At 34.9% G+C, this 72,089-nt stretch overlaps 4 protein-coding genes and 2 pseudogenes across 5 annotated transcripts; all 6 read left to right on the top strand.

Annotated features, from left to right (window-relative positions):
• Positions 1-1,614: 1,614 nt before the first annotated feature.
• On the top strand, positions 1,615-9,095 carry LOC145807983 (uncharacterized). Its single transcript, XM_082907153.1, has 10 exons — positions 1,615-1,899; positions 2,053-2,322; positions 3,616-3,820; positions 5,436-5,526; positions 5,616-5,764; positions 6,977-7,220; positions 7,407-7,511; positions 7,617-7,799; positions 7,893-8,097; positions 8,454-9,095. Exons 2-10 carry the CDS (start codon positions 2,091-2,093, stop codon positions 8,936-8,938), a joined length of 1,899 nt encoding a protein of 632 aa, XP_082763279.1. The 5' UTR covers positions 1,615-1,899; positions 2,053-2,090; the 3' UTR covers positions 8,939-9,095.
• Positions 9,096-13,249: 4,154 nt separating this feature from the next.
• Positions 13,250-17,132, top strand: LOC114271195 (uncharacterized). Its single transcript, XM_028212805.2, has 8 exons — positions 13,250-13,605; positions 13,807-13,897; positions 14,179-14,324; positions 14,518-14,761; positions 14,866-14,970; positions 15,342-15,524; positions 15,882-16,086; positions 16,633-17,132. Exons 1-8 carry the CDS (start codon positions 13,250-13,252, stop codon positions 17,121-17,123), a joined length of 1,821 nt encoding a protein of 606 aa, XP_028068606.2. The 3' UTR covers positions 17,124-17,132.
• A 17,122-nt stretch (positions 17,133-34,254) lies between these two features.
• LOC114271163 (homeobox-leucine zipper protein ATHB-13-like) lies at positions 34,255-39,846 on the top strand (annotated as a pseudogene). The gene is made up of 11 exons (XR_014351434.1): positions 34,255-34,536; positions 34,620-34,820; positions 35,930-35,985; positions 36,073-36,156; positions 36,319-36,406; positions 36,495-36,572; positions 36,717-36,773; positions 37,025-37,083; positions 37,291-37,673; positions 38,768-39,452; positions 39,734-39,846. The product of XR_014351434.1 is annotated as a homeobox-leucine zipper protein ATHB-13-like (transcript).
• On the top strand, positions 39,340-40,496 carry LOC114301820 (thymidine kinase a). The gene is made up of 3 exons (XM_082904627.1): positions 39,340-39,452; positions 39,734-39,878; positions 40,320-40,496. The coding sequence occupies exons 1-3, from the start codon at positions 39,340-39,342 to the stop codon at positions 40,494-40,496; spliced, it is 435 nt and encodes a 144-aa protein (XP_082760753.1).
• A 1,603-nt stretch (positions 40,497-42,099) lies between these two features.
• LOC145806808 (uncharacterized) lies at positions 42,100-48,381 on the top strand. The gene is made up of 2 exons (XM_082904628.1): positions 42,100-42,241; positions 47,714-48,381. Exons 1-2 carry the CDS (start codon positions 42,100-42,102, stop codon positions 48,379-48,381), a joined length of 810 nt encoding a protein of 269 aa, XP_082760754.1.
• Positions 48,382-55,456: 7,075 nt separating this feature from the next.
• On the top strand, positions 55,457-56,144 carry LOC145806809 (secreted RxLR effector protein 161 pseudogene; annotated as a pseudogene).
• Positions 56,145-72,089: the final 15,945 nt, after the last annotated feature.

Raw genomic sequence — 72,089 nt, forward strand, 5'->3', positions numbered from 1 at the left:
ATATGTTATAATTATTGAATAAATTTATTTTATTTTTCATAAAAAATAGTTTAAATCATGGAAAAATTACTTTACAGTAAATCAGAAAAGAAAAATCTAAGCCAAACCAAACCAAACCAAACCAAGCCTTAAGTCCCATCAAATGGGGTCGGTTACATGAATCATTCTTCTCCACGCGGTCCTATCAAAGGTCATTTCATTAGTCAAATTAAGTAGATTCATATCTCTATTTAAAACGCTAGTCAACGTTAATTTAGGCTTACCCCGTCCCCTAACACTTCCATCTACCGTTACAGCATCGCATCTCTTCATTACTGCCTCTGTTGATCTCCGTTGAATATGACCAAACTATCTCAAACGATTCTGTCTCAACTTATCTTCTATCGGTGCTACTCCTACCCATTCCCGAATACACTCATTCCTAATCCTGTCTTGTCTAGTCTTACCACACATCTACCTTAGCATCCTCATATCAGCCACACTCATGTTATCTACATGTTGTTTCTTGGTTGCCCAACACTTCGTCCCATACAACATAGCTGGTATAATAGCCGTTCTATAAAACTTACCTTTTTAGTCTAGTGGGTATTCGTTTATCGCACAATACCCCAGACGCACTTCTCCACTTACACCATCCCGCCTTAATCCTATGGGCTACATCTGCATCAATCTCTCCTGCTGTTGTGATAATCGACCTTAGATAACGAAAGTGTTCACTCTTAGACAATTTTTTAGTTCTCAATCTTCACTTCTCCCCTACTTTCATTATTACTGTTACTAAATTTACACTCTATATATTTTGTCTTAATTCTTCTTACAAGTGCGATTTGCACCTCATAAATTTTCATCTCCATCACAAATTAATTTACGCTCTTTATGGTTTTAGTAATTTTTTCCTCTTCTCCTCTCAAAGCAGTTCTCCCTTAAATTATCCAAGTCGGCCAAATCGCACAATACCCAACAACAACAGCACCTCTTTTATATTTTGAAAATAATAGTTTATTTGGTTTGAATTTTTTAAATTCATTTTTTAAAAAATTAAAATTTTTTATTTTTATATATATATTTTTGTTTTTACTTTTTTTTAATATATTAAATAATTTTTAAAATTTTTAAATACACCTAACACAAATACACTTAAAATATAATATTTATGAATTTTTTTTTTAAAATTCACTAAATACCAAAACTATAAAAAGAATATAAAAATTCAATACATTTTTTATATTATTATAGTTTTATTAATTTTTTAAAATATTTTATTTTTTTAGATAAATCTAATTAAGGTATTTCTAAAAAAATAAAAAAATACTTAAAATTTTAAAAATATTCACTAAAAATAAAAAAAATACGTAAAATAAAAATTTTAATTTAAAAAAAATTAAATCTAAAAAATTAAAACCAAAACCTTTTGGAAAGTTAGCTAAAAACTAATTTCTAGCTTTTAATTCATTTTAAATCACATCATCTCTTACATTTTTCACACATAAAAAAAAAATTTTTTTTTTTAATCAACTTTTCAAATTACTCCCACAATATTTGATATTCTAAATATTTAATTATAATTCAATTAACAATGATGTATAAAGATGAAGGGTCACCTATTATGAGCTCAATTCCCTTGTAACGTCATTATATTTGAATTTGTGGGTAAAATATAGGGATGTCCGTAGTATTATTCTTGGATTTAAAAATAAAAAAGCTGAAACTGCAAGACAGAAAGACAGAGCAGAGCTATCTATTTATATCATCCAACCCCAGGCTCTCTCTGTACATCTCTCTCTCTCTCTCTATCTCCCCGTAAAAATCTCTCTCTCTCTATCTATCTATCTATCTATCTATATATATATATATATCTCCAGAGTCCATTTGAGACCAAGCTTTAAGAAGCTCCATCAAGTAAGTTCAAAGCATTTCTGCACTTTCTCCTCCTGCCTCATTTCTTTGTTTTCCAGTGAACCTTGTTGTGCTCTGAGATCAATGTGTATATATATTGATAAGACTGACTAGATTTGAACTTACAGACTCTATGGTTGTGCTATGATTTTTCAGATTTGAAGGCAGAGAGATAGTTGATTTGAGACACCAAAATGGGGAGATTTTCAATACCCATCATGATTGGGTTTGTGGTGGTGTTATTAAGCTTGTGGGTAGGCATTACAGAAGAAGCAGAGTATATGAAATACAACGACCCAAAACAGCCATTGAATGTTAGAATCAATGACCTAATGAAACGAATGACGGTGGAGGAGAAGATTGGGCAGATGGTGCAGATTGAGCGCAATGTTGCATCATCTGATGTCATGAAACAGTATTTCATTGGTATATGCAATCTTCCTTTCCTTCATTTCTCTATAGAAATTATTCAATTTCCTTCATATATATATATATATATCGTCAGATGGTTATTTACCGAACCCACGTTTTTTTTTATTTATTAATTTCTGAAATTCAAATAGTTCTCAACTTATTTTTCAAATCCATATCTTGTTTGGTTTTTAAACTCAAAAATTGTTTTTGAGTCTTGCGTTTTTTGTTTTTTTGGTGTTAAATACTTTTGTTTATTTTTTTGGATGGTTTGGAGTTTGATTATTTTTTTAATTTATTGATTTTTTTACAAAAAGGTTGTGAAAAAAAATAAAAATAAAGAGGTGATGTGATAATTTGTAGCAAATAAGCTACTTATTAGTAGGTCCCTCAAAACAAAAGAAAAAAATCAATCACCTTGCTTGTTTTCACTTTTTAAAAAATACTTTTCAGAAAATTCTACTTTCTTATTTTCTGTGTTTTTTTTTTATTTTTACTGAATTTTTTAAATATTTTCAGCAATTTTTTTTACTTTTTAGACACACCTAAAAAGTAAAAAAATTGTAAAAAAAAATCTTTTAAAAATTTATTAAATACCAAAAATACAAAAAAAATAAATACAAGAATTCAATACATTTTTTGTATTTTTATATATTTATTAATTTTTTCAAATAGTTTTTCACAATTTTTTTACTTTTTAGATACATCTAAGTAAGGTGCATTAAAAAAGTAAAAAAAAATGTTTAAAATTAAAAAAATATTCACTAAAAAAAAAAAAAACACAAAAATAACAAAAATTAGTTTTTAAAAAACTTAATCCAGAAAACTCAAACCAAACATATTGAATAAATTTCGGTCTGTTTTGTCGTGATATTTTGAGATTTCTTGATAAATATTTCACTTGTTTAAGTTTAGATCCACTTAAATTTTTTTTAAACAAATATTAAAATATGAAAGAAAAAAAATCACTAATAACAATGAAACAAAAAATTAGAAAAGTGGTACATACCCATTAAAAAATTTTAAAAACTAAATCAAACAAGGTATTGAAATTGTTTTTGAAAACACTTGGAAGTAGTCCTGTTTGAAAACACAATTTCATGATAGAAATGACATCATGAGTTTGAAATAAGTTAAAAACTGCTTGAGTTTGGTTAATAGAGATTTTAAAAACTCTTTTATCTTCTACAATTTGGTGTTCTGTAGTTTCTTACATTGTCTAAACTACTTTCAGTGTTGTTTAGAGCCATTAATTGTTTATGTGAGCGTGTTGATTTTGTACTGAAGAAGAGGAATTGAATTGAGCAGGAAGTATACTAAGTGGTGGAGGCAGTGTACCGGCTCCTAAGGCTTCTGCCGAAACTTGGGTTAATATGGTGAATGATTTTCAAAAGGGTGCTCTCTCTACCCGTCTTGGAATTCCTATGATTTATGGGATCGATGCTGTCCACGGCCACAACAATGTCTATGGTGCCACCATTTTTCCTCATAACGTTGGGCTCGGAGTTACCAGGCAAGTAGAGCTGATTCTAGGACTAAAAATTGTTGATATAACCCTTTTTAGATTCCATAATATTTCTCTTTGGGTTCGTAGCATTGATTTATGGAATGATTCTGGGACTAAAAATGTTTTTTAGCCTGACAGGGTTTATTAGCCTAGATATGCTTATCTTTTGGTTCTCGTGTGAAATGCGAAAGGAATTTGAATCCTGGTAGTCTCAGATGTGTGGTCTGTGTGTGGTGATCACAGTAAAGAATTATTAGTGACTAATATATTATATTATAACTTGATAATTTAAAGGGAATTTTGTATAAAGTAATACTAAATTGACAACTTAGAACTTGTGTGTTTGAATAGGATAGGTTTTTGACTTATTTCGTAAGTATTGATTTATTTTCAATTTTATGTATGTTGAAAATTTAGTAATTTGACAGCTGGGAAACTTGAAAAATGGGTCATTTGATTTGTTTGTTTAAGCTTGTGTTTTAACTTCAAAAATTTCAAGAGTAGGTAATTTAAAACTTTCAGCGTTTTGGACTTCACCAAAAAATTGACAGCAGGAACTTTGAAGAATTGGCTCATAATATGTTTATTTGGGCAAAGTTTCAATGGCAAAAAATCTCATAAGCAGTGATCATGATCTCCTTCCAATGCTGAAACATGATTGGTTTGACTCTAGAAACATGATTCCACCTTTATGTTTCAATTCTTTATTTGGTTTAAGTTTTAAAAAATTGATTCCAAGACTACATTTTAACACTCACTTTAGAACATGATTTTAACACTCACTTTAGAACATGTTTGGCAAAGAAGAGAATTTTTGAATTTTGAAAAGAAGGGATTGGGTCTACCCCGGTTGTTCGCTCGAACATCCAAAAACATCTTCTCGGATGTCTGGTCGGTTGACCAAAATAGTATTTTTGTTTTTGTTTTTTTGTGTTGCAGTCGGCACCTATTATTTGAAAAAAATAATAATTTATATTTGTTTTTGATATTTTTTTACATATAGAAATTATTTTTTAGACCAAATTATTTGGCCATTCATTTAAAATTAACAAAAAAAATTTAAATAAAAATTAATTTGTCACAATAATTTTTAAAGAATAAAAAAAAATTTAAACTAAACAATTAAAATAAATTTTCAAACAAATATACAATCAAAAGTAATTTTAAAAAAAAACTAACTAAATAATTTTTTTTAACAAAAAATAATATACTGTATATATATATATATTTTTAATATTTTAAATAAAAAATATTTGGATTTTTTAAAATTTTTTAAATAAAAAAATTATTTTTTTAATAATTATTTTTTTATATTGAATTTTAAAAAAATTTAGTTATGAAGTTTAAATAGAATTTTTAATAAAATTTTGATTATGAGTTATAAGTTTAGTTATTAATTTTTAAAATTCATAATCAAATAAATTTTTTTTTAAATCATAATTCAAAAATTCACAGGGTCAAAATACAATTTCATTTTCAAATAAAAACAAAACGCAACAGATTTTCGGAATGTTGTTATGATCTTCGTCTGGGGTAAAGTATTGCACATTTCCTACCAACTTTCGAGCTGTGGTGCCAATTTTTTGTTGGCTGATCTGTGTTGAAATTTATGTCTTTTTAGGGATCCTATACTTCTCAAGAAGATTGGGGAAGCAACTGCACTTGAAGTTAGGGCTACAGGAATCCCTTATGTTTTCGCTCCATGTATTGCGGTAAATATACATTATTAGAGAACACAACAAACTAACAACCTTGTTTGAATTATAGTTTGGTTTGGTGTCTGATAATTCTGTTTCTACAGGTCTGCAGGGATCCAAGATGGGGCCGGTGTTATGAAAGCTATAGTGAAGATCATAAGATTGTTCAACAAATGACTGAAATCATACCCGGCTTACAAGGCGATCTCCCTACTGCAAATTCTCAAAAGGGTGTTCCTTTTGTTTCCGGAAAGTATGAACCTACATCTCCTTTTACCTCTCTCCGCTTTTTCCACCAGGACAGGACAATTGTTATTAACTAGTGATGTTTTATTAAATGCAAAGACACGTGACACGATATTGTCAAGAAGTGTGTCAATGTTTTATTATCTCAGGACTATTTTAAGAAGATGAGAGAGAATGTGAGTTATAATTTAGATAGTGAATTATAATCCACTTTTCACAAAAAAGCCTTAGGAGTGTTCGTACTGCTTAAATTAAATGGTCCCGGACAAACTCTTTGATTAGCATATACTTTATCATCACATGGAGTGCAAATCTTTTGACCTTGAAGTTTCTCATTCGATTTTCAAAAGTTAAAATACTTTCCATGTAAGATTAATTGCTTGTAGACATATATTTGCCAATCACATGATGGTGGGCCTAACATTTGCTAAAATGTTGCACAATGGACATTGAGAAAGGACAAAAATATTAAAGTTTGTCCCCTATATTTTAGCTTCATGTTTTTGTAACTTGATAGGATGTGTTCCTCGTGTCACTCTAATCAGTTTCTAGTTGAATGTGACGGTTCGGTTCGGTAGCTAGCTGTGATGGCGCAGCCCTTGACTGGTTGGAAGTCCATTATTGGACCTAGGGTGAAGTCCGTGAGCCTGAAGACCTTCTAGTCTCATAAATGTCATTGATAAATTAATATTTTTGATATTTAGTTAGATTAGTTATATTATTATTTGTAAGATATTTCTGATTGTGTTTCCAAATAATAATAGGGATAATTATCTATTCGACTATTATATATGCTAAGCTTTACAGTGTAATGATCAACTTTTGATTTATAAGATATTGAGTTTAAGAAAGACTGACCGTTTGAGTTCTTCTCTCTCCCTCTTCTCTACTGTTTTCACATCACTTTCTTACTTCCATATTTTTTTTCCTTTCTATTTTCTTATATACCATGTACAATATTATCTAAATGTTTATCTGTTATGCTTGCAAAGGTTTCGTCTGTACCCCCCAAAAAAAAAAAAAAAAAAAAAAAAAATGTAAAAAGTTAGTTGGACTGAGAAATCAAATGTGTCATTGCTTATTTCAATTTTGTAGAAATATGATTTACATGTTTCGTAGCCAGGAAAATCACATGGGCGAATTGTTTCTAAGATTAATTTGAAAACCATTAAAAGCAAACCCCTGACTGATATTTTCTTTCTTTTTTTTTTTAATGAAGGACAAGAGTTGCAGCCTGTGCTAAGCACTTTGTGGGAGATGGTGGCACAACCAAGGGCATAAATGAGAACAACACCGTGATTGACTTCCGCGGATTGCTCAGCATTCACATGCCCGCATACATTGACTCTATCAGGAAAGGTGTTGCGACAGTGATGGTATCTTACTCAAGCTGGAATGGAGTAAAGATGCACGCTAACCGTGACCTTGTCACTGGATTTCTCAAAAACAAGCTCAAATTCAGGGTAAACGAAAAAAATCTATTCTATTGTTGATTATATAAAGCACACAACTGACTAGGATTGAAGCTTTGTCACACAATTTTGATTCCAAAAATAACTTTAGCAGCGCCATATTTTTAGTGATTTTTCAGTTGAAAATCAGTGTAGCGAAATTCTAGCTGTAATTCTTTTTTATTGTTGTGTTTTCAGGGTTTCGTCATTTCAGATTGGCAGGGTATTGACAGAATTACCTCCCCGCCCCATGCTAACTACTCGTATTCTGTTCAAGCTGGAGTCCTTGCTGGAATCGACATGGTCAGTCAAATTGCATTTGTGATGTAGAATTTAGTAAATATTATTCTATGATCATTGAAAAAATTGATACAAGTTGACATTTTATCTTTTATTTTTGAATTGTAGGTCATGGTCCCGAACGACTTTACAGAGTTCATCAATGATTTGACCCTCCAGGTGAAGAACAATATCATCCCAATGAGCAGGATTGACGATGCTGTGAAGAGGATCTTGAGGGTCAAATTCGTCATGGGACTCTTTGAAAATCCAATGGCTGACAATAGCTTAGTCAACCAACTGGGAAGCAAGGTTCATATCATTGTGAACTCGAATATCTGTTCTTTATTTTTAATTTTTGTATATATATATTTAATTGTTATATTTTCTATTCACTTGGAATAGGAACATAGAGAATTGGCTAGGGAAGCTGTGAGGAAATCACTCGTGCTTCTAAAGAATGGTAAAGCTGGTTATAAGCCAATGCTTCCGCTTCCCAAAAAGGCGCAAAAGATACTTGTTGCTGGAAGTCATGCCGACAACTTGGGTTATCAGTGTGGAGGATGGACAGTTGAATGGCGGGGTGTTAGTGGCAATGATCTCATAGTTGGTATGTTTTCCAAGTTTATTTTTCATTAAAATGTTTATGATTTACAAAACTTTTCTTCAAGAACAAATTAATTCTTAACCAGTGCAATGGGAATTATATTGGATTAGAGTCTTGTACACTGAATTGCTCTTTTATACTGTATAGGATAGTCACTTACATACATTCTCTGTTTGGCAACAGATGAGAAGTCACATATTTTTTTTTCTTCAATGAATTTTGTTAAAATGGTTTTTTTTTTTTTTTTTTTTAGTTTCATCTAGTGTAGAAGGATATAAAAAGCAAAAAACAAAATAACTACTGCAACACTACTATTATAACCATTTCATCTGTCTCATGAAACAACATTTCATTAACAGGTACATCAATCTTAACTGCTGTGAAAAACACTGTTGATCCAACTACCCAAGTCATCTACAACGAAAACCCAGACGCAGACTTTGTCAAGTCCAACCAATTCGCCTACGCCATTGTGGTCGTGGGTGAAGCAACCTACGTTGAGACATTTGGCGATAGCATGAGCTTGACGATGATAGATCCCGGGCCAAACACCATAAAAAACGTATGTGGTGCTGTTAAATGCGTTGTCATCGTCATCTCTGGCCGCCCTGTTGTGATTGAGCCCTATGTCGCGACAATGGATGCTCTTGTCGCTGCCTGGCTTCCAGGAACTGAAGGCCAAGGCATTGCTGATGTTTTGTTTGGTGATTATGGATTTACTGGCAAACTTGCGCGGACTTGGTTCAAGACGGTTGATCAGTTGCCGATGAATGTGGGTGATTCGCATTATGATCCTCTGTTCCCATTCGGGTTTGGTCTGACAACTCAACCTGTCAAGAATTGATATCGATGATTCACAATCGCATCTATTATCCTCTGCTCTGTTCTTGGAAAACTAATTGTTTTGAGTTGATTTGTAGAGAAAATTCCTAATTCGGGTTTGTTTGGTGATTATGATATATGATTTTGGTGTTAACGAAGCCTAATTCCTGTTTGTTCAATTCATATATATGCGGATATAGTTATGGTAGTTATTTTGAGTGTATGATTACATACAATGATAATTAATATATTTAAGTGATTTGGTGAGGAAAAATTCATTTTTGAGTAATGTACTGTGATAAATAAAAATTATATACAATTCCCCCCCCCCCCCTCTAAAATCATATATCATCCTATAAAAAAGTAGTGCTTTTCTCAAGGCTTACTGAAAAACAAATCATATCAGTATATATTTTTCGTTTACATATAGAGTTATACACAAACTCAAATTCAATTTAAATTATACTAATCTTACCTATTTTTTATGGACTCCTATTTGAGAAATACTTCTTTTACAAACATAATTTGAGTTATGCATGAAATCTAACTACAAATTTTATATGGATTATACTTTGTACAAAATTTTTCCTACATCATTTTATATATAATCACAACTCCCAATAAGAAAAACATGCACAAATATTCTCGAAGAACCTTTGAAGTTTGAATTTATTGCTTGGGTTATTTTTTCAATTGTTAAACAGTAGTGTAAAAATTCATTTTTGAGTAATGTACTGTGATAAATAAAGAATATATGCAATTTTTTTTCCTTCTAAAAGCATATATCATCCTATAAAAAAGTAGTGCTTTTCTCAAGGCTTACTATAAAAATAAGAAAAATAAAAAAAATCATATCAGTGTATATTTTTGTTTACAAATAGAGTTATACACAAACTTAAATTCAATTTAAATTATATTAATTTTATCTATTTTATATGAACTCCTATTTGAGAAATACTTCTTTTACAAACCTAATTTGAGTTATACATGAAATCTAACTACAAATTCCATATGGATTATACTTTGTACAAAATCTTTCCTACATTATTTTATATATAATCACAACTTACAATAAGAAAAACATACACAAATATTCTCAAAGAACCTCTGAAGAATCTCTTAAGTTACTTTTTCAATTGCTAAACAGTAAGTTTTTCTATGTTTTGATATTATATTACATATGATTAATCACTTTCAAGCATTGAGATGTATCTATCGTTTGTATGTTTTCATTTATTTTTTCTTTTTTAGTTTAGATGTTATGAGATTTTTTCTCTGTTAGTTCAATTTATTTCATGTAGTTGATATTTTAATTTAATATATATCATATAAAATCATATAAATATCTTATAATTTAATATATATTGGTCACGTTTGATAGAGTTGTGGGAAAGTGAACATAAGTTGATTTTTGACTTATAAATTAAGTTTCTTCCCCTCCACTCAAAAAATAAGTTGATTTTTTCCTTATAAAAAGTTATAAGCTGTATTGTTAAGCTAAACCAAACACATCAAAATAGCTTAAATTATGCTAAAAGCTGAAATAAGCTGGAAATAAACTCTACCAAACAAAGCCATTATATAAAATCATTATGTGATAATCTAACTACAACATATTTATATTTAATTTTTTCGATAAATTTTATATAGATTCTATTTCTACATATTTTTATTTTCTAAATGAATATAAAAAAAAATTAAATATTAGAATTACTTTTAATTTTACATCATTAATTCTCCCTCTAATTTAACTATTATTTTTAATATCAAAATGAATATTTATTTTATTATCTTATAATTTAATATATATTATATAATATTCTCATACGATAATTATACTTTTATAACATGACAGGCCTAAAATAATCAAAATATACAAATAATTTAATTAAAATTATTAAACATAAGTATTCAAGTAACATTTTTATAAAACGTTAGAACTAAGATTATCGAAATAAATAAATAAATTAACACTTTAATTTTAAATTAAAATTAAAATTATTATTTTGTAACACATATATTTTAACATAAAATATTATTTTATGAAAATTAATTCGTGCAACGCACAGGCCAACTGTTAATTCAAAATAATATAACAGTTTTTCAACTTAAAAATTCTATAATAATAAAAAAAAAATGTATACATGTCCTCTATTTATTTTTTTTTTCTTCTCAAATTTGTTTTGTCATATAATTAAATCAAAACAAATATAGTGAGATTTTAGTCACGTGTTAGAGATAATTTAGGAGATAGAGAGAAACATATAATTTTTTTTTTTAAGTTTAGGGATGAGGACGTGTCCTTATCCAAAATCAACATTTAAACCCTATTCACATACATATACCTGTATCCATTTTGGTATATCTACTCATCTAAATCCAATGGTCCAATAAAAAGTCAAAACAATGGTCAACCCAGTGGACGGTTGAGATCACTCCTATAATGCATATGCAACACCTAGTCCCTGTACTCGAGGGTATAGAGTAATAATTGCCAAAACACCTTCTATCATGATGTGATGGGCCTACAAGTATCAGTTTGGAAAATGAGTTGGAGCAGTAATTAGTACTACCACTAATGATGTGATAGTAGGTCTCATCATGAATGATTTGATATTTTGATCCTAATGTTGTATTTTTTTTTTTATTGAATATCATGTCATTAGTGATCTTTTTAAAATTTCAAAATTAATAATCTCTATCATTATTGTATCAGTTTTGCTTCTTCTGGGTTGAGAGTGACATGCTTCTCTCTTTTTTCTTTCCTCAGATTAGGTTCTTCTGTTTTTATCTTCTTTTTTAGTATTTCTTTATCCTTTATTATGACAATGTCAAAAGATTTACAAAAAAATTTCAATTCATATTCTTTTATTCTTCTTTAAATTGTGTGGTTTAAAATTTGTTGATTAAATGTCATTGTGACATCATTATTGGGGTCATGGAATTAAATTTTGTATTGTCCTCACTTTCATTGGTTGGTTTGCTCTAGTATTTATAACTTTATTTGTATGTGGATGGTGACATTTGTCCTGGAGTAAATTGCATATGGAATTATTAAAATAAAAAAAAATTCTTCACTTGTATGTAAATAATTATATACATATATACATATACATAATACTTCTCTCACTGATCTCTCCACTACTAGATGTAATCTTCAATTGTCAAATTTTGTTTATTTATTTATTTATTTTTGATGTTTGTTCTATATCAATTATTTGTTTAATTTATGTTGCGTTCTTTCCATGTCCTTCAAAGCCAGTTTAGATATGTAAATCTCAATCCACTCATGCTCTTTTACTTTTTGTTAGTATTTAGTGTCCTTGGTGATGTGGGTTTCAATCAGGGAAACAATAATCTCTCCAAAATAAAAGTAACACTAACTATATTTACTCCATTTCAAATTTCTTATTTTAATTATATTTTAAATATCAATTGAGACTTACGATATTGACAATTTAATATTAACAATTTAAAAAAAAAAAATTATAATTGTGACGCTCATTTGTGATACATTTTGTTTGATGTTCCCGTACCATTACACTGTGATTGAAATTAATTAGTCTAGTTTTTTATTTTTATTTTTATTTTTACTTTTACTTTTATACACCACTATCATGCAAACAACTCCACCTTTTCTTTTCTTCAACCTGCAATATTCTTGTTCTTAAAAAATATAAAATTACATTTTAACACCCATGTATTTTTATCAGAATTTTATTTTGATTCCTTCATTTTCAATGGTAACAATTAATCATTTACACTTTAAATCCATTTCCAATCTCACTCATCTGTCTATCTAACCTTAATAAGGTCAATTTCGTCAACCTTACAAAAAGTAAAGTATTCAAAGTGAGATTTTGGTTGGTGAAAGTGCAAGCATACTAATGTCCATTTGTTTGGGTAGAAATATTTTTTTGAAATATTTTCTATATTTTTTAGGGTTTGGTCCAATAGAGAACGATAATCAACGAAAAATTAACATATTTGAGCAGAAAAAGTGAAAAACGTTTTTTTGAACTAAACTCGTACCAATATCACTACAATATTACCGCTATTATCACTTCCACCGCCACACCACCTTCACCTTCATCTCCACCTTCATCCCACCATCACTAAAAATAAGAAAATATTTTCTCCAGAAATGCAAGATTCTGATGTTTAACTGCTTTTGGTTTCAGATTTAGAACATAAAAACCAAAAAAAAAAAGGTTTTATAGGGATGGTAGGGGCACCAAGGGCACCAATCCTCTTAATCCTGTTCCTATGCATAATATGGACTAGTACTGTCATGCTCATGGTTACTGCAACATCAGTAGAAGAAAACTGCATAATGATGATGAAGTACAAGGACCCAAAGCAGCCCATCAACATAAGAATGAAGGACCTGATGAGCAGGATGACTCTGGCAGAGAAGATAGCTCAGATGACACAGATTGACAGGGCCAGTGCTACCCCTGAGGTGATGAGGAACTACTCCCTTGGCAGCTTGCTGAGCGGCGGAGGAAGCTTGCCCATGACTAATGCCAACGTGGAGGATTGGGTGAAGATGGTGAATGAGTTTCAGAAGGGTTCTCTTTCGAGCCGGCTTGGGATTCCCATGCTTTATGGTATAGATGCTGTTCATGGCCACAACAATGTCTATAAGGCCACTATTTTCCCCCATAATGTTGGCCTTGGAGTTACCAGGTAAGTTACCCTACAATCCTTTAAAATTGTGTTTTGAATTATCAAGAATTTTAGCTTAGTATTTGCAGTGAATCATAGGTTAAATCAATCATGCATTATGATTGGATAATTAACAATGAGAACATCTTTTTCATTCTTTTTTATTTGTCAAACATGAAAAACAAGAACCAGAAATTTTGAAAATGATAGCACAAATTGCAGGGATCCAGATCTTGTGAAGAGAATTGGTGCTGCAACCGCACTTGAAGTCAGAGCTACTGGCATTCCTTATGTTTTTGCTCCTTGTATTGCCGTACGTACATTCTTCAGAAACCAAATTACATATCTATTCTATCATATAAAAAACATAAACTCAGAATGGTTTTGAAACTGTCAATTTTTTTTTTTTCTTTTTCCAAGAATGTCCATATTATTAATTGCTTCAGTAAAATAAATTTAGGTGTAAAATTGCAAATGCATCACGTTTGCACTCACAACTAGTATATATATATACATAGTACTGATAACAATGCCCATTTGATTTCTGAAATTGATTTTCAAAGTTAACACACAATGCATGTTTATATAAAACAGGTATGCAGAGATCCAAGATGGGGTAGGTGCTATGAAAGCTACAGTGAGGATCACAAAATTGTTCAACAAATGACTGAAATCATATCAGGCTTACAAGGTGAACTCCCCACCAATTCAACGAATGGTGTTCCTTATGTTGCTGGAAAGTAAGTACACTTAACCAACCTTATATATCTCTTCTATTATATACAACATACAGTTCATACCTTCTTTCTCATTCATTAAATTGCCAAAGCATTTAGCTGTAAAATTACAAACACATTTGCACCCACGGCTAGTAGTTATATGTGTATTTTGCCGTTTATTATATATAAATATTTTATGGTTGCATTTTGAAAGGAATAAGGTTGCTGCTTGTGCAAAACACTTTGTGGGAGATGGTGGCACCACCGAGGGTATCAATGAAAACAACACTGTCATCGACTGGCACGGCTTGCTCAACATCCACATGCCTGCCTACTACAACTCCATCATCAAGGGTGTTTCTACAATCATGGTTTCCTATTCCAGTTTGAACGGAGTCAAGATGCACGCTAATTACGATCTTGTCACCCGATTCCTCAAAGACACCCTAAAGTTCAGGGTATTTATAGAGAATGATACTTCACTTGTAATTTTGATATTCAAAAATTTTCTAGTCATAAACTTATATAATTAGCAATGACCGTGCTAACTTTGTTCGGCTAGGGTTTTGTCATCTCGGATTGGGCAGGCATTGACAAGATCACCACACCTGTCAAAGCAAATTACACATACTCAGTTCAAGCTGGGATTTCAGCTGGCATTGACATGGTGAGTTGCTCAATTTTTCCTATGATACTATAATATCTAACGCTCTGTTTGTTTTGTCAGAAAAGAAAAATTAAATTGACAATTTTTTTTCAAAAAATATTTTCTACAGAAAATGTTCTTCTATGCAATTTAAAAACTGATGTGTTAGTATTGGTGTTAATGGTAGTGGGGCAGTGTGGTGGCATTGATAAGGTTGACCAGGCATTATTTGAAAAATATTTTCCACTTTTCAAGTAACATTGACTGTCTTCATTTTCTTTTTTTTCAGAAATTATTTTACCACAACAAATGGAGCATTATAGACAAATGCACAACAAATGAATACATATTATATAATGGGTGATTTTGGTTTTTTTGTTTTTGTTTTTCAGGTCATGGTACCTTTCAATCATACTGAATTCATCGACATTTTGACCGGTTTGGTGAATGACAATGTCATACCGATGAGTCGAATTGATGATGCTGTCAGAAGGATTTTGAGGGTCAAGTTCACTATGGGTCTCTTTGAAAACCCCTTGGCAGATCTCAGCATGGTTGATCAAGTTGGAAGCCAAGTCAGTACCATCTACATTTTGCATTTCGTTTTCGTTTTATATGTTTTCAAAAACAAAACAACGAAATGTTCAACAACACTCCTTTTCATATTGTTTTTATTTTTGTGCAAAAACAGTTTTTTTAAATTAAAAAACAACTTTTTTTTTATGGTAGCATTTTTGCTTTTTGCGTAAGTTCGGAATTAGTCGAGACGTGCATAAATTGACCCGGACACCCAGTCAACAAAAAAAAAAAAAAAAAAAAATCAAAAACAACTTTTTGATGTTTCCTAAAAAATGGGTTGTTTCTTTAAACTATTTTTTTGCAAAGGATTCACCTTGATTTGAGGAGTGGTATCATAATGTTTGATTGAACAGGCTCATAGGGACTTGGCAAGAGAAGCTGTGAGGAAATCACTCGTCTTGTTGAAGAATGGGAACAATACAGATAGTCCTTTGCTTCCTCTCCCCAGAAACCCTAATCGGATCCTAGTTGCCGGAACCCATGCCAACAATTTGGGCTATCAATGCGGTGGTTGGACCATTTCATGGCAGGGACTTAGCGGCAACAACCACACTAGCGGTATGTCTCCCTTCAAACACCATACCGATCTTTTTACAAAAAAATTGCACAGAACAGTCACATAAATCAAATACCGACCTTGTGACATAGGGAAAAGTGTGTAGAACAGACACATGATACACTACACTCACATTGGTGTCATGTGAACATTTAAACTTTGCTGTATTTCTCCTTTTAAATATCGATATTTTGATAGAAGGAAAAGTTCACAAACAATCACATGAAACAAATACCGATATTGTAATATAGAGAAAAAGTGTATAAAACAATCGCATCATCATATAAGTCAAATAGTGACCTTTTAATATCGAGAAGAATTGCATGAGATAGAAACATGTAGGGCTATGTCTCCCTTCAAACACCAAACTTTTAACACAGAAAATTAACACAACAATAGTGACACACATGAGACAAATACCAACATTTGAATAAAAAGAAGAAAAGTACATAGACATAGGTTCACTTTTAGACTTTTGCATGTCAACCTATGCAAATTATAGTTTGTTGACAAGATTGTTCTCTCTATCTCTCTTTTAAAATTTACAGGAACAACCATATTGAATGCAATCTCAACGGCAGTGGACCCAAGCACAGAAATCATCTACAGCGAGAACCCAGAAGCTGATTTTGTGAAATCCGCCAAGTTGTCCTACGCCATTGTAGTGGTGGGAGAGTTTCCATACGCTGAAACAGCCGGAGACAATTTGAACCTAACAATTCCAGAACCGGGCCTAAGTACAATTTCCAACGTATGCGAGAGCGTGAAATGCGTTGTAATCCTCATCTCTGGTCGGCCTCTCGTGATTGAACCCTACCTTTCATCCATGGATGCTCTTGTTGCTGCTTGGCTACCAGGCAGTGAAGGGCAAGGTGTGGCGGACGCGCTTTTCGGGGACTATGGATTTACTGGTAAGCTTGCCAGGACATGGTTCAGGACTGTAGATCAGCTTCCAATGAATGTTGGAGATTCACATTATGATCCACTGTTTCCTTTTGGATTTGGACTCACAACTCAGCCAGTACTAGGATCTAGCTAGGATAATTTACACTTTTTTTTTTAAATTTTTTTTTAGATAGTATAGGATAATTTACACTTTGGATTTCAGTAATTTTATAAAAATTTTAGTTTGGTCTCTAGTATGTTAAACTACACAAATTATTCTTTACAATTTAAATTTTGTTTTTCTGCTCAAGTTAAAGGTGGTTAAAATTAACGATATTAAGGACATTTATCAATTTCATATTTTTAAGTTAAAGGTTAAAATTAATAACATTAAAAATATTTGTCAATTTCATATGTACGGATAATGAAAACTAACAAAACAAAATTTTAGGTGAAATTAATCAAATTGAAATTAAATTTTTAAATTAAAATAATAGAGATTAAAGTGAGATTTAAATTAAATTATAAGAATGAAAAAATATAATTTATTTATACTTTTTTAATTGGTCAACATGACTTCGATCAATCATACAGTGATTATGCATTTCAAAATTTTGGTGTAAAAGTATCCTCTGCTGAAGTTGTTATTTTGAGATGTTTAAATTATTTAGAAAAATATTATATATAAATGAATTTTTATCACATTTTCTTACCACATAATATGTATAAGTGTGAACCTCACTATGTTTGTATAAAAAAAATAAAATTAATTTTGTATAATATTACTAAACTATTAACTATGGTGACCAACAAGAATTCAAGAGAGTTTATTAGTGCACTAAATTGCAACTTAAACAACAATTTAATTTCAAAATACAATAAAATAATTATAGGTGAAAAAAATTAAAGACCCCATAAATAAAATAGAATTTGTCTCTTTAAATAAAGGTAGCTTAGTCCCAAAGATGCATAAAATCACATGTTAAACACATGTTAGAAACATAGCGGTAGAACACATGTGGGTTTTATTTTTTCATTTGCGACTCATTCGATAATTTTTTTTACTTAGATATATTCAAAAAAAAGAAAAATATTACAAAAATAAATCAAAATTCAATATTATTTAATAAATATCACTTAGAAAGCATAGATACGGATACGAGATACGGATATGACACAATACGGATACGGCGATACTACAAAACCTAAAAAAATAGGATATCGGTACGGCTAGGATACATTTGTCAAAAATATATTTTTTAAAATTATTAATAGTGAATTACGCATAAGCTAAAGAACGTTGAGAAACCACAATGTAATTTTATAATGTCAAATACTTACTTTTAAGAAATTTGTATTAATTTAAGCTAGTAGTTTGTTTACTTTTTAAATTTTTAATAGGTCTTGCAAATATTTCATTTCAATATCAAGTTTAATATATTTATATTACAATAATAAAACAATTCACAACTTGTACCTATGTTTTTTCCTTTGACACTAGTGAAAAATGTTGTATTCAAGTTTACTTGCTTATTTATTAATTGATATTTAATTTTACCATTGTTATATTCTCTTGTTAATTCTTACTTTCTATGTAGTTATAGGCGACATGCATGAAATAATTAGGATACATCAATTTGATAAATTCTATTATTTAACTCACTATACTCTTCTTATCGAAGAACTTAACCAAGTATTAGAAAAATATTCTTATATTTATATTTGTAATTATATTATATTATATTACATTATATTACTATACAAGAAATGTTACAATTCTAATTTCATAAAACAAGTAAACATGACTTGAAGTATCCGACACTTCAAAATTAAGTGTCCGATACTCCAAAATTAATGAAAAAATAATTAAGAAGTATCCGATACTTTTAATAAATATTCGATACGTATTCACGCGTATCCAAGGAGTATCGATATCTGATACGGATACGTCATCCTATTTGAAGTATTCGTGCTTCATAGAATACCACTCTAATAAGAATCAAATTTAATGATCAATATTCAAATAACTGGCAATATTTAAGCTTTAATAGTGTATCATGTATGGTAAATATGGCCATTTTACTACAACACCTAACCATTAGAAAGTGTGTGAAACCAAACATAGAGTGTTGACTAGAAGTTGTGTGTGAAACCAAACACAGAGTGTTGACTAGAAGTTTTTGCACTTCATTTAATAGATTAGGGGTCAATTATAGAGGGTGAAACAACGGAGAGTCACTTAGCCGAAGTTATTGAACCTGTTTAAGGTTGTGTTTGATTTATAGATTTAGAAAGGATTTGAAAAAAAAAAAGAAAAAGAAAAGCTAGATGAAATATATGTGAAAAATATAATTATATTTCATACATATTTTTTTTTTCTTTTTTAAATTCCTTTCTAAATCTATGAACTAAACACGGCCTAAGAGATTCTAATTTGATTCTTCCAACTTTCGTGCGAATCTCCTCCTCCTATATTGCGAGAAATTATTTTTTTTTCCACATAATATACATCAATAGTCACTTGCTAATAGGGAAGGGGCAACAGAAAAAGTACTAGATTTCTATTCATAAAATTTGAAAGTACAACTTTATAATATAAAGTCGTGCTACATAATCATTATGTCAAATCCCTATTTATATTGTTTAAGGGTTTTCTTGTGTGATTTGTGTAATTGTTAAAGTTTTTGTATGCTTGGGATAACATATTTTTAGACTTATTTTTTTTACTAATTTTCATGTAAATATCATAATATTTATAAAGTACCTTCCACTTGTTGTAAAAATAAATAAATATACAGAGAATATTAATAGATCACTTTTTTTAACTACTTTTTCCTCTCAATAAATGATTTAAAGGGTTTTTTTAGAAAATGTTTGTGAATAAATTTATATATTCTTACTTTTACTTAAGTTTACAAGTATTTAAGGAATAATAATAATCATAGTTACCTACAACTCTTATTTGGTGAGGTTGTGTTATTAGGTAAGGTTCATGTACAGTTTTTTAATCTTAGGAAGTACTTTTTTTTTTTAGTTGTCGTCAATTAAAAAGGGAAAGGAGCCTAACATATGTGCTAATGCAAACGCTTGATGTTGTGGCGAAATTGGTTTTTTTATATTTTAAACTTCAAAATGTCATAATTTTTATATTACACATCTGTGGGGATATATTTTCTGAATACCAACACGTGGCATGGTGACGCCGACGTGTCAGCCGAGGTGCCACGTGTCCTGATCGTGACGCCGAGATGATCTCGGCGAGGCCGAGGTTAACTCCGAAGATATCGGAATCCGAGATAAGCGAATAATGGACAAGAGTCCTAAGACGAAGAGGGGACTTAACCAAGATAAGGATAAAGCTCTTAGGGAGTTTATCTTTATCTTTTAAAAAGTCCAAAGTAAGCACTAAATTGGAGTTCATAGAAGTCATACTTCTAGTAGGACTTGGATTGAATATATTATAAAAGAGAGGCACCCCCGTGGGTCTAAGGTATGCAATTTATGTTTTGAATATTAAGTTTTGCACTTGATTATCTTTGAGAGATATACTGACTTGATCGTCGGAGTGCCCCCGGGTGGAAGAACCACCGCCGGAGCCTTTTTTTTCTGTCACAGGTTGCTGAAGCCATCTATTCTGCCTGTGCTCTCCAGCTGGTTACTAAGCAGGCAGTGTGGTCAGATTTTCACCCACACAATTTGGCGCCGTCTGTGGGAACGAAGGAAGAATAGATGGCCAGTAACGGATATCAGGAAAATATTGGGGATGACGCTCCCGCTGGGAGTGGCAGACCAATTGACCTTGACATTGAAGGAGACAACCACAATACAGAAGCCCGTGACCAGGGTCACAGAGAGAAAGACGTCATCCAGGAGGGCGACACGTCAAAAAGGACAGACCAAGGAAAGTACTACAATGAAGATAACCTCCAGGTATGGAGGGACAGATGCCTACGGAGGGGTGAGGAAGTAAAAAAATTGGCGAACAAGTTGGCAGACCTTCAGTCAGTCGTCAACTTCATGATGCAGAATAATGTTATGCAGCCACCATACCCGCTGCAAGATACACCGATGCCAGCAACCAACGCCCAGAAGGGCGGAAGAAAAATAATCCCCGACGTCCCTCAGCATACCAGGAGCGGAAGGCATTCTCACTGGCCTTCCAGGGAAGTCGGACGAGAAGAGCCGAGGCAAGAGGAGTCCTGAAGGACGCACCACATGAAGAATCCAGAGCCCAAAGAACATCGGCATGTTCAAAGGCAAGCACTCTGCTTTGACACAACCTATGGAGAAAGATCCAAACGGGCCCACCACGAGGCCGAAAGCAGCGTACCAAAAAGACTAAAATCCATAGACAGCCGAGCTCCAGGGAGGAGTAAAGAAGACCTGAGGGACTACCTAAAAAGGAGGCAGCAGAATGTTGAAGCCGAGGTAAACTCCCCAGTAAAACCGAAGACAGCCTTCTCGGTGGAACTGGACAAATTCGAACCACCAAAGAGATTCAGTATGCCGAGGTTTCAAATTTATGATGGTAAGTCAGATCCAAACTTTCATGTTGGACTATACCTGAATTCAATGGCGTTATATAGCGGGAACGAGCCGTTACTCTGCAAAGTATTCCCCTCATCCTTTGGGGAAATTACATCTGATTGGTTCCATAAATTACCAAAGGGAAGCATAAAGACATGGGAAGGCCTGGCCGAGATGTTTGTGGCCAGGTTCGTGACCAACAAGCTGCAACCCCTGAGGGTTGATGCTTTGATGGCTCTAAGAATCACCAAGGAAGAAGGCCTTAGGGCCTATGCGAAGAGGTACTACGAGGTGTTCAACCGAATACCCGAATGCAACCAAGAGGTAGCGGTCGTGTCTTTCAAGAACGGCCTGAAAGATGACTGCCCGCTACAGAAGTCTTTGGCAAAAACATTGCCAAAAAGCATGGAAGAACTCATGGCAAGAATTGAGAAGTATGCCAGAGCCGAAGAAGATACATCGGGAAACAAAGAGATAAAGCAAGAAAAGGGATACGGCTCGCCGAAGCGAAGCCGAGGCAACAATGGGCCGACCAAACAAGAAACAGAGTTGAGAAATAAACAGGCGGTAACGACGGTATTCCGAATCCCAATCCATAAAGTCCTAGATCAAATTCGAAACCAACCTTATTTCAGGGCTCCGGCAAGAGCACCAGGGGAATTCATGGGAAGGAACGTTGGTAGACGATATGCCTATCACAATGAAGAAGGGCACCCACCTCAAGGTTGCAGAGCCTTGAAAGCACACTTGGAGGACCTAGTGAGACAATGCCTTCTGAGGGACCTGGTCGATGAAGCTAGGACAAGGGAAGAACAGGCAAGGTTGCCTCAACCACCAGCAGCACCGCCTCCCCCAGCACAGCTACCACAAGCAGGAGGACCGAGGGTGGTTAATGTGATCCACTCAAGGGTCAACGAAAACGAAGTCAGAGGGGAGACCCAGAGGGTAAGACATTTACAGCATATCTACCAAGTTGGGGAGAAGAGACATCGGCCAGAAGAATGCCAAGGGCCGATGATAGCCTTTACTGAAGCCGACCTGGAATTAGTCCAACATCCGCATAATGATGCCTTGGTAGTATCCCTCCAGGTAGGGGAGTGCTAAGTGAAACGCATCCTAATAAATCAAGGCAGCTTTTGTGACATCATGTATGTCAGATGTTACAAGGAATTGGGCCTTCACCCTGATGACTTAGAACAATCCAGCGGCCCGATGGTCGGCTTTAATGGAACGCCGACATGGCCACTGGGCGCAACAAGCTTGGAAGTACAAGCCGGCACTAAGAAGATCAGGACGGAATTTCTGGTAATTGACACGCCCTCACCATACAACATCATTTTGGGAAGGCCGTGGTTGCATGCAATGGGGGCAGTTCCCTCAACGTTGCATCAACTACTACGATTCCCAACAGAGCATGGGATTGAAGAAGTCAGAGGAGATCAACTGCAAGCAAAAAATTGCTCCATGACAGCAATGAAGTCCACCTGTAGTATACGGGAGCCAAGGAAAGCAGAAGTCGAAGATGAGGACATGGAGGTCCTAGAAGACGTCGGGAAAGAACCAGCCGAAAAGAGCGAAGAGGCACTAAAAAACATTTTCGTCCAAAAGGGCGACGAAGAGCGCTTCTTTCTTCTCGGCTTAGGCTTAGCTAGAGGAGAAGAAAGAGAACTGGAAGATTTTTTGAGGGCAAACATAGAGGTGTTCTTCTGGACACCTTACGAAATGCCTGGCATTGACCCCGAGGTCACTTGCCATAGACTGAACGTCGACAGGTCGGCAAAACCTGTGATTCAACGAGCCAGAAGACCGACGTTGATGCACGTCGAACCAGTAGAAGAAGAGATAGACAGACTCCTGGAGGCCAGGGCCATCCGAGAAGTTCAGTACCCAACATGGCTGTCCAACACAGTAGTAGTAAAAAAGAAGAATGACAAATTGAGGGTTTGTGTAGACTTTACCAGCCTCAACAAAGCCTGCCCCAAAGACAGCTTTCCTCTGCCCAAGATCGACCAACTAGTAGATGCTACTTCAGGACATGAAAGAATGAGTTTTCTAGATGCATACAGAGGGTACCACCAGATTGCCATGTACCCTCCAGACGAGGAGAAGACCGCGTTCATCACCCCTAAAGGCCTGTACTGTTACAAGGTAATGCCTTTTGGGTTGAAAAACGCAGGAGCAACCTATCAGAGGTTAGTGACAAAGATGTTTAAGCACCTGATTGGCAAAACAGTACAAGTCTACATCGACGATATGGTCGTGAAGACCAAGGAATCAAAGGGCCATCTTGCCGACCTAAAAGAGGTCTTCGACATATTCAAAAGATATCGGCTCCGACTCAACGCCTCGAAGTGCGCCTTTGGAGTTGGATCAGGTAAATTTTTGGGGTATCTAGTAACAAGAAAAGGCATTGAGGCCAGCCCAGACCAAATCAAGGCCATCCTAGAACTACAGAGCCCGACATCGGCAAAGCAAGTTCAAATGCTTACTGGAAGGGCCGCAGCCCTAAACAGATTCATCAGCAGAAGCTCAGATAAGTGCAGACCCTTCTTCAACCTGGTGAAAAAAGCCACAGACTTCCTATGGACAGAAGAATGTGAAGCCGCCTTAACTGACCTAAAAAAGTACTTGACCACAACTCCGGTTCTTTCCAACCCAGTACCAGGGGAGGAACTGTTTTTGTACTTAGCAGTCTCAGAACACGCAATCAGTGCAGTACTAATCCGAGAGGAAAAAGGGGAGCAAAAGGCTGTTTACTACGTAAGTAAAACTTTGGCCGACGCAGAAACAAGATACCTACCACTGGAAAAATTAATGCTGGCCTTAGTAATGGCTTCAAAGAAGTTGAACCATTACTTTCAGGCACACAAGATTGTGGTCCTAACAGAGCACCCACTGAAATCCTTGTTGCAACAAGGAGGCTTAACAGAAAGGATAGCAAGATGGGCTGTAACCCTGGGCCAGTTTGACCTGGAGTTCAGGCCGAGAACAGCAATAAAGGGTCAAGTTTTGGCCGACTTTGTCGCAGAACTCACACCTGAAACCATCACACGTCAGGCTCCGTCGAGCCAAGATGAGCATTGTCCCAACAAGCAAAAAGAGTCCCAGCCAAAAACAAAAAAGCAAGAGAAGGAGAAGCTCAGACCCTGCAGCATCTACATCGGCGATTCATTCAGACTATTCGTCGATGGAAGTTCAAACCGCCAGGGAGCAGGGGCAGGAGTACTGTTGATATCTCCAGATGGAGAAATAGTAGAACAGTCTATCCGTTTGGGGTTCAAAGCCTCAAACAATGAGGCAGAATATGAAGCATTAATTGCAGGGCTAAAGCTAGCAGCAGCAGCAGAAGCAGATGAGGTAATTGTTTTTTGTGATTCACAACTCATTGTTAACCAGTCAACAAGAGAATTTGCAGCCAGGGACGAAAGAATGTCGGCATATGCAAAGGAAGTCATCAGATTGGCAGCACTATTTCAGAACTGCAGATTACTCCAAGTTAGCCGAGATGACAACACCCACGCTGACGCGTTGGCTAACCTAGCCAGTTCAATTCAAACTGGAAAAACAAGGACAATTATGATCGACTACATGTCGGCCCCGAGCATAGATAAACAGAGCACCGAATAAGAAGCATTGTGCGTAGACTTGGGACCAAGCTGGATGGATGCAATCATTGCATTCATAAAAGAGGGGAAGCTGCCAGAAGACCATAATGAAGCACATAAAACCAGACTGAAGTCGGCTAGATTCAATCTAACAGCAGAAGGCCATCTCTACAGGAGGTCCTTCACTGGGCCGCTTTTAAGGTGCGTACACCCTTTACAGGTTGAAGATTTTCTTTACAAAATTCATGAAGGAATTTGTGGAAGCCATGCTGGGGGCAGATCATTAGCCCACAGGGCCATTACCCAGGGGTATTGGTGGCCCTACATGCAAAAGGATGCTGAAGCCTATGTGAAGAAGTGCGAACAATGCCAAAGGTTTGCACCTTTGATACATCAGCCAGCTGCCGACCTGAACCCAGTATCCAGCCCTTGGCCGTTTGCCCAATGGGGCATGGACCTGATTGGACAACTTTCCCAGGCAACTGGGCAGAGAAAATTCTTGCTGGTAGCAACAGACTACTTTACAAAATGGATAGAGGCAGAACCTCTTGCCAAAATCCGAGATGTGGACGTCAAGAATTTTATATGGAAAAACATTATCACCAGATTTGGGATTCCAAGAGCAATAGTTGCCGACAACGGAACACAGTTTGATAGCAAACTCATCAAGAACTTTTGTGCAAAATTCAAAATAAAGAATTATTTCTCAACACCAAGTTTTCCTCAAAGCAATGGGCAAGCAGAAGCATCCAACAAAGTAATTCTGGATGGAATAAAGAAGAGGCTGCAGGCAGCAAAAGGAAAGTGGGTAGACGAGTTGCCCAACGTACTTTGGGCATATCGGACTACGCCAAGAAGATCAACAGGAGAATCCTCCTTTGCCATGGCTTATGGCACAGAAGCAGTCATCCCATTGGAGATCGGCATCCCAGGGATCAGAACCCAGGGAGTAGAGAATGGCACCAATGACGTACTCTTAGCCCGAGATCTGGATTTGTTGGAAGAACGAAGAGAGAAAGCTGCAATTCAGCTTGCAGTATACCAGCAACAGCTTGCCAGAGCTTACAACAAGAAGGTCAATCCAAGAGATTTTCAAGTCGGCGACCTAGTCCTGAGAAAAGTCGTCGGGAACAAGAAGGATCCTAGGGAAGGCAAGCTTGGCCCAAACTGGGAAGGACCCTACAGAATTACTTCAGTATTAGGCAATGGAGCTTATCGGCTTAAGGACAATGAGGGCAAAGCATTGCCCAGACCTTGGAATACTTGTAACTTGAAATTTTTCTATCATTAGATGTACATCATTTTTTGGCCGATATCATCAATAAAGACTCTTCAGAATTCTTTCAACACATATGATTGATAAAGTTATACATTGATATTTATTGAAGACATAATTAATGTGAACCCAAGTCAAACTCAGGTTCACATTGGGGGCAAAGAAAAGGCCGAGATTATTCCTTAATTCACTTGTTGAAATTTGTAGTAATTTACAAGTTGGAATTAAGCTGATTCCTTATCTTCACTTGTTGAAATTTGTAGCAATTTACAAGTTGGAGTTAAGCCGAAATTATTCCTTAATTCACTTATTGAAATTTGTAGCAATTTACAAGTTGGAGTTAAGCTGATTCCTTATCTTCACTTGTTGAAATTTGTAGCAATTTACAAGTTGAAGTTAAGCCGAAATTATTCCTTAATTCACTTATTGAAATTTGTAGCAATTTACAAGTTGGAATTAAGCTGATTCCTTATCTTCACTTGTTGAAATTTGTAACAATTTACAAGTTGAAGTTAAGCCGAGATTATTCCTTAATTCACTTGTTGAAATTTATAGCAATTTACAAGTTAAGCTGATTCCTTATCTTCACTTGTTGAAATTTGTAGCAATTTACAAGTTGAAGTTAAGCCGAAATTATTCCTTAATTCACTTGTTGAAATTTGTAGCAATTTACAAGTTGGAATTAAACTGATTCCTTATCTTCACTTGTTGAAATTTGTAGCAATTTACAAGTTGGAAATAAGCTGATTCCTTATCTTCACTTGTTGAAATTTGTAGCAAGTTGAAGTTAAGCCGAGGTTATTACTTAAGTACTCATAGCAATATATGGGTTGCTTAAGCCTAAGGAAGATACTTAACACTTGTTGAAATTTGTAGCAATTTACAAGTTTATGTTAAGCCGACATATGATCACCCGCTGAGGTATACAGAAATTTACAGGTTGAAGTAAAGGCTAAGTATATTGTTTAAACACTTGTTGAAATTTGTAGCAATTTACAAGTAGGTTAGACCGAGATCGCTGTTTAATACTTGTTGAAACTTGAAGAAGAAACTTACAAAGTTTACATTAAGTAGTATATGTTTATACTTGTTAAAATTTAAGGTTTGCAGGTCGGTATCTTGCCGAAGTAAAAGTTTTGTAGTCAAACCCGAGGTATGTAACCCCGAGAAGATTGCACAAAGGAAGCAAAATGAAAAAGCATGCAAAAATTTCTAAGTATAGAACTATGCAGAAGCAATCAACAGAACATCACAAGATTAAAAACATCCATAGAAAGGACAGTTACAGATACATATTGGAAAAGCTACGTCGGCCATAAAAAGGAGTTTTGCATTGTCCAGAAATTAAAAGAGAGTACAAAGCGCAAAGTACAGAAAAAGAAGGAAAAAAGTACAAAAGACATTTTTAATCAAGACTCTTCAGTATTAGCAGCTGCAGGGACTGGGACCTCGGACGATTCTGGTGGAACGTCCTCGGCAACCTTTTCTGCTTCTATCTCAGCATCAATCTCAGCCAGCGTATTGTCCAGATTTCTTTCAGCCAAAAGAAGGTCGGATGATAATTGCCCGATGGCAATTTCCTTGGGTGCCTCCCCAACCTCATCACCCTCCTCATCCAAGGTTAAATCCATCACTTGCTCAGCAGGAGGAGGGGACTTAGTTTCAGGAGCATCCTTGGGTTTCCTTACCAAGGCCTCATCATCATTTTTCCCTTCATCCTCATCCTCGGCATCAGCCTCAGTCTCTGATTCGTCCTCAACCTGACTTGGAGGAGGAAATGGTAAAGGAATGACATCGGCATTACGAAAGGGCGAGTCAACAGGGAGATCAAGTTTTTTTATCAGGGACATCCAACCAAGGGAAAATCCCCTGTTGCATGCCTGCATGACTTGAAGTTTATAATCCTCTGTGACGTCGGCCATACCCTGGGCATAGGCTTTTTCATCAGCCTCTTTGACTTCGGCCTCCTTGGTGGCCAGAGCCTGCTGGAGCTCCTTCTCAGCCTGGGCCTTTTTCGCTTCGGCCTCCTTCTTCTCAGCTTCAGCTACTTTTCGGATAGCCTCAGCAGACTCCACTTTCTCTTCAGCCATCTGCTGGGCCTTAGTCGCAGCCTCGGCCTGGTCCTCCAGTTTTTTCATCTTTAATTCAAGAGATTTGATCTCCTTCTTCATGGAAGATGCTTCCCTCTTCATATCAACCAATCTTTGCCGATTTTCAAAAGATTGCATTGAAAATGAATGGGCGTGCTGAATGGCCTAAAGAAAAACAGAAGTGTTAGAAAATATTCTCAGTAAGAAACAGAAGGAAGAATCACAAGTGCAAACAGGAACACTTACTTGAACGGAGTGTTGGAGCATAAGAGCGTAATTCTCATACTCACTAAGCTCAGCATTTCGGTTCAAATCCTTCGGAAGGAGAAGAGCAGTGCTGAGGGCGACACCAACGTTAATATCATCGGCACTCTCACTGGCCATAATAGGCCTATCCTCCAGAGTTAGTTCAGGGGCCCATGGAACGTCGGGCTTCTTCGACGCCGAGGTCGTCGCAGACGATGACCTTGGCCTCTTTGATTGTGTGGACCCCGAGGGTTGGGTCTCAGCAGATCTTTTTGTGGAAGCAGAGGTAGTCTTTTTGCTCTCAGCCAGGCGAGAGATAGGCAAAGCATCCTCCGCCTCGGCATCAGTGGCCTTGGCTTTGGGCTGAGCCTTTTTTACTCTCTTCGGCTTTGGTGGGGGCATCGCATGCGATGGTACAGCATCAGCGTCGGTTGGAAGGTCGGCAAGAAGATCTTGAACGACAGGCCTTGGACGAACCATCTCGGCAGTCTTTACAAGTCTTCGTCGACGTTTACGTTCTGGAATTGGTATTAAGTAGGGGGCCGAAGTGGATGGAAGATTGGCTGGATCAGAGGTAGATCCTTGATCTGTTCGGGATGACGACGCGGTTACAGTTATGGCAGTTGGTGGGGAAAGACTCTTTTTCTTCTTTTTTGGGACGTCGGGTAATGTGGATTTATATGTCGGAATGAAGTTCAACAACAGGGGAGCCTTGCGCTTGTGGATAGGAAGACCAAGAAGCTTCTTTAAGTCTTTTCCAGGGAAGAAGGATTGACGGAAGTTCTTTGGTGGCTGATGAAGATCTGCAGGACAAGCAATCAGACATTAGAAACAGACAAAATTTTAAAGACTTAAATAAAAACAACTAAGTGTTGGCACTGGGCTCTTACCCTTGCCCTCTTTAACTGATCGAGGAAGAGGGTAAAGATGGACATCTTCATCTGGGCCAAATTCCCAATTTCCCGAAGCGATAACAAAGTCATCCCCAGCCCCCTTGTTGGAGTCTGGGAGGTCGGCAACAATTTTGAACTCGGTAGACCTCGGCTTAAGGTAATAAACAAAGCCCCTTTCCTTCAGGTTGAGGGGACACATTGTATAACAGTACTGAAGGTCGGCCAGGGTGATCCTAAGATTCTCCTGCCTAGCTAAAGCTATAATACCGTTAATCACCCTATAGGAGTTGATGGTAAGTTGCATGGGGTTCAGCTTGTAGAAATAAAGAACTTCACGAAACAAGGGATCAAGTGGAAGCCGAAGTCCACATTCAGTAAAGGCAACTATAGGAAAGGGCATCGTATGGTCTGTGGGCATGATGGTATCACCGTCCCCAGCTAGCTTAAGGTGAACATCGGCTGGGATAAAGAATTCCTGCCTAAAGTATTCAAGTTTTGTTGGGGTATTTACCCTATGCCTCCACATACCCATTACGTCGGCCTAAACAAAAAGGAGTGTGTTTCAGAAGATGGGCGTTTTAGAAGGATTGCAAAGACCTTGCCAAAGGCCTAGGAAAGGACTGATAAGGCTTGTTTCGGTTTTTCCTAAAATTTGAAGGTTCTACATACAAATCCCAAGCCTAAGAACTATAAAGATCAAGATCGAAGGCACAGATCTGGGACAGATACAAAAAAGAGAAAACAAAGACGAAGTTTCAGATTCAAGAACAAAGATGGACTATCAGAAACACGAAGAATACAAAGGGATAAAGGTCAAGAATTATGGCAAGAAAAATGTTGAAACAGTGCAAATGTTCAAAATATGAGAGAAATCGAGCAACAAAGCAGTAAAGGTAAAAACACATAAAAAATTGGGAGTAAAGGAAACAGGGCCTTACCAGAACAAATGAAGTCGGAAAGAACGACGCCGAGAAATAGTAACGATTGCAGGCACAACGAAACAGAGGAAACTTTGCTAAGGTGAAGGGAAAAAAAATCGCAGAACTTCGAGTTAGAACAATGGCAGATTCGAAAGAGCTTTTGCAGAGAGAAAGAGCAAGAAATCAGAATGAAAAAGTGAAGAAAGAAAGAGGCAAGGAAAAGTTTTGTCAAAAACGTGAAACAGCGGCAAAAATAGGGCATTAATTACGCCTAGAGCAACGCACGCGTCAGACGGCGCAGACAAATGACAGACGGCTTTCAGGCGCGTCACAGACACGCTCCAATGAAGACAATACACGTGAAAAGAACGGTTAGATATGCATGACAGCTCATGCGCGTGGGAGAGTACGTTCGAAACCTTGTTCTCCGAAGAGAATACATCGGCTGGAAGTGGATTATCTCGGCTAAACGGTTTTTTGAGCCATTACTCAGAAAAAAAACGTCGAAATATCGATATAGGTTCCATCACCTCAGAATGCCGAGGTAATAGAACCTAGGGGGCAGTTGTGGGGATATATTTTCTGAATACCAACACGTGGCATGGTGACGCCGACGTGTCAGCCGAGGTGCCACGTGTCCTGGTCGTGACGCCGAGATGATCTCGGCGAGGCCGAGGTTAACTCCGAAGATATCGGAATCCGAGATAAGCGAATAATTGACAAGAGTCCTAAGACGAAGAGGGGACTTAACCAAGATAAGGATAAAGCTCTTAGGGAGTTTATCTTTATCTCTTAAAGAGTCCAAAGTAAGCACTAAATTGGAGTTCATAGAAGTCATACTTCTAGTAGGACTTGGATTGAATATATTATAAAAGAGAGGCACCCCCGTGGGTCTAAGGTATGCAATTTATGTTTTGAATATTAAGTTTTGCACTTGATTATCTTTGAGAGATATACTGACTTGATCGTCGGAGTGCCCCCGGGTGGAAGAACCACCGCTGGAGCCTTTTCTTTCTGTCACAGGTTGCTGAAGCCATCTATTCTGCCTGTGCTCTCCAGCTGGTTACTAAGCAGGCAGTGTGGTCAGATTATTTTTTTATTTTATATATAAAATTTATATTTTTAGATTCTACTTCTCGAGATATATTAAATAAGACCAATATTGAATATAAAAATAAAGAGTAAATTAAAATTATACTTTCTAAGATTTGTTTAAAATACATATTGCCTTTTGTGATTCTAAAAATTACAAATACTCAATTGTCATAATTTTTTATTTATATAATTAATAGAAAAAATAAAATTCTTAACTATTCTCCTATAATATAATAAAATTATCTAAGTTGTTAATTGAAATATAGTTCTAATCTCATTAAACACTGTTAATTGACATGATAATTTTTTGATAAAATGAGTTATTTGTTATGTGATTAGATATTTGAAAGGGCGAAATGTAATTTTTATAACCACAGGGGCTGTATTTTAAGCAAACATTAGGGGATGTATTTGTATTTTACTCAAAAATAAAAGAATAACTGCTTGTAGAAACAACTGTATAGAACATTACTTTGTGAAACTACAAAAATTTCTCAATTTTAAAACTAGAAAAAGCCTAAAAAAAATTCAGTTCGCAAACTAAGAAATTCTCAAATTGGTACAACTAAAAAATTAATATTTTATTTTTACAAAATTGTATATTCAATATTGATCTTATTTTGATAAATCTCATTTGTAGATTTCAGATATATAATTTTTATTAAAAATGATTGCATATAATAAAAGTTATGAAATTTTAAAATTTTTAAATAACAAAAATAAAAGTAAATGATTGTTGACACCACATTTAGATCATCTAGTGCAGAGGCGACACATAGCAAGCAAAGGGTATTCAAATACTGAAGAGTCTCACCTTCAAAGGTGCCCACATGAGCTACGAATGTAAATCTTCAACCGACAAGTATGATAAGCGGCATATGGGAGAGATGTGGAGAATGAGCTACTAGAAAGCAGTTGTTAGTAGTTAAACACGCACAAAGAAATAAGTATGACCCTAAAAAGTAACGAGAATGAAGGAGATCATGGTGAAAGAAAACGGCCTAACTGCTCCAAAGGCGCTAAGAGAAGGCTATATATAGATATAAGCAATGACGGAAGAGACCCCCGACCAAATTCAGACACTACGTCTTGGTCAATTTCATTTGTCTTTAAATTTCTACACTTTACGCATTACACTTACGTTTCGTAGGAGTAGATTAGTCTTATAATTTCAAAAACTGGCCGGTTTAAAAGCTTCGAAGTTATCCTTACTAAAGTTAACATTTTGTAATTTTTTATTTAGTTAATCAGTTGTAATTCTACCTAGTCTCTCCCTCCCATTCTGTTATGAATTTGAGTTAAAAATTTTGTTTCATTTTTTCAACATAACACAATAAAGTCATTTTCATTGAAGTTAAGAGAACTTTAACACAATCGTTTGATAAAAATTAATATTTATTATCTATAAGAACTTTTTAAATCTTTATTGGCACGCTTAAATTACATTCCTCACTCACATTTGAAGGGTCAAAAATAGCTAACAATGTTACATCAATATCTTGAAGTGTACTCACTTCAATTAAGAGAAGTTATTTAGTGCTCCTAGGAAATACCCCAATATCGCCACAAAAGAGATGTGACTGGTGGAATGGGGCTCATGATTTTGTGTTGAGACATGGAGACATGGTGTTTAATCATTGGTGGATAATATTATCATGTAGTGCACCTGCATCACTTAATAATTTTTCTTTGAGCTAGGCGCACTTATGTGTGGTAATTTTTGAAAAAAAATAAAATAAAAACTAATGTAAGTAAATTAACTTTAAATATATTTTAAAAGTCGATTTGTTTCGAAACTAAATGATATTACTTGACTCAATAAATTTATATGTATTATAAAAAATTAAATTATTAGAGTTTGACTCAAATAAAGTTTGTTTGCAATTCACTCAAAGAAAAGAAAAAATTCACCTTTAAATATATTTTAAAATTCATTAAAATTTAAAATTAAATTTATGTAATTTACTATTCAATTTGACTTCGTTTATAGCTTTATTTAAACACCATGACTATTAATACAAAATATATATATAAATATATATCTATTTATCTATCTATCTATCTATCTTCTATATGCATCTATCTATCTATTGTTAGTATTTATGAAAAAAAAAATTGTCTCATTTAGATGCCGTTGATAGTTTACAGCGTTACTGGCCAATCATCACACTTATCTCCCATTTGGAAACAAAATTGAGTTGTGACAAAAAAAAGTCTCTTAACTCAAATAATAACATTTTGTCAATCATAACAATTAAAAAAATACTAATAAGAATAACAAAATGTGACCACAACATAACAAACAAACATTCAAGTACTAAAACAAGTAACCTATCTAAAAAAAAATAAAAAATAAAAAAATTGTTAAAACAAGTAATCAGATGGACAAAAACAAAAAAAACAAACATTATATAGTTGATTAAATTAGAAAAATTAGTAATCAAATGGAATCACAAGAATAAGATAAACATCTATATAATAAGGCAAGAGGTTTTTTGAAAATGTATAGAAATGTCTCATAGATACATTTAATTTGGACGGCTGAGATCAATCTTCAGTATATGTCAATGGCTTTGAATTATTTATTTCCCGCCCAAACACTTCTCTTCCTTAACCTTCTCACCTACCCGCGTCTCTCTCTCCCTCTCTACTCTCACCCACGTCTCTTCCTTCATTCTTTATCTCTCTCTCCCTCTCTGTTTATTCTTCGATAGAACCCTCTCGACCACCGCCATCGCGACCACCTCTCTTCTCCCTCGTAGGACCCTGTCTGTTTCTCCTTCTTCAACAGATCCCTCGACCACCGCCATCACGACAGCCTCTTCCTCATCCCCCTTTATCACTTCAGTCCTCTCCTCCTCGCAACAGATCTCACCGAAACCCTCTTTGCCTCTTTGCTATCGATGCTTGGCAAGGTATGATTTTTGTTTGTTTTGATTTCGATTTTTCTGAATTTGGAGGCAAAGAGGGTTACTAATAAATTGGTGTATTGTATCAGACACCGTTGTTGTTGTATGAAAAATGCGAGGTACGATTTTATCACTTGGTGTTGGTGTTTGCGTATTGTATCACTTGGCAAGGTACGATTTTATCACTTGGTGTTGGTGTATGCGTATTGTATCACAACGGTGGAGTTTTTTCTGAATTTTTTTTGGTTCATTGTAGGCGTTTAATGGAATTACAGCTGTAAAAACCCTAGGTCAGCTTTCAGTTTATATATCTATACTTTTACATATATTATATGATAGAAACATAAACATATACATATATTATATATCTATACTTTTATACTATTATATAATGCACACAACTCACTTGCTATGAACAAAACCTACTACAGTTCTTTACTTTTCCCAAAGGGCTAATTTCAAACTTTTATCACCAATTTTTGTTTATTTATTTATTTTTTTCATCCCTAAACTATCATTTTCATGTATTTAGTTCCTGAAGGTTCTGATTTCAGTTGATGTGGTCCAATTGAAAACGATTACACAAATCAGTAACTGTAGAAGCTCAATTTGATGAAATAATACAACAAAACACGCATTTTTCCTCCACCGTTGTTGTTTGTTGAGTTGAGGTTTGGAGTGAAGGACAGACCCATTGCCATTTTGAGAAGGGAGGGAGAGAGAGAGAGAGAGAGTTTGAGACAAAGTTGGGAGAGATTCAGAACAAGTTACACAGATTTGCTTTTCTCTTATCCCCACACCCCAATTCGCTTCTTTCCTCCCTCAGGTTAATTCCCCTCTGTGTGTGTGTGTATATATATCTATGCATGCATTTTCTTTTGCATCCGTGTCGTTAGAATGAAGATGCCCGTTCTGAAAAATCTAGGTGGTTATTTATGGGACTCAACATTTTTGAATTCTCCATTGCATGTGAGGCATGTGTGCATTTATAATTGAATCCAATTAAAGTCAGTCAAGTGGATCATCCAATTGTTACTTTAATTGCTGAAAATTTAGTTAATTGTTTGTGGTTTTGACGGTTTCTGATGAATTGCTTGAGCTTTCTCTATGGGAATATTGATCTTGATTGTGATGCAAAGTAACACAGTATCTCTGTAAATTCATCTACACTATGTTTGTAAAATTAGTCATCTTTCGAAGTTCACTTTTTAATCTCTATGTAGTTTTTATTTCTGATCAACATTTGATTTGTTATAAAATAAAATCTGTTGATACATATCAAATTTTATCAAACAAAATTTCTTTGTATCAATAATTTTTTTTCATATCATCTTTGGGAATTGCACAGTGTGCTTGCCACCCCACAAGGGTTGAGCCCAATTCCTATTTTGACTTGCAGATACATACCAAGATACACCTTTAGTTGGCTGGTCAAACCTATGTGGTGGGTCAGAAGTACGTGAACTTTTGTCAATTTCACATGGATTCTGACTTTTCGTGTTTGTGAACTGATAAATGAAAGTTTTGTTCTTTTCTTAACAGAGTTTCTTCATAGGGCCGCTGATCTTACACTGGTTCCATCAGCTGCCCTTGCAAAGGAGCTTGAAGCAGCTAGGGTAACAACAGGTAAATGAACATTGCCCAATAGATAACTCTCTGAAATTTCACATTGATCACATAACAGAATTTGACATTTATGCTTCTGCTTGAATTTTTATTTTATTTTTTTTCAAATGTTTCTCTGAAAATAGCAGCTCATATCCATGTTAATTCTTTGTTTATTTTCAGGTAACAAGATTCGTCTCTGGAATAAGGGTGTTGATTCCGAAAGCTTCCATCCCAAATATCGCGCTCAAGAAATGCGAATAAGACTAAGGTATGGCTTTCTTTCAATCCTTAAAATTTCATTGCCATGTAATATGAGTTTCCTCCAAATGTTAATATATTGTTCTTTTTTTAATCAGCAATGGGGAGCCCGAGAGACCATTGATAGTCCATGTTGGACGACTAGGAGTTGAGAAGAGTTTGGATTTACTCAAAAGGTGCCGCTCTTTTATTTCAAATGATAAGTATTTTCTGCTTTTGCAATTTAGGAAATATTACTTGCAAAATATTGACGGAATAATGCTTTTTTCATAATTATTATAAGTTGTAACCATTGACATTTGGGATGTATGATTGAACAGTGTCATAGACCAGATACCGGAGGTACGAATTGCTTTTATTGGAGATGGACCATACAGGTATTTCTCTAAGGACTTATTGGCTGTTTAGTTTTATCAACATTGCCGGAACAATCTCTATAGAATATAGTATAAAATGATTCTTTGTATTAAAAACCACAAACCGCTGTCTAACGAAATGAATTATTTATTTTTATATTTTTGCTTACATCCAATGATACACAAATTGGGCCATGATGATCGCCTGAATTTATTTTCCAGTAAGAACCATGGGCAAAATTTATTCATGTAGAATGATTTCTTCGTGGCAGGGAGGATCTGGAAAAGCTGTTCTCCGGCATGCCTGCCGTATTCACAGGGATGTTAGGAGGTGAACCCTCAACTTTCCAATAAGGCCAAGGGGAATAAAAACACTTAACCAACTGGGGGAGGAATGAATATTGAGATTTTGAACTTCCAAAAATGTTACTCATCGATATATCAGTTGATACATATGAGCAGATAAATACTGATATGTATCCCAATACAGTTGATATATATAGGATTTGAATTTTTGAATGGTGGTGGCAATTTGCAGGTGTTGCATCACTTCTGGGGAAGAGATCTATGTCATTTTCAGCCATTGAAGTGTGTGATCATGAAACCAATGGGGTTGAAGATGACTTATCAAATGATGGGTCACAAGCTGGCGAGAAGAAGAGGAGACTGAACTTGGAACAAGTGAAAACACTTGAGAAGAACTTTAAGTTGGGAAACAAGCTTGAATCTGAGAGGAAAATGTAGCTGGCAAGGGCTCTTGGGTTGCAACCAAGACAAATAGCTATATGGTTTCAGAACAGGAGGGCTAGGTGGAAGACAAAGCAGTTAGAGAAAGACTATGATGTTCTTAAGAGACAGTTTGATGCTATCAAGGCTGATAATGATGCTCTCCAATCTCAGAACCAGAAACTTCAAGCTGAGGTATGGTTTTCGAAATTTTTGTTTTTTCGAAAACAAAAATAATGAGGAGTTCAGAAACACTCATCTTTTTCGTTTTTGTTTGAAAACAGCTGTTGAAAATTTGGAAAAGTTTTTGAAAGTGTTTTTCTAAAAGACGGGTGTTTTTAGAAATTGCCAAACAAAGTTTTCAGATCATTTTTTTTTAAACAAAATTTGAAAACAAAACCAAAGGGAATTAATTCCAAAATTATTTTGATGCTTTGGGAAGATGCATGTGTTGATAACTGTTAGATTTTAGTTTGGACAAAATTCCCCTTCTTTATTGCCAATTGAGTAAGCAACTTTTCTTTTCTTTTGTTTTTGTTTTTGTTTTTGTTTTTGTATTTTTTTTTTTGGGTGGATTGATTAAGAAGAGGAAAAAAAAAATCAATTTGAATCACTTTAGATAGCCATAATTATGGTCGTCATTTTGGGTGTTTCTGTTTTTCAAGTTTTCAGAAACAAAAACAATGAGTAGTTCAAAAACACCAATTGTTTTCATTTTTTTGTGGAAGTAACTTTGTAAATTTAAAAAACAATTCAAATAAGCTTTTTTCAAAAAACTTCAAGTTTCAAAAACAGTTGGCAAGCAAATTTTCTGAGTCAACTTCTATTTTCTGTTTTCCAAAGTAAAAGACTATACTAAACTCACCCATATAGTTGTTGATTTTCATTCCATTCTGTTGCAAACACAGAAAAGAGCATAAAACATGCATTAATGAAATAAAATTTTATAAAATTCGCTGATGAGGCCCACTTTAAAAAAAAATTGTCTTTCATATATAGTAATGCTACAAATCCAGAAGATTGACTTTAGAAAATCACATAGAAAAAAAAAAAAAAAATCAATAGTCTACATCTATTTTGAGTGTGTGTGATCTACATTCCATCAACTTTAAATTTACATCGCACACTCACTTTTAGAATAATATTCAAGATAAATTTTCATGAACCATTGCATTTTATTCCATATATATTTTATGTTTGATGCTATAATCAGTTTTTATGTATCCAAAACTTCTTGATTTTTCCTATCTAAAAAACGAACTTCCTGATTTTGAATCGAATGAATGCAGATAATAGCACTTAAAAACAGAGAGCCAACAGAATCAATAAACCTAAACAAAGAGATAGAGGGTTCAAGCAGCAACAGAAGTGAAAACAGCTCAGAGATCAAGCTAGACATCTCAACAAGGACCCCACCAGCCATGGACAGCCCTTCATCAAACCATCATCATGGCCATCCAATTATTCCAACAAGCAGCAGCAGACCCCTCTTTCCACCCTCCATCATCACCAGGCCCATTTCTGCTGCCGTGGCCCACCTCTTCCCAAACTCTTCTTCTTCATCAAGACAACCTGACCACAAGATCATTGATCATCAAAATGCTGTCAAAGAAGAAAGCTTTTCCAACATGTTTTGTGCCATTAATGATCAATCTGGGTTTTGGCCATGGTTGGAACAACAACACTTCAATTGAATTGAAACCCCCCCTTGGCTGTATTAGAATCAGCAATGCTATATATTCAGAAAAAAAAGAAAGAAGAAGTAATGTTACATATAATCTCATTTGTTATCTTATTTTCTCACTTGAGACCCAATTACTGTGTTTAGAGATGAGAAAATATGATAAGAAATCTATATAATATGAGAAGAAGGTTTTTGAATTTTTGTGAGATTCACGTCATTGTTGGGCCAATGTTCGCTGGAAAAACAACAGCTCTCCTTCGTCGAGTCAAATCTGAGGGCAACAATGGCAGGTACTTTGTTGACTTTGTTAATTTCGTGAATTTGAGTTTAATTCTGATATTCTGAGAAGTAGCTAGAGATATAAGCTTTACCCAGATTTGTAAAGTTGGGGGTTCTGATTTGTAATTTAATTTTTGCAATTTATTCTCAACACTTTTATGGTGTTATGTAGTTAAGAAATTCTTAATGTTAATTAATTGTAGATGATAACAATCTGTTAAGTTTATGTTGGATGCATAAAGAATTTTATTTTATTTTAACTATTATTTTGGGGCCAACCATGTAAATGTAGAAATGTTGCAATAATAAAGTCAAGCAAGGATACGAGATATGCGGTTGACTCGGTGGTGACACATGATGGGGCAAAGTTTCCCTGTTGGGCGTTGCCGAATCTGTTGTCATTTAGGCAAAAATTTGGAGATGAGGCTTATGCCAAGGTATTTCAAACTTGAACCATTTGATTTGTGTTTTTTTTTTTTATAATTTTTTTTTTTTGGTTCAGTCTATGGTGTCCCAGTTGTTCTATGGGCTTGGTAGCTTCATAAGTTGGATGTGTTTGATATATTGTAAGTGATATTGAACTGATGTTACTATCATCTTCATGGTTTTATGTAAGAAGAATTTGATTGTTTCTTGTGGCTTGACATTGTACAAGTTACTTTTCTAATTATTGGTGTTGGTAAACCATATGTGAGCTAATTTAACTTGTAGACAAGTTTTCTTAGCTGTTTAGGCTCTCTTTTTTATTTATTTTTTAAAATGTAAAACCAAATGCTATTCATGATTAACACCATTGCAATCCTATATTTAAGTTTGGAGTGTTTTTTTTTTTTAATGCTTTTTCTATTATCTTCTAAATGCTGGTTACATGTTGGCAGCTGGATGTGATTGGCATTGATGAAGCTCAATTTTTTGGCGACCTTTATGATTTTTGCTGCAAGGTTGCTGACCATGATGGGAAAACTGTAATAGTTGCTGGGCTAGATGGGGACTACTTGAGGTTTTTCTTACAGATTAATTCATTTTTTTTTCTTTTCCTTGATGCAAATTTGTGACGGGCCTTTGTTGTGGTGTTTTTGCTTGATAATATAAATATTTTTCGTATGCCCGTGCCTAGGCATACACAAAATTCATGTTAAAGTCAATAAATTTGATAAATTACATTTTAAATCAATACTTTTAAATTTAATTATATTTTAATCTTATAATTAATTATATTATTTCTTTTAGACACGGGTATACACTAGGGTGACACATTACTTTCATGGGTGATACATTTTTAAACCTCCAAACCAACCCTGGGGACTTACCTGATTAGAAACCCATACTTTACGATAAATCAAAATTTTATACTTATCAAACTCACCATAAATTAGATTTCTACTATTTATCAGCCCATAAATCAATAGTTTGAAGGTGTTAAAATCAGAATGTGTTAAAATCTATTGCTAGATAAATTATAGTTGTTGCCAAGGATATGCGGGCGGAATGTGATTGGCTAGATGGAAAAAGCAAGCAAGAAAAGCGATAGAAAGTGTAGTCTTAAAAAAAAAAAAAGAGGAAGCTTTGAGTGACCCACCACCAACCCGGGAAGGGGGTCCGGAAATTTCACAACTTCTGGAAAATCACAATACTGTAGTTATTATTATTTTTATTTTTAGAATCTTAATTTATTTAGCTTTTATTGTTTGTTGGACAAACTATTAAATTGAAATTCTTAAACAACATAATAATTATTTATTTGATAGTATTATATATATCAATTGGAATAATTGTTAGTTTTTATTGAAATTTTTAAACAACAAAATAATTATTTGTTTACTGGCAGTGGGAGTATTTCGGTGCTTTTTCGTGGACTGCATCACAAGAGTTCTGGGTAATTTCATTGTTATTTTATTCGAGTTCTGTAAAACGTGTGGTATGAATAAAATTGTTTTAAGTTTTTTAAAAAGAATAGTATTTCTTTATATTTTTTCAATATTTTTGTCAAAACATATTACAGACTCTATAAGTTTTAATATGATACGTATGAATTACAATTGTATTTTGATCACAACATTATTTGCACCGTGCCTCTAGGCATGGGCATATGCTAGTTATATAACAAATCAAATGGGACCACATGTGATTTGATTTTAATGCCACATGTGATTAGATTTTAATGCCACATCCCAAATTGTTAATCCCCTCCATAGATAAGTTTCAATATTTCATAGTCCCAGGAGAAAATAATAAATAAATATCTTTTGCATATAATTTATATATATTTTTTGAATAGTGCGTATAATTTATATTGATATGGTCTTTTTAGTTACAAAGTTTTTATTAGTGTGTATAGTGCGTATAATTTTATAAAATTTATTAGTTTGTGTAGAGGGTCAGAAATTATGCCCCAAATTAAGTATGGATCTAAGCGTTTGAGTTATCTCTTTAAGGCGACCATGAATGACTGGAGGAGCATGAGCCAAAGCCCAGGGAAAGTGGGCCAGCAGTGGGCTGAAGAAGGTCCGACCCGCCAAGGTTCCAAATGGACTCCACAAAGGAAAATACCTAAGTCAAGTTGCAGAGGCAACACATGCAACGGTCAAGCTGTGGAGGGAACACTTGCGACAGTCAAGCTGCTGAGGCACTTTACCTCAGCGCCGCTATTACCCAATAATGTCGGTTCAGCTGCCATCTGAAGTTGCAGAGGGAAAAAGAAAGCTGAAGAAACTGAGTCACAGAGGAGACACTCGCGGCCGTGGAGGCACTTGCCTCAGCGTCGCCATTCCAAGTAACGTCGGTGCCGCTGCCATCTCAAGTAATGTCGGTACCACAGCCGTCTGAAATTGTTGATGGAAGGAGAAAACCAAAGCAACTAAGTTGCAGAGGCAGTACTTACAGCGCCCAAGTTGCGGAGACATTCTGTCGGCGCCGCCATCTTTAATATTGTCAGTCTTGCCATCTGAACTCATAGCGAAAAATGGTTACCACAGTAACTACAACCGCAACAACTAAGTTGCAGAGGGAATATCCTGCCAAGGTGATAGCAGCCTTTGAGAGAGGATTTCTTCTGCAAATAGAGGCTAATGCTTGGTGCTGATAGCAGGTCCCAAGGCATTACTAGCCTAGAGCTGATAGTAGGCCCTAAAGTTCATTTAACTTGGCACTAATAGGAAGCCCCAAGACTTACTGGTTGGAGCTGATAACAGGCCTAGAGATACCAGTTTACCGCGGCGATCCAGCGAAGATGGGAGTAGGGTAGCCCGAGCATAAGAGACTCCCTTTCCATTACCTAGGTCATGGACCTGCCTTAGTCGCACAGATAGGACTAAAAGAGCGCCCTTGGGCTTGGTACTAAGGCACAACATGGCTGATAGCAGGCTTGGCTGTGGCCTTCGCCTTGGGAAGCTGGGGAGTTTTTGGTTAGGTGGCTAAGGGTGGAGGTTTCGTCGAGGTGAGCACAAAAACATAGCCGATAGTAGGCTAATGGAGTCCTGAGAATGCAAGTATAGCGGCAAGGTTCACCGTTGCAATTGCACTTACTAAGGCTCAAAAGGGAGTTGCAGTGCCAAATACTCCCGTTGCAACTACACTTGCTAAGGCTCAAAAAGGTAGTTGCGAAGACAAACATATAGTACACAGTATATACAAAGGGACACGTGGCACCTTCAGCCTGGTGGCTCAAGGTAGAATATTCCATGTGATCTTCTGGGACACATGTCTTCTCTCTATTTGGCCATTTGGTGTCCTCTTGACGCCAAGGAAAAGCCTATAAATAGGACCCATTTCCCAAGGTTCAAGAGAGAGGAATTTTGGGGATTTGGGGGAGATGCTGCCCATTTGTGCACTGCCATTGTCTTCTTCTTAACCCACTTGCTTCACCCTCACCTAGCTACACACTCTCTAACTCCCAGATAGTTGTTGCTACTCATTCTCCAACCACTTCCACCATTGTTGGACCATTAATATAGTTTTGCCTCTCTAATCATCTTTCTAACCTTGAACCCCCCTACAGTTGTATTTTGTTTTAAAATCTTTAATTATATCCTGATTAGTAAAAAAATTGTCTCTTACAATTTAAAAACAAATTTAAAATAGAGTGCTACTATTATAACACCCCACTAATTATTTTAGACTCACATTTTTTAGCTTTTTTATATTTTTTTTATTACAATAATAACTTCAAATGAAATTACTAATAAGGATATTAATAATTTGGAGACGCTTCATCTCACAAATAAACCTACACTCTCATTACATCATGAGTTAAGGTTTATGAAAACACCCACCTTTATCACCACTACCCATTTATCTTTTCCAAATCCTACCTTTCAAACGTACACACCCTCAAAACCTTGAAAATCCTTTGGCGGCAATATTCCGGTGACAACGGTGGTAACTATTTGATTACATACACTTCTCCGACAATGACAACGAGTGAAAGTTTTTTCAACAATCACAACTTCATGAGAAGAGAGGAGTACAATAATAAAAACCCAAAAGAGATTCATAACTTTGATGGTATTCTTAACTCAAAGGAAATTAGCCTTATAAAGGTAAATTTCTTGAAAACATTGGCAAAAATAATAAAAATTGTTTATCATTTTTTCAGAACTGAACTCCCAAACATATGACCGAAATTTGGGAATACAAGCCCAAACATTTTTATTTGTTCGGGAGTAGATAACCGAAGCAGTAGCAAAAGCAAGCAAACAAACAAAGGTGGTCGGACCACCCTTGGGTGGTTGACTGGTTGGTTGACCGGGGAGTCGATTGGTGGGTGAAATCCTACCCAGTTTTGCTCACACAGACAGTATACAAGTACAGTGAGGCCATAGATGATGACAAGAAACCAACCAGAGAAGTATGAAAATAGGTTGTGTTGTGTGTGTGGAAAAAGGTAATAAAAAAAAAAAATCAAACAGATTGACAAATCTCATAATGAAACAGAGAAAAAAAAAACTTCTGAATCACCAAAAAAAATTTCACTAGTTTTGGGAGATTCCATCGTCATGAGTTTTGTTAGGGTTTTGGGAGAGATGCTTTTTGGGTTATAGGGGTTGTAGGTGTGTGCATTTGAATGAGTAAACTGTTTTTATAATGATAATTTTAGTATTATTTGGAGGGAAAAAAGAAAATTTAAAAGTTTTACAATTTATAAGTAGGGGTTTAAAAAAATAAAATGACTAAAATAATTGATAGTGTGCTAATAGTATCACTCTTAAAATATTCCTTATCTAAGAGGATGACACATGCTCTTCAAAAAAAAAAAAAAAATATTAAATAAAAAATGTTGACCCGTGTCAAATAGTCAATAAAGGTCCACTAATCTAATTGACTAATACAATGTTCCAAAGTGATTGTCTTAAAATTTGGTTGACCGTCTGTATTGGTGGATTGCAATGGCACATCCTCAATGGCTTCACATTTTATTTGAATTTTAACCTACACTTTTAATTCCAATAGGTTGATCAAAATTTTATTTTAATGCCTATTAATTAAATTAAATATATTAATTTAAATTTATTCATTCTATTCAAATTAGAGGTTAAAATTAATAATTTTAGAATATTTGTCAATTTCACATGGTGTACAAATAAATAAATAAATAAACAACTAAAATTTGAACAGAATGAGTAGATTAAAATTGGATAAAGTTTTTTCTCCCCTCCCCTCAGTTTTCACAAATATGAAATTTTACTGATCAATAATAATGCCAAAGTATAAGAATAAATTGTTCAAATTAAAATAATAAGGATTAAAGAAACATTTGAACCCATTATATATATTTTGGGTAAATTACAGTCATTTTTCTTGAAATTTGAAGAAAATACAATTAGTTAGGCATTTTTGATATAACTACACTGACCTCCTTTAAGGTTTTCATTCACATAATACTTACGCCGTTTTTCATCAAAAATTATTTAGTCGTATGAATGAAAAAATATGGTATCATCTCTTTCTTACTAAAATATATATTTATCTTTGTTTATTTCAGTATGTCCTTGCCATTGACATTAATTTTGGTAACTTTAACCATATTGAAAGAAAGATTGGTGTAATTATGTCACAAATATAAATTGGGTGCTCGGGCCAAAAGTCCAAAATTATATTTTCTTTGGTCAAAGGTTCAGGCGCAGGAATAGTTTGTCCATAAGGACAAACTGAAGCAAAATGACAAAAATACCTATATATATATATATATATATATAAGAACCGCTTAGCTGCTTGAGGTTCATCTTTTCTTTTCGATTTTGTCCTTTTATTTTGAATAATTTACTAAGGGTGACCTATATGTTGAGTGAATGTTTTTTTTTTTTTGTAATTACGCAAACATTCTGGGTCAATTATGAAACATAAATATTTTATTTTTTAACAAATTACAAATACACCATAAAGTTTCTTACAATATGAATCGGTCTTATAATATTAGAAATTACTGTTGGATTTATTTTTCTAGTGTGGCCTAATAGCCTACATATTTTCTACATGTTTTAATTTATTTGGACTCCACAAATAGATAAAGCCAATATTTGAGATCAAGTTCAGTAAATAGAATTTTAATATAATCACTCTTCTAAGATAAGAAGGAAACCTTGATGGATTAGGAATTCTTCTGATAGAGTTTATCTGGCCCTCTTCTCTCCTCTATATAAGGATGGGTGACTCCCCTTTCATATCATGAGCATTTTTCCATCACTTTAAGTTTTATAGTTATCCTAATTAAGAGAGACAGAGAGAAGAAGGTGAGCCAAAATTAAAGGTTCAACTCTAAGGGGTATTTTCTCAACTTCTCTAATTCAATGGCTGACAAAGGTATATTCGTTTTATTCTTGAGTTGTATTAAATTCAAGATCCAGTAAAGTTTAATTCCGCATTATTATTATGGTTACATGTATTATTAAATCTTACATGTGGTATCAGAGCTTTAGTTTGTGAATCAATACACCTTGGAATAATAATATATTTATGAATATTGTTATTATATTATAATTATAATTATTCATAACAACATATTTTTTGTTCATAAGGTTTGAACTCTCGGCATGTGTTGGTTATCTTGAATATACGCTGTATGTTCAACCTTGTAAGCTGCATACCATATTTATTAGGCAGTGTCTGAATGGTACATCTAATCTCTTTCATATTCATTATGCATCAAAGAAACTCTTTTTGTGTTGTTAAAAGTCAAAGGTTGTGTGAAAGAAGATTTCATTCCTGATTTCTAAATCGTAACTAAGTATGCACATCATGGACTCCCTCACTCACTTTGTTTTGTGATATGTTAGGTGCAAACTTTTATGTAATTTTATATGCTGTTCATATGCATGTTTTGATTTATTATCAATTTTAGTGATAATAATTTTTATAATCATCATAATATGTTATTGAATTGAGTGTATTGCTTGCCGTTATAATAAAGTGCATAGATTAAAAGCAATTTTAGAATTTTGCTGAATCGTTCGGACTATTAAATAAATATATTTATTTGATTGTATCACATTAGAGGATTATGTTTTTGCTTTGTTTAATTATGCACACTTATTGTCTATTATTGTTAAATATTTATATATTTTCATGATTTAAAATTGATATCATGATATAATTTTATGACATTGAATATTAAATATTAAAGTGGTTAATTCATATTAGGTGTAATTCTTATTAACCATTATTTTAGATATTCATGATTGTTATAATACATATATAAATATTCCTGTTCATCCAGAGTTATTATTATTATATTGGTAATAGCAATCACATAAAAGAAATTTTAGAAATCATAAAAATAGTGATCTCATTAAAATTGTGATTGAATTAATGATAATTAAATAACTCAAAATTAATGAATAGAGAATATTGTTGGTTAGTTCCGTATTCATAGGGTTTACTAATTTAGTAGCTGCCAAAGTGGCCTAGATTTGTAAAACTTATGAATATAGAACTACATAAAAGAATTGTTAAAAAGGGTAACATTAAGGTCGATAATATTCTCAATTGCAGTTATAATTAGGAGATTGAGACTAGCCCAAAGGAGAGTCACTTTCAAATAATTATGAACTGGGTAGGATAATGTAACTTATGTAATTTGAAAGATTAGAATTGAATACCCAAAGGTAACATGACTAGCTGAAAAATTACATAAATTACTTTAGACCTACATAAGTGATTCTTGACGAATGGACAATAGATATACCTAAGTTTTGCCCAAAGGAAAAACTTATGTGATATCAATAGTTCATCATAAATCTCAAAGCTTTAATATGTATATTGTTCTATCTTATTTCAGTAAATGTTCCCACCTCATTGCACTCTCTTGCATCGGGCGTCCCTCTACTTACTGGCTCGAATTTTTCGGAATGGTATGAACATGTTCAGTTTACACTGGGTGTGTTGGACCTCGATATGGCATTGCTTGAAGATAAACCTGCAGACATTAATGAATATAGTACTGCAGAACAAGTTGCCCTTTCTGAATCCTGGAAAAAGTCCAATAGACTCAGTTTGATGTTCATGAAGATGACCATTGCAAATAACATCAAGACCTCCTTACCTCAAACTGTTAATGCATTGGAATACTTAAAGGCTGTTGAAGATCGATTTAGATCTGCTGACAAGTCACTTGCTGGCACTATTATGGCTGAATTGACAACAATGAAATATGATGGCAACCGAGGAGTTCAGGATCACATCCTCAATATGGCTGACAAAGCTGCAAAGCTTAAAACTTTAGGAATGCAAGTTGATGAAACTTTCCTCGTACAGTTTATTCTCAACTCACTTCCATCACAATACAGCGCATTCAAAATTCACTATAACACCAATAAAGATAAGTGGAATTTGAATGAGCTGACTAATATGTGTGTTCAAGAGGAAGTGAGGTTGAAAGAGGAAGGACGTCAAACTGCATTGGCTGTAACTCATGGAGCTATAAAGAAAAAAAGGGTAAGTTTGTAAAATCAAAGAAAAATCCACCAAAGAAAAAGAATGAACCTGGGGAAGAAAATCAGGCTAAGAATGGTTTCACTGTCAAGTGCTACTTTTGTGGCAAGAAGCGACATGTGAAGAAAGACTGCAGCAAGCGAAAGGCTTGGTTCGAAAAGAAGGGTAAGAAATTTTCTTTTGTTTGTTATGAATCAAATTTTGCTGAAGTACCTTCTAATACGTGGTGGATTGACTATGGGGCCACGACCCACATTACAAATGACATGCAGGGATACCTGTAGACACCCCATTTTTGACCGACCTTAAGACTCAGACATCACCGATTGAGTGCTTGGTGATGTTGCATATCGTGCTCATTCAGAGGTTTCGGAGTCTCGGCTGCGAGCCTTGCCTCCGGACTTCCGGACTCTTTCATGCTTTGCCTCGGTTTGCGAACCAGGCTCTGTTTTCTCTGTTTTCTCTTCCCGAAGGGAGGAAGAGGTCTCGTAGATCATCTCTCAGTGGCCGTAGGCTACATTTCGTGGTCATAGGCCATTTTGCCCGTTTGGAGTCCGGTTTCCGGTTTTTTTCGGAGCCGTTGGCCATGTGCCTCGGTTCGGGACCGCCTAACCACCTTCGTTTGCCCCGGTTTTTGGCATACATCTTATTTTCTCCCTTTTGAGGGACGCTGCGGTCCGAGAGACCAACTTCGTGGTCGAACACCACTCCCGGTGCCCAACAGTCAGTTTTTAGGGCCCCAGACTGCGCGTTTCGGCCCCCGAACCTTCATTTTGCATCGGTTTTGGTTCATTTTTGGCAGGGACCTCTGTTTCATCATTAGGAAGGTCGTAGAAGGGTGGGAGGCCAGTAATTGTTCCGGCAACCAGTTATATTTCCTCATCACCCTCCGTCGCCCGTTTTTCTCACTTGAAAGCCAATGTTGACCACCTTAAGGCCACTTTTTCCAGCTCTAAACCACATATTTGTGATGTACACATCTGGGAGGCCACCAATATTTGGTGGCCGGCCAGTAATTGTTGTTGACCCTTTTGAACCCCTTTGAAAAGTGGGTTGTTCTCTCTCCTGGTTCACTTTTTCCAGTGTTTAACCACAGGGTTGTGTTGTGCACACATCAAAGGCCCTCTTTCTGTGGTGGCCGGCCATTAATCACACTTGACCCTTTTGACCCTTGGCCGGCCGGCCATGGGAAGTAGCCGGCCGGCCAGTTTCCTTACATCATCTACAGTGCAGATATGCATCTGTTTTCCCCCCAGATTCTATATCCGGGGGGCTGCTTTTGGAGGGAAACTTGGTTGGTTTTCCCTCCATTTTCCCCCCCTCTTTTTGCCTATATAACAGAGGCTCCAGCTCTATCATTAGGGTTACAAAAATTCCCCTTGAAGCTCCCTTCTTGTATCTCTCTTTCTCTATACTCCCAAGCCCAAAACCTCCAAGTTTCTACACCCTTTTCTTCACCACCACCTAGCACCATACCTCCAACCTCCATTGCAGAAGCTTGAAGCTGATTTTCAGAGCTAAAAAGACACCAAACTCAAGCCAAGAGTTGCCTAAAGTTTGGTCTTCAAGGGTATGCACCATTGTCCCTCTTTTTGAGCTTATTTTGTATGCTTTCTAAATCATATTTTATTGCTGTTTTGGGCTACAACCCTAACTGGAACTAGACTTATTTTGAGCCATTTTTCATGTTTCATTAAGGGCCTCTCACTGTTTGAGGCCTCCTTGTGGCACTTGCTTCATTATCCCTCTTGTATGCCTATTCCTTGTGTAGTATTTTTGGCCTACGTTTAGACTGTTTTGAGGCATGTCATAAACTGTAAAGTTTCTTCTTTTGAGGCCTTCTTCAACATTGTTGAAGGGCTCATCAGTGTTTGTGGCTTCCATTTGCTACTTGCCTTTATAGCTCTCTTTTGGCTCCATTTTTGCATGGTTTGTTAGCCTATTATGATTCTGTTTTTGGACCCTGGTCCGAACTAAAAATGGCATTATTTTGACCCTATATTCATGTTTCATTGAGGGTCTTTCACTGTTTGAGGCATCCTTTATATACTTTGTGTTATATCTCTCTTTTGGGCCTTATTTTGAGTAGTATTTTAGGTTTGCATGCATACTGTTTTGGGTCTGGCCATCAACTGTAAAGTGCATTATGTTTGGCCCCTCTTCAACATTGTTGAAGGGCCCCTTTGTGTTTGAGGCCAGAAATCACCACTTGCTTCTCTGGCCCTCTTTTGGCCCATTTCTTGCATGAGAGCTTAGCCATACCTGTGTTGGTTTTTGTGGTTTGTCATAAACTGTAAAATATCATATTTTGGGCCCCTCTTCAACATTGTCGAAGGGCCCTAATCTGTTTGAGGTCTGCAGCTGTGACTCACTTCTTTATCTCACATTTAGGGCCATTTTTGCATGCTAGTTTTTCCCTATTTGTGTTTGCTGTTTGGCCTTGCTTGAAACTGTAAACATGCTTGTTTTGGGGCTGCCTTGAATCTGTCTTCACATGTTATGAGCAAATAATGCATGCTTGAGGTAGCTACAAGTCATTTCATGTGCTTAATCTTGCATTTCGGGACCATTTCATGCATCGGGTGCCATGTGTTCATGATTCGGGGCTGTTTTGGGTCATGTTTTGCTGCTGAAACTTGCATGTTTGCATATCATTTTCCATGCCTTGCCATGTCTTGTTAGAGTGGCATTTTGTTCCTTAGGATCGGTCCTCGGTTTGCGTGCATGCGTGCGCGCATCTCGAGTTGTCTCATTTTCATCGTATGGCCTCTTATGCGACTGTGGCTGAGGTCCACTCATGTTGGTGTAAGTCCATTATGCATTGTGTATGTCATTTCATTTCATAGCATTGCGTATGCTAGGTTGTATGTTAGAGCATCGTGTATGCCATGTTACCTCGTGCATCGTGTATGCCATTTCATAGCATTGTGCATGCTAGGTTGTATATTAGTTGCATTCATGCATGTCATGCATATTGCATCGTGCTTGGGATAGGAGTTAGCCCAAGCACGGGAAACGAGGTACGTTTCGTACTCCGAGTGACGGAACGTGTCTTAATTCCCAGTCACCGACACTCCAGATTATCCATGATGGAGTCTAGGTTTTGTTTTGTTTTCATGTGCATTCATTCTATATTGAGTTGCACAATTCGACTCCTCGGCCATCATGCATCGATATGCGTGATTGGTGGCACGAGGATCGAGGCATGCATACATTTGTGAAAATACATTGCTATGTCCCTTTCCTGCTCTCTGTTGCAGCAAATCAAGAATTAGCAACCTTCCGGAGCTTGGCGCGCTTTCCAAGAGTAATTGTGAAACAGAGGCTAATTGGGGCATCCCAGTGGATTTCCGCGCAAGGCAGTCCCGACATGCATCATCCATCATCTGAAGAAGAGTCAAGGTAGTCCCTGGCTTGCATGCCAGTTTATTATTTTTCTTAGTTAATTTGTAAATTAATTAGGAATTTGTATATATTTGGACTGTATTATTTGGACTGTACTATTCATTCGGACCCTCCGCGCGAGGGCGTAACTGTAATTAGTGTGCGTGTGTGTGTTGTATGTCTTCCAACCCCACGTCTTTCTTCCCTTTTATTTACCTGCTTATGATGGTTAGATTAGGGCATGTTTCAATTAGCATACAGTATGACAGCATGTTTGCATCATTCATCTGTTTTGCATGCACCGGGCTCGGCGCATCATACTAACTACATTGTATTTTCAATTCCAAATTGAATACATGTTAGCTGTAGCATTTCATCTGCCATGTTTAGAATAGCCGAGCCTGCTATAGTTGCATTTTTGCATGTGTTGCATTAGGCACTTCTGTATAATTAGGATCATGCATAGATTTCTAATTAGCTTCTTTTTTGGCTTGGAGTACTCGGTGAGTTTTATGCTTTAGCATCCTTGCATGCGTGTGAGTGACTGCCATGAATAGCATGCTTACCATGAGGCTATGTGCTTATGTGATATAACTGCCTGAATGCCTGTGGGTGAAGGTTGGGTTATTTGGATTGGAACAAATCATCAACTGTGAGTTTTAAGCCCACTAGATAGTGGCAAAACATCTTTTCTTAAAGCCCACCTGAGGGTGGCAAAATCTGCATTTTAAGCCTACTTGCGAGTAGCAAACCATCTTTCAAAAACAAACATGAAATGTTTTGTTCCAATTCAGGCGATCCAGTCTATACTTGTATGCTGTGCGCATCACATAGTAATCTAGGCTAATAACCGGAATAAGAACACACAATGTTTTCAAAACTTGATATCATGGTTAGTAAAGGCCGATCTTTGATCGGGCGAGCGGGGGTGCTCACGAAGTGACCTTCCCCAATCGTACCCAAGTTCCCGAGCCGAGGCAACTTTGGTGATGACGGACACGTGGCCTTAGACAAACGAGTCAGGGTTTCCTAAATTTCCCCAAAATAAAATATTTAGGTGGCGACTCTGTATCTGGCAAAGCAGTCCATGTTTGGCACTTCTTTCAAAAAAATCTGTTTTCTCAAAACGATTTGCCGGATTTGGACTCTTTGGTTCAGACTTAGGACCGTGACAAATTTTAGAGTCCTGAGCTGTAGTGGGCCCAATATCGAACGGAACGAGGGACTCGTTCCTCCTGGGGCGTTCGGGGACGTCTACAATACCTCTCAACCAGGAAACCGAAGGAAAGTGAAAGATTTGTCTATATGGGGAACCGTCTCAAAACTGAAGTCGTAGCTGTAGGAACCTATCGACTGATCTTAGAGACGGGTCATCAGATGGATCTAGAAGACACTTTTTATGTTCCTTCAATTTCTAGGAATTTAGTTTCGTTATCCAAATTGGATCGTGTTGGATATTCAGTTTTATTTAATTGTGGAAAACTCAATTTAATGTTTAATTCAAAAGTGATTGGTTCTGGTAATTTATGTGATGGTTTATATAAAATTACCTTAAATCATGAGTTTGCACAATCATTAGTAACTCTGTATTCGAATATTGGTTTAAAATGTGGTCTAATTAATGAAAAATCATCGATCTTGTGGCATAGACGGTTAGGGCATATCTCCAGAAATAGAATTGAAAAATTGGTGAAGAATGGGATTTTGGAAAACCTAGACTTCACTGATTTTCAGATATGTGTGGATTGCATTAAAGGAAAGCAAACCAAACACATGCCACAAGAAGTAATGAGCTTCTTGAGATAATTCATACAGATATTTGCGGGCCACTCAACATCCCATGTCTTAGTGGTGAAAAATATTTTATCACATTTATAGATGACTTCTCACGTTATGGATATGTGTATCTAATTCATGAAAAGTCTCAGGCTGTTGACATCCTTGAGGTGTATATAACTGAAGTCGAGAGACAATTAGATAGAAAGGTTAAAATAGTGAGATCAGACAGGGGTGGTGAATATTATGGCAAATATGATGAGTCAGGCCAAAATCCTGGCCCATTTGCCAAATTCTTAGAAAAGAAAGGCATTTGTGCTCAATATACAATGCCTGGTACGCCACAACAGAATGGAGTTGCTGAAAGGCGTAATCGTACACTTAAAGATATGGTTAGGAGTATGTTAAGTTACTCAATTGTATCTATTTCAATGTGGGGTGAAGCTTTAAAAAACTGCAATGTATATCTTAAATAGGGTTCCTAGTAAGGCGGTCCCAACAATTCCTTTTGAGTTGTGGACTGGTAGGAAACCTAGTTTGAGACACTTACATATTTGGGGTTGTCCAGCAGAGGCAAGAATCTTCAACCCACAAGAGAAAAAGTTGGACTCAAGAACAATATCTGGATATTTCATTGGTTATCCAGACAAGTCTAAAAGGTACAAATTTTATTGTCCTAATCACAGTACAAGGATAGTGGAGACTGGTAATGCTAGATTCCTAGAGAATGGTGAAATCAGTGGGAGTGAGAAAACACGAGTGGTGAATTTCGAGAAAATTAGGGTAGATGTGCCAACATTTGACCCTTATTGAAAAGTTGTTGTTCCTCAGACTATTCCACAGGCTGAGGAAAACGAACAACATGATGAAAATCCTTCACCACCTCATGTTTCACCACTTCATGAAGATACCACCATTGAAAATATTGTAGAACCACCACAACCGGCAGTTCTGAGAAGATCTCAGAGGGAAAGAAAGCCTGCCATTCCAGATGATTACATGGTGTATCTACAGGAATCTGATTTTGATATTGGGATTAACAAAGATCCAGTCTCATTTTCACAAGCCATGAATAGTGATGATTCTTCTAAATGGGTCAATGCTATAAATGAAGAGTTAAAATCCATGGAATAGAATAGTGTTTGGGATCTCGTCGAATTGCCTAATAACTGCAAAAAGGTCGGGTGTAAATGGGTCTTCAAGACCAAGCATGACGCAAAAGGCAATATCGAACGACTTAAAGCCAGACTTGTTGCCAAAGGTTTTACTCAAAAAGAAGGCATAGACTATACAGAGACTTTCTCTCCAGTATCTAAGAAGGACTCGCTTAGAATCATCCTAGCATTGGTAGCTCATTATGACTTAGAGTTGCATCAAATGGATGTGAAAACTGCTTTTTAAAATGGGAATTTGGATGAAGAAATTTATATGGAGCAGCCCGAAGGATTTGCAAACAAATGTAAAGAACATTTAACTTGCAAATTAAAAAAAATCCATATATGGCCTTAAACAAGCTTCTAGGCAATGGTATTTAAGGTTTAATGATACCATTACCTCTTTCGGATTTAAGGAAAATGCAGTTGATCAGTGTATATATCTGAAGGTTAGTGGGAGCAAGTTCATTATGTTGGTGCTATATGTGGATGACATTTTGTTAGCTAGTAATGACCTTGGCTTATTGCATGAAACCAAGGAATATCTCTCCAAGAACTTTAAAATGGTCGATATGGGTGAGGCAAACTATGTTATTGGCATAGAGATCTTTAGGGATCGATCTGAAGGATTGCTAGGACTATCTCAAAAATGATATATTGATCGTGTTTTGGAGAGATTCAATATGCAGTTTTGTTCAGCCGGTGATGCACCCATCATGAAGGGTGATAAATTAAGTGAAAAACAGTGTCCAAGGAATGACTTGGAAAGAAAACAAATGAAGGACATTCCATATGCATCAGCTGGAGGGAGCTTGATGTATGCCCATACATGTACCAGGCCAGATATTAGTTTTGCAGTAGGAATGTTGGGAAGATTCCAAAGTAATCCTGGAATGGAACATTGGAAAGCAGTAAAGAAAGTTATGAGATATCTTCAGGGAACAAAGGATTATATGCTCACCTCTAGGAGATCAGAACAGTTGGAAGTAATCGGATACTCAGACTCAGATTTTGCTGGTTGCCTTGATAGTAGAAAATCTACATCGGGTTTTGTTTTTCTACTAGCTAGTGGAGCAATTTCATGGAAGAGTGTGAAGCAGTCCACTATTGCTTCATCTACTATGGAGGCTGAGTTTGTGGCATGCTTTGAGGCTACAAATCATGCTTTATGGTTGCGAAATTTCATCTCAGGACTTGGTGTTGTTGACTCAATTGCCAGGCCGCTGAAGATATATTGTGACAATACCGCAGCAGTTTTCTTCTCTAAAGAATGGAAAGTACTCCGGTGGTTCCAAACACATGGAAGTAAAGTACTTGGTTGTTAGAGAGAGAGTCTAGAAACAACAAGTGTTAATTGAAAACTTAAGCACCTCTCTTATGATTGCTGATCCATTCACAAAGGGATTGCCACCAAAGACATACAAAGAGCATGTTATCAGGATGGGTCTTTTAAGCAACCCTTGATGTGTATGGTTAATCATGAGTGCTTATTTTTTTTGACACTATTTGCGCAATAATAATTTTGTTTCTATTTTCCTATTTCTAAAAAGTGTGTGTACACATTATTTTGAATATTAATAAACAGAAAATGTCTTAACAAGACAAATTACAGGGGCCTTTCAGGCAAATAATTATATATCCCAATAAAGGACTGGGTTGGTGAAGGTTATCAATGGCGTGGTGCATAGAAGGAAATATGACATAAATGTTATATAACCGCTATGACTCACATTGGTGATCTGAAGTAATCACTGTATTATAGTTTCTAATATATCTGAACTTATTGGCTATTTTTTAAAATTCGTGATCACATGTTAAAGTTTTTAGTGTGGAATCCAATGAGTCAAAATTTTTAAGTTGCATATTTTTGAAAAAACTCATAATTGCATCATAATCGGCTTAATGGGCCAAGTGGGAGAATGTTGGATTTATTTTTCTAGTGTGGCCCAATAGCCTACATATTTTCTACATGTTTTAATTTATTTGGACTCCACAAATAGATAAAGCCAATATTTGAGATCAAGTTCAGTAAATAGAATTTTAATATAATCACTCTTCTAAGATAAGAAGGAAACCTTGATGGATTAGGAATTCTTCTGATAGAATTTATCTGGCCCTCTTCTCTCCTCTATATAAGGATGGGTGACTCCCCTTGCATATCATGAGTATTTTTCCATCACTTTAAGTTTTATAGTCATCCTAATTAAGAGAGACAGAGAGAAGAAGGTGAGCCAAAATTAAAGGTTCAACTCTAAGGGGTATTTTCTCAACTTCTCTAATTCAATGGCTGACAAAGGTATATTCGTTTTATTCTTGAGTTGTATTGAATTCAAGATCCTGTAAAGTTTAATTCCGCATTATTATTATGGTTACATGTATTATTAAATCTTACAATTATGACTATTATTTGTTATAAATTTTAATTTAACATAATACTCAGGGGAAGAAAAAAAAAACTATTCTCCTATACAATAATAAATTATCAAAATTGTTTATTGAAAAATATTTCTCATATCATTAAAAATTGTTAATTGACTTAATGATTTATTTATTAACAAAATGGTTAACTGAAAAATATTTTTCTTTAATGATTTACTTACTAATAAAATTAGTCATTTGTTATGCGAGTATGATTTATATATTAATAAAATTAGTCATTTGTATCTATATGTATTTTCTTCTGCTTCTTTATTAGTTCAGTTAATTATCTTAGTAGTTTTTTTTAGATGGAAGAATTATCTTAGTATTTGTTTTAAAAGCTACACACTTTATTTATTTATTTATTTATAAATTCCAATAAAATATTAAAGACTCATAAATTCACTCAAAATGATATGGTAATAGAATTGGAGTCTATCATTATATGTATAACAAATCAAAAAATGATACATATAATACCACATAATTCTATCATATATTTAATTATTTATTTTATTCAATTTCATAGAACAATATTTTAATTTTTAAAAAATTATTAAAATATAAAACTTAAGCATACTTTTTAAACTAGTATATATATATACACCAATCAGACCCTACCTCTCTTAAATTGAAGCCATCCGTCTCTCTCTCTCTCTCTTTCTCTCTTTCTCTTCTCGATCTAAACCCTAGGTGCACCATCAACGCCTCCACCTCTACCTCTGCCTCTGCCGTCACTGCCTCTTCTCCGTCACCAGCACCCCTACCGTTGCCGTCCACCGCCGTGTCATCACTGCCCCGTCTCTCGTCCTCTCTCCTTTCCATCTTATTAGCCGCTGATACCACCGAGCTTCTTCTTCCTTCAAATCAAAGCTTCCTAAGGCGATGGCAACAATCGATGTCCACCGTGGCAACCCTGGTTCTCTCTCTCTCTCTCTCTCTCTCTCTCTCTCTCTCTCTCATCTTCTCTTATCTCAAAGATTTTGAATTTTGAGACAAATCAAACATGATATATACACAGCAAGTTTATTTACAACATTACTTTTCCTTGATTTTGAGACCATGCCGTAAAAGCAAATCTACTGTAATCCTAAATTTGAATAGTGAAAATGACAGTAAATATAAGGAAAAGTGATACAGACCCCACTCAAAACCACCCCCAGGACCCCCTCTAAGTTGGCACCTACTTGTAGCCATGTGAAGAACAATTGCACTATGATAAGGTGTGATACACGCACTTCTGAGACAAAAATAAATAAATAAATAAAGGCTGAAAACAAAAACAAAAAAAATAAGTGGAAAGCCCTAAACCTAATATTTCCTTCTTCCCCTCCCCTATCCCTCTTCCCTTTTCCTTCTTCCATCGTCCGTCCGCCAGAGCTCTCCTTCGTCAACGGCCATAACTCTTTGTCTCTCGCCCTACTGATCTTGGATCGCATTTCGATCACATTTTCTCAGGTAATGTTACTTCAAAACCCCTCATTCACTCTCTCTCTCTCTCTCTCTCTCTCTCTCTCTCGTTGTCATACATACATACACTGATCAATCTCTGTGAAATGTCTGTATATAATCTTATAAATATGTGGGGGTCAGAAACATTTTTGTTATTTTTAACTCATCACTCAAATTTATGGTTGCAGATGGCTAAAAATAATTTCCCTAGAAAAATTTTTAGCTTCCGAGAAAGTAGTTTATGAACTTATTATCAGCTGAAATTATTTTTCAGTTTCAGAAATGTAGAATAATTATTATGAACTTTTTAACGGACTTTAATATGTGTTATATGATATAACATGACTATGTGAGGAATTGAAGTTGCTATAATTTAGTTATACCATAAATTTAAATTAGCATAATGTAAGTTTGAACATAACAGTTATAGTTTAAATTCAAAGTCTAAATTTAAATTTATGAGACTGATTGTTTTGTTGTGGAATGGAACACTGATTGTTTTAGATTGTTGAGTGAAGGGAACACTTATTATGGAATGGAACACTTATTAAGTGAATGGAACACCTATTGGAGGCACAATAAGTGAAATGAAACACCTATTTGAAGGTAATAACTGAAATGGAATATTGTTGGAATAATTTATTAGTGTTTAAACATGTCAAATAATTTATTACTTTTTAGATGAAGTTGCTATAATTTATTAGTGTATGAAGGCAATAACTGAAATGAAATATTGTTGGAATAATTTATTAGATAAAGTTGCTATAATTTATTAGTGTTTGAAAACTGGGACTTACCCACAAAACACAAGTCCAATAATCTTATAAAATAATCATTCTGAAATCATTCTATTTGAATTTCATTTTTAAAAGTGGAAGAATGGAGGTTGATTTTAATGATGGTGACAATCCTTCAATAAATGAGGGTGAACAAGTTGAAGAACCTAAGAAGGGTAGGTGTTTTAGCTCAAGGGAAGAAGTGTACACATTTTATGCCAAATATGCTAGGCATGTTGGCTTTTCTATAGCTCATAGAGCACAACATTTTGGAGATGATGGACAATTAAAAAACTTTGCAATTGAATGTTCTCAAGCGGATGAGAGAAAAAAGAAATCAAAAGTGAACCCTTTGAAGCCATCTTTGTCCACAAAAATTGGTTGCAAAGCAAGGATACGAGGTAGTCTACAAAAAAATGGGAGATATATGTTAACCATAGTTAACCTTGAGTATAATCATGATTTGATCCCCACCGACTCTTGTTATTTTGTAATGAATAAGAAAATTCGTACTCTTGTGAAAAGAAGATTAGAAATCAATGATCAAGTAGGGATTGGGGTGTCTAGGAACTACCATTCAATGGTTGTTAAAGCGGGGGGATACGAGGTATTGCCATTTGATAAGCGGGATGCAATGAATTACATTAATAGAGCTAGAAGATTAAGGCTTGGTGAAGGTGATCCCGAATCACTTCAAAGTTATTTTATGAGGATGCAAGCACATAGTGAGAGATTCTTTTATGTGATTGATGTTGATGAGGAGTTTCGCATTAGAAACTTGTTTTGGGCTGATGTAAGGAGTCGGGCTACTTATGAATCATTTGGAGATGTTGTTTCATTTGGCACTATTTATCTGACGAACAAATATGACATGCCATTTGCTCTATTTGTAGGAGTTAATCACCATGGACAGTCTATTTTGCTGGGTTGTGGATTGTTATCTAGTGAAAACATCGACACATTTGTTTAGCTATTCAAGTCATAGTTAAGTTGCATGTCAAATCATCCTTCAAAAGCTATCATAACTAATCAGTGCAGAGCTATGCAAAATGCTATAGAAATTGTCTTTCCATAGGCCCGACATCGATGGTGCTTATGGCATATAATGAAGAAAATACCGGGGAAGTTGAAAGGATATGCTCAGTATAAACCCATAAAGTTGGCTATGCAAAATGCAGTTTATGATTGTTTGACAAGAGATGAATTTGAGAAAAAATAGGAAGAAATGCTTACTAAATTCAATCTTTGCGATAATGACTGGTCGGGGGTACTATATGATGAGTGGCATCGATGGGTTCCTGTATATGTTAAAGACATTTTTTGGGCTGGCATGTCAACTACACAACAAAGTGAAAGCATGAATGCATTTTTTGATGGATATGTCAACCCGAAGTCTATATTAAAGCAATTTGTTAAACAATACGACAATGCATTGAGAAGGTAGAGAAAGAGAAGAAATCTGACTTCAAGTCTCAACGTAAATTGTTTGATTGTCTAACTATATATGGCTTTGAGAAGTAATTTCAGCAAGCCTACACCAATGCAAAATTCAAAAAAGTTCAAGGAGAGTTGAAGAGATTAGTTTACTGTCAGGCCTTGATTGTCAAAGAGGATGGAGCAATTTGTACATATAATGTCCAAGAAACGATGGTAGTTTGTGACAAGATAAAGCATGTGGACTTTGTTGTCTATTTTAATTCAATTGAATATGAAGTTCAATGTATGTGTCGGTTTTTTGAGTTTAGAGGCATTATGTGTGCTCACTCACTTGCGGTGCTTGTGAGAAGGTGCATAAATGAGGTGCCAAGTAAATACATTTTGCCACGTTAGAGAAAAGATTTGGTTCGAGAGTACACATGCATCAAAACCACGTACACTGGCTTTGGAGATGATTTCAATACAAGTTGCCATGAGAGGATGAACAAGAAATTGATTGCCATTGTACAACTTGCTGGTAATTTGGAGAGGAAAATTAAAGTTATAGACCTTGGGTTGGATGAAATGAAGGATAGAGTCATGCAAGATGAATTGGGTGATGGGAATAATTTACCACCTTCAACTAATATGATACCATTTTCTACAAAAAGTCCGATTGCCACCGGTGGTACAGAAGGAGCTAGTACTAGGAAGGTGATTAGTCCTTTGGTTGCTCGGCGAAGAGGCCATCTAGTTATGAAACGAAAGGTTGCCAAAGTAGATCAAATAGTGAATCGGTTCAAGGCAACGAAAAAAAACAGACAAATTCAAAGGTAAATTGTATATTGAATTGAACTTGTTTTTTATTTTTTAGCAAACTCTTTTCAAGTACATTTTTACAAACTCTTGAATAAATATAGGCTGCTAAGGTGCTTCGATTTGAAGCTCAAGCTCAAGCTTATACATCGTATTATGCTTACATGGTTGGCCTGTAACGCGCTCTCTGTCGGGCTTCCCCCGACTCTTAGGATCGACTAACCCATGTGCAAGTGCCGTTCACATGGAACCTTTCCTCTCTTCGGCCTTCAAAGTTCTCATTTGAATATTTGCTACTACTACCAAGATCCGCACCAATGGCCGCTCGTGCCCAAGGTTTCACAGCGACCCGCTACGCCCTCTTACATATCAGGGCCTGGCACTTGCCCTAACGGCCGGGTATAGGTCGCGCGCTTAAGCGCCATCCATTTTCGGGGCTAGTTGATTCGGTAGGTGAGTTGTTACACACTCCTTAGCAGATTTTGACTTTCATGACCATTGTCTTGCGGTCTTAATCGACCAACACCCTTTGTGGGTTCTAGGTTAGTGCCCAGTTGGGCATTGTAACCTAGCTTCCGATTCATCCCGCATCACCAGTTCTGCTTACATAAAATGGCCCACTTGGAGCTCTCGATTCCGTGGCGCAGCTCAACGGAGCAGTCGCGCTGTCCTACCTATTTAAAGCTTGAGAATAGGTCGAGGGCGTTGCATCCCTGATGCCTCTAATCATTGGCTTTACCTGATAAAACTAGTGCCCGGGCAGTATGTGTTCATAAGACAACTTTACATTAATTGTTTGTTTTCATTTACAAATTTTTTTTACCATGTACTTTTTTACTTGAATTATCACAGGTGGTAAATGCTGTTGGAGGCACATCTCTTATCCTATCGGACTTTGTAAGTGGCACACTGAGAAGTTTGATGAGTGCTCCAACTCAAATTTTTTGTTCTAGATCTCTAACCCCATCAGGTTCTAATGCATGCACACCGAGAATGAATGATAGACATTATAGACATGTTTGACTAGTTTATTGAACTTTGATGGTTTGTTTTTGAGATTGAAACTTATTATGTTAAGTCCCACGTTAGATGTGTAACAAATGTTGTGTATTGATTTGCAAGATTGGTTATTATTAAGTCCCACTTTTACAGTTTGTTATTATTATTATTATTATTGGTCATGTTATGAAGTTCATTTTGGAGATCAAGTTATGTTGTTATTATTTGATCTTGTGTTCCTTAGCCATTTATTGTTTGGTTGCTGAGAAAGTAGATGAAGAGTAATGTCAAAGGAAAAAAAAAACAAAACAAAAAACCTTTAATTGGTCTTGTCAAGTGAAGGCTGCTAGTGAAATTTTGATGAGTGCTTTGCTTAATACAAGTATATATATATTTTTTTGACAGTTTTTGAGGCTTGGTGAAATTGGTACCTGCTTAAGCATGATTTTTTGCTGAAATCTGTCTTTGAGTTTGCTACTTCTACTTGAAGAATGATGTACTGAACCTGCAATAAAACACTGTAAAAAAATCAGGGCTTGAGCATGATTTTTCACTGAAATCTGTCTTTGAGTTTGCTAGTACTACTTGAAGAATGATGTACTGAACCTGCAATAAAAACACTATCAAAAGATCATGACAGTGTTCCATTCACTAAATAAGTGTTCCATTCACTCAACAATCTAAAATAATCAGTGTTCCATTCCACAACAAAACAATCAGTTTTTCATTTACTCAATAAGTGTTCCATTCTATAGTCAATGTTCTATGCTCTCAATAATCTAAAACAATCAGTAGGATATTCCATTCCAACATAAAATAACAAACTGTTACCCTACTAATAGATATTCCATTCCACTCTAACACATCATAGTGTTCCATTCCACAACAAAACATAATTCACTGTAAAATAACAAACTGTAAAATAGATATTCCATTCCACAACAAAACATTATAATGTTCTATTCCACAACAACACATCATTCACTATAAAATAACAAACAGTAAAATAGATATTCCATTCCACAATAAAACATAATTCACTCTACTTCTACTCATACTTCTAACTAGCATATATATATATATATAGTATTACATCTTCATAAGTAATAAGCACCAATTACAAGCAACACAAACAACACAAATTCCATTTTTTTCATCTTTGCGCTCTGAATTCGAAGTTGTTCCCTCATAGATCTTTGTTGTTCGGTCATAGCTCGAAGTTGTTCGGTCATACATCGAAGTTGTTCAGCGCCAGTTAGCAGTTCTTCTTCTACTTGTCTTGGAATTTCATGACCTTTACATTGTGAATTCATAGGCACACACCATCCAATAAAACTACCACAATCATTACAAGAGTAGAATAACTTGTTTTTGTTTCGATCGGTCTCAGAAATTCGAATAGTGGCCTTTTTATTACATCTAGGACAATTTTTGTTCAAGTACATCAACCGATCTGAGCTACTGCCATTGACAGTTGAACTTGACATCTGCAAAAACAAGTTATCGTCATTAAACTATAACAATCAGGGTTGGAATTTAAATTATCACAATGTAAATAACACCGATGACAATATGAGAATCAAAATGACTAAGGATTAAGCACAAGCAACCGTACACAATCATAAAAAACATAAATAAGCAAAACAGCCAACAAGGGAAATTTGTCAGTACTACAATAATCCAACATTCAAAAGGCCATACTCAATTCAAAAGGCCAACAACTAATTACCATACTGAAGTAATTACCACATTCAAAAGGCCAACAACTAATTACCATACTCAATTCCCAAATCAAAAGGCCATAATCTAACATTCAAATTGTTTATCAGTATTTGGATTTGCCAAATTATTTATCAATATTTGGATTTGTTAAAAGCCCTAAATCCGATACTCATTAAACTATAACAATCAGGGTTTAAATTTAAATTATCACGATGTAAATAACACCGATGACAATATGAGAATCAAAATGATAAGGATTAAGCACAAGCAGCCCTACACAATCATAAAAAACATAACTAATCAAAACAACCAACAAATTTGTCAGTACTACAATAATCCAACATTCAAAAGGCCATACTCAATTCCCATACTCAATTCAAAAGGCGAACTACTAATTACCACATTCAAAAGGGCAACAACTAATTACCATACTCAATTCCTAAATCAAAAGGCCATAATCCAACATTCAAATTGTTTATTAGTGTTTGGATTTGTCAAAAGCCCTAAATGTTTATCAGTGTTTGGATTTGTCAAATTGTTTATTAGTGTTTGGATTTATCAAATTGTTTATCAGTGTTTGGATTTGTCAAATTGTTTATCACTGTTTGGATTTGTTAAAAGCCCTAAATTCGGAGCCCTAATATGCATCAGATTGCCCTAATATTGTCAAAAGCCCTAATTCCAACATTTGGTTGAGGAATTTTACAATATGTATCAGAATATCAAAATCCTCGTTCAAAAAAAAAAAAAAAAAAAAAACCCTAAATCCGAAGCCCTAATATATATAACAGCCAATATATATACTAGATACATATATATAGATATATCTACTAGATTACCTCTTATGTTGTCCTTCATCAATGGGATGGAAATAGAGAGAGTCGGGAGTCAGGGGAACAAAGTAGAACGTCGAACTGAATGGGAGGACCTGCCGTCGGCATGAAGAGAATGAGTCGTCCTTCGTCGAATGAGATGGAAAGAGAAAGAAAGAGTCGGGAGTCGGGCATCGGAGTCAAGAGAAGGACGTCGGAGTGAAGGGGAGGAGCCGAGGGAGTCGACTGCCAAAGTAAAGGCAATGAGCTGTCGTCCGAGTGAAGGGGATGAGCAAAGCTGTCAGGCTCTCTCTTGTGATAGAGATGAGAGATATCGGTGTTGTTTGGTGTAGCTGTTAAAACAGATTATAGCTTAACAGATTATAAATTATGACTTTAATCAGAAGCTATTAATCTGTTTGGTATAGCTGTTGGATTATAGATTTAAGTTGCTGAGTAGTGTTTGTTAAATAAGCTGTGAAGTAGCTTTTTCAATTAATTTTTATTTTTTATTATTCACTATTTGTCTACATTTCTCATAAAAAATAATAATAATATTTTATAGTCCATTTGAGTCTTTTTCTATTTTTAAAAAAAATAAAAAAATAAAAAAATTTAAGAGTATAACCGTGAATTAACATATCCACAGCAGAAGTTGATAATCAGAAGCAAGGGGTGAGCAACTTCTTAGAATCAACTTTTTTGACTTAAAATAAGTTGTTAGAATCAGAAACTGTTTGAAATAAGTTTAACCAAACAGTCCAAAATAACTTTTTAAAAGCCAGAAGCCATAAGTTGGCTCAAAAAAGCCCCACCAAACACCCCCATAATCTCATCTGAATGTATTTTGAATTTTGAATTAGTAGAGAGAAAGAGGAGATGCGTAGCCCATGTCTGTCACGTGACCGATCACGTACCTGTCTGCTCAACTGGGGGTTGTGGGGGTCGTTTTATGTGAGGGTTGGAGACATTTTTCAAAAATAATTAATCAAATGTGTTAACTTGATCTAGATCTAAAAAAATTATTGTGTTTAATTTATATTTTTAAGTTTAAAAACTCTTATTAATTATTCAGATTTGGATATTTGATTGGTGATGAGAGTTGCGTTTGTTTAGTAATACTCAGATCTACTGCCATAATCTCTAAATCTACTTTAGAATTTTACTATCTGTTCATGTTTTGTTTTTTTTGAAATGGCTTGTTATAGTTGTTAAAAATATCTCTCTCCATCTCTCTTTCTTATACTTTGTTGTTGATGATGAATTTTGTTGTTGTTAATAAAACAGATATGTAAATAGCATTGAAACAGATTTGTTATTGTTGGATCTAGATTGTTAAACCTCAAATAATAGGATAGATCTATTCAAAATTTGAACATTTGAACAAATAATATGGTAGATTTGTTCAAAATTTGAACAGATAAGGGCTTGGTATTGCAATAGCTAGGGGTTGGGTTGACTTTGCATTTCAATAGATAGAATTTTGTTTAGCTTGCAATAGAATTTTGTTTATCAAATTTCGGATTTAAGATCTAAATTTAATTATTTGTCTACAAGATATTTCTAATCACTATTCAAATAGAGACTTATTGTGTTTTCTTTTCTAAAAGTTTATATTTTGTCTTTGTAGCTTAAGTAAATTAAAAATGTTTCTTTCAACGTTATCAGAAGGTTCGATAACGATATGATTTTAATAAATTGGGTTTTTTTTTTCTAATTCTCACGGGTTTCAGTCTCCTAACGTGGAGTACCATTTTCCTTCTATTCAAACAAGTTCCCAAAAGCATATAACTTTGTTAGACTAAGTAGAAATCCCAATTATTTTTCCATATTCATCAATTGATCAAGTCTTGCTCACATTCTTCTAATTTTGACAATATCGGGTCAAGTCTTAAATGTCCAAGTAATGGTTCCTAATTTTATTAATTGTTGATGTATGACTATTACTATGTCGGAGTAACTTAAACATTGTCTCTTCTCCTTTACTTTTTTTTTTTTTAGGGAAAAAAGGGTGGTCCCTTCAGATTCATAATTCAATATGTCGTAAAATTGTCACTTTCAATATTTTCAAATGGTCCATAGCGATATGATTGCAGTAAATTCAGTCTGACTTATTCAGACACTAAGCAAGAAAATTTTCATTAGCTTAATTCGTTTAGTCTTTTATTTAGCTGAAGTCTTAGCGATATTCTGATAATCTTTAGCAATCTCTGGTTGAGTTTCAAATAGTCAAATAGATGGGTTCTAATTTCATCAAATATAGATTAGGACCAATTCAAATAAAGTCACACATATTTTTTTTTTTAACTTCAAATTTTTATACATGCATTTAAAGCATTCCCACTAATTTCCTAATTTATAGTTAAGTACTAACCTTTAACCAATTAAATCATTTGAGTCTTCTCCTAGGCTTTAGAACAGTCTTTTACTAGATGGCCCATCTTCCCACACTTGAAACATGCTCCAGTAAGTCGATGACACAACCCCCAATGTCGCTTGTGACATGTTGTACATAATGAACGAAACTTACTACCTTGCTTAGAATTGCTTGACTCTCCTATCACAAATTTCTTAGGCTTTTCCTTTGGTTCCTTCTTTGACTTCACACTTAACTTTTTCTTTTGGTCTTACGGTTTGTCATATCATTGCTGCATAACTTTCATTACTCCTTCAAGTACTTCTTCTACTTTGTTCAATTGTTCTGCCAAAGTCTCAACTTCTATTTCGTGTTTACTTTTCACCATCTTTTCCTAATGATAGAAGAGAAAGGTTGATGGTTGATAACACTTGGGTTAATATCAACTGACTTAGAATATAACACAAAACACATATCACATACGAGTAACCATACACATATAGGCATATAAAGACATTGGTAGGGTAACCTATTCATTCCCATGGAATTTACCAAGAATTTTCGATTTGAAGCTACGCTGGCCAAACGTGATTCCAATCGGACTTTCAAGGTTATTCAACAAAGGCATGAGACTCTACGGTTTAACATTTCACGTGATAGGTTCCCTAACAAATTATACCACCTCACATATCAAATAATTTTCTTATTCTCAATTACCACGATTCCACATATTTCATTGATCATCAAATTCCTCAATTTCTCAAATATTCTCATAGTCTAATTTGACATATAACCCGTATAACTTTCATGGCTTCCATTAAATATTCTAATTTCCTCATAATACCATGTTTCCTCGAATCAACATACTTGTACTCACCAATGTTCAAGCCAAAAATTTTGATTTCCTTATAACATTAGAATTCCACAATAATTCTTGGCTTTAGCCTTATTACTATATGTAGTAAACACATCCTGCTTTCCTTATAATTATCACAATTCCATAGTAGCTCTTAATTCTTAGTTTCAATACTTAGATGTATTACACACAAGCATATATACATATTTCTGAATGCACAACTTCTTACTTACTTACTGTATGCATGAAACTTAAATCCGTTCAAAACATTCTAATGCTCAATGGACGCGTGTGTAAGATATTAACTCGTGCTCTGATACCACTCTGTCACGATCCAAACCCGCCCTATAGGTTTAGCGTCGTAACTGGTCAGTAATCCGTGATTACTGAAAGCCTGTTTAACAATCATGACAATAATACAATATAAAGGGACTGGCGAAAGCCAATCAATAATAACATACATCGTCCAATGAGCTGTGAGAACCTGAATGAAAATAAACTTTTATACATATAGCCTAGATGTATTAGTCATAAGCCCTCAGTCCAAGCGTATACAAAAATACAGTACAAATTTAGGGAACTTAATCCCATCATCAAAGTAGCAGTATGAAAACCAAAACACACTTATAGTTTAATAATCATAATTCAAAAGGTTGAATTCAAACACCCAAGCCAAGGTGCGTGTTACTTCGAAACCTCGCGGTGAGGCACAATGGTTGGCTTGACAAAATAAAAGTTTGGGTTGACACCACTAGCTTCGATTCGATGCTCGATCACCTACATATATATAGTAAACAGTGAGTTAAAGCCCAATGAATAACAATTGTGTAAAGAGGTTAAGAATGATATCCTTACAGTATTTGAAACAATTAATTATCAATGGAACATTTTCAATCAGTATCTTTTTATCAATCAATCGTTCAATCGTTTAATTCAATCAATCATATTCATATAGGTCATACGTGGTACATCCACTAGCAACAATACAATAGGTCTTAAAGACCGAACAATCAATTGATGGCCATCAAACAATAGACAATAGTTTCAAGAATTGGAACTGACAGAGATCTCTGTAACAATAACGATAACAATATTAATAACAATAACAATATACTAGGGATGCCACGAATACAGATCAGAAAATAGGATCATCATTCAATCGATAAAAAAAATATCATTTCAGAAAACAATATAATTTATCAATCAGAAAATAAATACGATTTGACATATCTTTACAACAGTGTTACTCACAGTTGGCTCCTTGAAACACGTGATCACAATGTGGTGTCTAACCTACACAAACACATTCAAGCATAATATCTCAAAACATGTTCAATTCATTCAGTTGGTTCTTAAACCTATTCAGTTCATTCGGTACTTGTTCGTTCGGTTATTTCTATTCGTTCTTTAATTTCCAATTCTTAATGCAAAAACCTCCTTAATTTGTCAAGATCAAAGCTATAACTTCATGAATATAATGATTCAAAATTTTTCTTCATTTTTCTTACAAAATATGAAATTAAGGCTATAAGGCTTTTAGAAAAATATTAGCATATATGAAATTCAATTAAGATCAAACTAATTCTTGATTGTCAAATTCAAATTATAATTTATTTCTTAATTTGTCCAATTTTAGATTTAATTCATTTTCTTTATATCAAACCCAATTTCAAACTCATAAATTCTAAAACATAAATTAAGCTTTTAAAACCCAATTTCATGTTCAAAACTCATGCAAAATTTCATCAAAATATGAAAATAATTATGAGTCATGATCAATCTTCAATAAATCTTTGTTGCATGTAATTTATGGAGCTTAATTTAACAATAACTTTCCAAATTAAACCCAAAATAATTAATTTCTAATTAAACTTTATAAACTTGATCTTAGCTCAAATTCTTCATTTTCTTGTCAATTTCTTTTTTTTAATCACATAAAATTGATTTCAAACCCTTTTCCATTTTCCTTCAAACATGAAATCAAGTTGTAAACTCTTTAGAAAATCATTTGCATGTATGAATTTTGACATTAAAATTAACTAATTTTATATGTTTATCAATTTTCTCCATCTTCTTGCTAATTCCTTTTATTACATGACATTGATTCCAATTTCATCTCTAATTTCAAGTGTAATGTAAAGATTCTACACAAATTAAACATAAATACCATACCTTGAGTTTTAATTTCAGAATATGTAATTGAATCCCTTCTAATTCTTCTTGGGTTTCTTCAAAAACTTGAGCTTTCCTTTTAATGTTGTTTCTCCTCTTTTATTTTCTTGGTTCCCTCTTGAACTTGAACTCAAGTCCTTTTTTTTTTTTTTTTTTGTTGAACTACCAGACTTCTCCAGCACACACACACACTCACATACTTCTTCATTCTTGACTTCCAACTCTCTCTCTTTCTCTCTTCCCAGTTCTCTTGTAAATGAACCCACTTCACTTAATGAAACCAATACAACACACACTCCACTCTTTACCCAGCACACGTGCACTCATCCTTAAATTCCAACACATCACTCACATGCACACACATACACAGATTTGCTCAGTACACCCACACCTATTTACACCCTCAATTTTTAGATTATTCCATAATTCAATTTATGATTAAAATTGATTTAATTAAGCAACACTTAATCTAATTAAATCTTGATTATCACATAATTAAATTAATCATAACCAATCACCAATCCCACATAATTTAATTAGTCTAAATGACTTTCATTAGAGCCCAATTAATTATATTTAAATTTATCAATCTGAATCAGATTTTTAATTAAACTCTCAAAAGGCTCCAAATATCGAATTAAATTTATTTTCATCCTCAATTTTGGTTTCTTAAATCATTAAGGTCTTCAATTTCAAATTAAACGTCAAAATCATCGCAAATAAATTACATACTCAAGTGAATACTTCAATTGAATGCCTCATAAATAAATTTAATTCATCATAATCTTAATTTCCAATTCTCATAACTTAATTAACTCTAATTCAGACCCAATTAATCAAATTAGTTTTACAAATCTGAATCAAATATTCAATTAAACTCCTATTTGGTCCGATACTTGAAATTAAAATGATTCAATTCACCAATTATAATCTCTTAAGCCATTTAGGCTTTCAATTTCTAATCCCAAAATAATTTCTCAATAGAATCATATACGGATCAGTCTCCATAATTTTTTTTATAAATCCCATATTAAATTAGAATAGTTGACAATTAAAATTCAAAATCTCCTTAATTAATTAAATGCTAATCATTATACGTGGTGGGGTCGTCATAGTTGCAGTATGCATATATATATATTGTTCTTTGGTTTGAAATGGATAGATCTGTTGGGTGTTTGTGGTGATGGTCTACTATTCTCTCTCTCTCTCTCTTTTCTTTTTCTTTCTTTATTCATACAGATAGAGTGAGAAAGATCTATTGTTATTGTTGTTGTTGATGATGATTGCTATAGATAAACAAAAAAAAGTTATATGACAGATTTTCAACAGATAGTGTTTCAATAGATAAGAACAAAGAGAAACTCACAGAATTTGAACAGATAAATTTAGGGAAAAAAATTGAACACAAATATATAATTTAGGGGAAAATTTGAATAGATAAAAAAAAATTGAATAGATAAAATGAATTTAGGGAAAAAATTGAATAAATAAATATAATTTATGGGGAAATTTTGAATAGATGGACAAAAAATTTGAACAGATAGATATAAATTTCAACATATGGACAAAAAATTTAAACAGATAGAAAATAATTTGAACAGATAAAAAAATTTA

The sequence above is a fragment of the Camellia sinensis genome, chromosome 14 (assembly GCF_055761805.1).
Source record: "Camellia sinensis isolate YWXY chromosome 14, ASM5576180v1, whole genome shotgun sequence".
Lineage (NCBI taxonomy): Eukaryota > Viridiplantae > Streptophyta > Magnoliopsida > Ericales > Theaceae > Camellia > Camellia sinensis.

What these genes read in the sequence shown, in the direction of transcription:
- LOC145807983 (XM_082907153.1), top strand. Translation starts at nt 2,091, where the DNA reads ATGGGGAGATTTTCAATACCCATCATGATTGGGTTTGTGGTGGTGTTA. An exon ending in TTTTCGCTCCATGTATTGCG is followed by an intron (nt 5,527 to 5,615) that starts GTAAATATACAT and finishes CTGTTTCTACAG; the next exon opens with GTCTGCAGGGATCCAAGATG. An exon ending in TGGCAATGATCTCATAGTTG is followed by an intron (nt 8,098 to 8,453) that starts GTATGTTTTCCA and finishes TTTCATTAACAG; the next exon opens with GTACATCAATCTTAACTGCT.
- LOC114271195 (XM_028212805.2), top strand. Translation starts at nt 13,250, where the DNA reads ATGATGATGAAGTACAAGGACCCAAAGCAGCCCATCAACATAAGAATG. An exon ending in TTTTTGCTCCTTGTATTGCC is followed by an intron (nt 13,898 to 14,178) that starts GTACGTACATTC and finishes TATATAAAACAG; the next exon opens with GTATGCAGAGATCCAAGATG. An exon ending in TTTCAGCTGGCATTGACATG is followed by an intron (nt 14,971 to 15,341) that starts GTGAGTTGCTCA and finishes TTTGTTTTTCAG; the next exon opens with GTCATGGTACCTTTCAATCA.
- LOC114301820 (XM_082904627.1), top strand. Translation starts at nt 39,340, where the DNA reads ATGAGAAGAAGGTTTTTGAATTTTTGTGAGATTCACGTCATTGTTGGG. An exon ending in TCTGAGGGCAACAATGGCAG is followed by an intron (nt 39,453 to 39,733) that starts GTACTTTGTTGA and finishes ATGTAAATGTAG; the next exon opens with AAATGTTGCAATAATAAAGT. An exon ending in GAGATGAGGCTTATGCCAAG is followed by an intron (nt 39,879 to 40,319) that starts GTATTTCAAACT and finishes ACATGTTGGCAG; the next exon opens with CTGGATGTGATTGGCATTGA.
- LOC145806808 (XM_082904628.1), top strand. Translation starts at nt 42,100, where the DNA reads ATGTCGGTTCAGCTGCCATCTGAAGTTGCAGAGGGAAAAAGAAAGCTG. An exon ending in CGGTGCCGCTGCCATCTCAA is followed by an intron (nt 42,242 to 47,713) that starts GTAATGTCGGTA and finishes ATCTTATTTCAG; the next exon opens with TAAATGTTCCCACCTCATTG.